The sequence below is a fragment of the Gossypium hirsutum genome, chromosome A01 (assembly GCF_007990345.1).
Source record: "Gossypium hirsutum isolate 1008001.06 chromosome A01, Gossypium_hirsutum_v2.1, whole genome shotgun sequence".
In the NCBI taxonomy this organism is placed as follows: domain Eukaryota; kingdom Viridiplantae; phylum Streptophyta; class Magnoliopsida; order Malvales; family Malvaceae; genus Gossypium; species Gossypium hirsutum.
The window spans coordinates 36,546,856-36,618,944 of NC_053424.1; the positions used below are offsets into that span (position 1 = coordinate 36,546,856).

Here is a 72,089-nt window from a genome sequence, read left to right on the forward strand (position 1 = left end):
CATGATTACTTGAATGCTGTCCGGGCTAAGTCCCGAAGGCTTTGTGCTAAGTGAATATATCCGGACTAAGATCCGAAGGCCTTTGTGCGAGATACTAAATCCGGGTTAAGTCCCGAAGGCATTCGTGCGAGTTATTAAATCCGGGTTAAGTCCCGAAGGCATTCGTGCGAGTTGTTAAATCCGGGTTATGTCCCGAAGGCATTGTGTGAGTTACTAAAACCGGGCTATGTCCCGAAGGCATTTGAACGAGGAGCTACATCCGGTTAAATCCCGAAGGTACGTGATTTGGTAATGAATGAGCTTGCTGTAAAATTCCAGCGAATACTCGAAAAACATCCCAATATGGGGATATGTTACGTATGTGTTGAATTAAATCGAGCCCTTACAAATAAATGTTCGCTCAGTTGATAAACGAGCTACCGGCCTTCGGCTAAGTTAGTCTATTGTGTATGTACATAAGGGTTGTTAATGTTGTGAAGCAAGCTTGATATCGGTAAATTGCGTATTATGAAATATTCCATTTAGCCAAATGTGTGTTATTCTTTGTTTATGCTGGAATTCCTTGCTCAAACTTACTAAGCATAAATTGCTTACTCGTTACACTGCTCCTCTGTTTTATAGATTTTTGGTTCTCCAGCTATCGGACTCGGGATCTTGAAGTCGAAGTCGCCCACACTATCAAAGGCTCTTTTGGGTACTATTTTGGTTGAATCTTGATATGGCATGTATAGGACTACCCATTGTTGTCTTTCGAGTACTTTATGAAATGTATAAGTGTACAGCCATGCGAAAATGGCTTGTAGAAGTGGAGTATGGCATTAGACCATTCGTGTTTATGAATGTATAGATGGTTTCATGATGTAACTATAGTTGGAATGGAAGTGTTGAGCAAATGATCAGCCACTGGAATGGCTAAGTATGATCATATGTGGGCTTATGTATGACAAGGCCCTAGTTGGTCCATGAAACCCCAAATTAGGTAAGGTTTACTTTGAAAACAGAAGCTGATAGCAGCAGTGGTGTGGATTGGAAAAATCACAAGAATTCGTAGGAGTGGAATTAAATAGTGAATAAATTATGTAATCGAACCTTGATGAATCTACTTTCATATGGAAGTAACGAAACAATCATAGGAAGAGTACAGTAAGAGATATTCGGGTTCTTGTGGAACAGGGCCAGAACAGTTTCTGGATTCCCTGTTCCGCCTTTGGAAATTCACTATAAATTGACCAGAGATAGTTAGGGGTCATACCATATATGTATGGATTCCTCTCTGAGTCTAGTTTCCATAGAAACAAACGGCATCAGTATTGAAGCTCTGTGCAGAGAGATATCCAAGTCGTAATGGGAAAAGGCAGTGTAGTCGACCCCTGTAACATGGGAGACTTTGACTAATAAACTGTACTAATTGCCCGGACCAAAAATTCTAGAAAAAAATACATAGGTGGGGACATGAGTCTAGTTTCAGGGAAAAATCACAAAACTGATTTTCGAGTTGTGAAACTCAAGATATGATTTTTGAAGCGACTAGTACTCAGACTGGGCAGTGTCTGGAAAAATTTTTCAAAGTTTGTTAACATCTCGTGTCCGACTCCGGTGTCGGTCTCGGGTTCGGGGTGTTACATCCCGTGTCGATATCATTCCCTGTTTCTCAAACACGCAAAAAAAGCCAATTTTTAGGGTTTTTGAACATTCAAAAGTCTATAAATACATACTATAAGAAGACATAATAGGGGGACAGAGAGTAGAACAGAAGAACTACTTGAAGAACACCAACGGATTCAGCTCGGAAGCAGGATCTCCTTCAAGACTGAAGATCTCCCTCCAATTTCTCTCGAAGTTTTTGGGTTTCTTTATGTTTTGTTGTTTTCCTATTTTTGGGATGTTTTCCTGCCACATTATGGACTAAACTCCCTAAATACCTAGGGAGGATGAAACCTACAATGGATCTTATTATTTAATTATCTAAGTTACAAGATAAATACTTGTTCTTGTTCTTAATTACGTGTTCTTAATTCTTGCCTTAATATTTTCAGGATATTAATCCAAGTTTTATGTGCTTATTCAATGGAGCAAAAGTCCTTGTTTAAGAGTAGATCTAGCATAATTAAGCGGAGTTGCATGCAATCCTAGAGATAGGACGACATAAATCTGCCGGATTAGAGTCAAATCTAATAGAGGAATCCATAAATCGAGTTAATGTGACGATAGGGGTTTTAATTAGAAGAGATTTCAATTAATCAACCTAGAGTCAGTTGTTCTTAGTCTTGAAAGATATTTTAACATAATTTAGGGATTTCTACGGATCAAGAAAAGAGAATAAATCATTTGATTCAGAGTCAGAATAATAAGTGAAGTCTAGGTGGATTCTCTCCTAGGTATTGTCTCTCTCATTGGTTTTCTTAAGTATTTTCCCAATTCGATCTCTGTCACGTTCATAGTTAATTACTTTAATTTTAGATTAAAACAAATCCCTTTTATTTTAGGCTAAATAATAGAAAGATAGTTAATACTAGTACTTTTAGTCCTTGTGGATATGATATTCTGGACTCACCATAGCTATACTACCATTCGATAGGTGCGCTTGACTTTGTCATGATCGTAGTCTAGTTTAGTGAACCATAAAATGATCATCAAATCGCTGCTAGTAGACATGATTCATAGTGTTAAATGAGAGCTTAGGAGTAGCCTAAACCCCTATCCTAAGCTTCGAGTGTAAGCTTTCTTATTCCTTTCGTTACTTTTGTGTGATATGTGATTATGCGTTGTAGATTGTGTATTATAATGTGTTAATGTGATATAAGATATATGCTTGAGATGGATATTGTGGAATATGTTAATTGTAGGCATGTTAAACACGCTGAATGGCAATGATGATGTTGTGTTAATAATGTAAATGTGCAGTGAAAGCTTGTAGAAAACAATAAGAGAATGTATGTTTTAATTGTGGATACTTTGGCCTTGTGACCTTTTGAGACCGTTTGATATTGTTGGCATGCCACAGGATAATGTCAATACTCACCCTTGTGTTGTGATTTAGGGCATTAAGGATCGGGATAGTTTCAGAGAGATAAGGGAATGCAAGCTTAGCTCCATTCACCGGGATATATTGGTGTGTTGGAAAGTGTTAGCTAGATGCTACGCTTTTGGAATATATTCGACTCATCGAGTCATTGGTGTGTTGAAAATCTGTGTATCCAATATTTGATGATAGAATCCACTTCTATGTTTCATAGCCTCAAGTGCCAATTTATCGTTGAATGTAATATTATGGAATGTGATATATGACTATTTATTATGTAATTATAAAGTTGAAAGAGTTGGTAATTGATGCATGAATATTTTAATATGTTACTATAGTCAAACATATATATAATTGTGTTTCAGATGTTTTCATTTAACGCATGACATCGTGTTTATTTGGTGGTCGTTTGGATCTTTCACTGAGCTTATTTAAGCTCACCCACTCTTTCTAAACATAGCAAATAGTTAGTGTCTGATGTGGGCGGTGCGAAATTCCAAGTGCTCCAAGTTAAGCGTAGTGACTGAGTAGGTGATATTATTGCTATTATTTAGAACTGTGAGAATAAGCAATGTCTTGATTATCAACATGATGTTTTAATGATTGTTTGATTTTGATGTTTTAATGATTATTTGATTTTCATACTCTTAGAATTTACGGACGTTTGTTACTAGTTTATTGGTTGCTTAGTCGAAATTACTAATGATACTTTGAACTACAATTATGGATATTTTTTATGTTGTTATAGATGCATGTTGAAGCGGTATATGTTTGAATGTGTTAAATGTCATGTTTTGCTATAATTTTGCTAGCTTATGTAAAGGTATTGATAATCAGGACATGTATCAATACCTCAACGTTAAAACGAATGTGCACGAAAATAGTAGCTCATTTGGTATTGATACCAATTCTCGAGTATCGATACTTAGGGTAAATATATATATGATGAATTGTATCGATAAATTGTTGGGTTTTAAATTTTGCAGAGAAACAAAATGTTAAAAAAATACCAATTTCCTAAGTGGTATCGATACCAGCGAGTGTGTACTAATACCTACATGACTTTTTAGAAATTTTATTTAAATGGTCCTTAAGCATGTTCTTAAATTGATACAAGGTCGTTTAATGTATGTTTAGTAAATTTTAATGTCACCTAGGGTATTTTAGAGTTTAAACTCCTATAAATTATTAAAATGTGATAATGTTTGTATGCAAATGAGACGGTGTGTAATGTGTGATGTTGTGATGTGTGGTGTGGCATCCTGTTACTCGAGCTCGGTGACCGGACCAGGTATAGGGTGTTACACATTGTATAAAATAGATCCATGGACAATAACCAACTATCCAAAGAAACTAAACAATGGATAACATGAAGTTCAAAAAGTTCTATTAACTTTTCATGGTATTAATTTCTCTTACTTTGTACCAAAAAATGATTTCGTTTTAAATGCCTTGTTAAAAATAGCATCCCAACAAATAAATCCAAAGGTGGATCGAACACTTTTGTATTGATAGACAAGAAACCAAAAATAATATATCTTTAAAATGGGCCATTGAAAGTCACTGTTTTTTTCTTTGTAAATACAATCTCCATAATAGCATTTGAATATAATCTAATCCAAGGTTGAGGATTAAGCTAAGATAACGTTAACACTAACACCATTAATGGGAAATCCAAACATTTGTAAAACCAACATGTTGCATTAGATTTACATGTGCGAATTCATAGCACCTACCTCTATTTCCCTTTTCACCTACTAATTTTGGAAGAAACAAATTTGCTTTGCTCTTTTTGTTTCTTCATATAATCTATATATACCCACAATCTGAGTGTAATCTTGGCCACTACTTGCCCATTTTCAGGAGGTGGTACATTTTTTGTTATGGAATCGGCAACTTCAAATCTTAATGGTTCTTCCGAGGGTTCTAATCGTCTCCCGAAGAACTATTCAAAAGAATAAGTTTCTAGATTTTGTAGGTTCGTTCCATTTCTCGTCCTTCATTAATTTCATAAAACACATTTTCATTGCCTCTTTTGAATTGCCTACATACATGCATCAAAGCATACGTATAAATGTAAATTATAGGTGAAATTAGTACATGTAATAAGCCATCATATATTATATACATTACTCAATAACACACATACAAACTCATAGAAGACATGCATTATAAATTCAATTCCCTAATCTACGTGCCATTTTCGATAGCTTGAACCTTATGGATATTATAAAAAAAAGTTACAATGAAAACATCAAACATAAAGTAAATTGGAAATTGGTTTCAACCATGCTGGTAAAATACTTAAAAATCTTCCTTCTTGAGCAGGAGAATATCATCTAGATCTTAGAGTAAGTTATGGGGCAATACCTATGATTGTCTCACGAGTCAACGGAGTCCACATGCTTCTCCAAAGCTTCGAGCCTATCCATGGTGTTCTTTGCAAAGAAGAGGATATTATCCATCCCTTTATGAAGTTGAACTATCTAAATTTTCGAAAGAGGATTTGAAGGGATTAAACTACTTAATGCAAGTGATGCTTACATCGACAAAAAGAAAAATATGTGGAATTAAGGCTTTCTAAGCTGTCTCGACATGAATATACCCTATTTGGGCATATGTAGAGGATCATAAGTCCTTAATGTTGCATGTTGAGGGGCATTGTATCAAGATATAGAGAAAGAAATATCGAAAAAACTTAGGTTCATATCAACTATGAGAATTATGATTGACATAGGCATATGGAGATAATGAATAACAACCCATTGCACTGATGGTTTAAAGATTGTTTGGATGAAAATAGAATGAAGATCATGGTCAATATTTACTACCACCAAGGTGTAAAGAAACTAGCACATCGCTTCGTGCCGATGGCTTTTGCACCAGATGGCTTGGTGGAAAGCTTTTATGACCCTAAAGCCTACAATCTTGATGAAGGTAAATTTCTTATGAGGCTTTAATTTCATCCTGAGCGAATGCATCAACCAGACTCAAATGTTTTCGATTATCCCAGATGTCCATATACGTATCAAGTAGGATATTCTTGTCGCTTATGTTTTGATAAAGTTCTTGATAAGAAGTATTGAAAGAAAGAAAGATATAGGTAAACCTTCTTTATTGAATTGCCTCTCATGCTGATACAACAATGCTAAATCCATATTTAATATAGTGAATAATAACAGCTATCAACCTTAACAACTATCTTGAAAGTTAACTGTAGCTAACAACCCTATTTACTAACAACCTTAATAGCTTCTTTTCTTATTCCATAACATTTCTCCTGCATGGGATCTCTTATCTTCTATGACTGTGAGGCACTTGATCACTCTTATTGAAAACTCAAAACTGGTCTCGAAACTTATTAAAAAAACAGCAAATAAAGGTTTTGTAAGGATGTCAACAACTTGGTCTTGGCTTGGAATATGACATACTTGTAGTGTCCTAACAGCAATCTTTTCCCTGACAAAAAACAAGTCCAATTCGAAGTATTTGAACTTTGAGTGTAAAACTGGGTTTGCAACAACAGTAATAGCACCTGAACTATCACACTAGAATACTGACTTGTTGGTAACATCTACATGTAATTCTTTTAATAAAGCTTGTAACCAAATCAACTCTATAATGGCATGAGCCAAGCTTCTATATTTGCCTTCTGCTATTGATCTGGAAACCACTTGATACTTCTTTGAGCTCCACAAAGTCAGATTCCCACAAAGAAACACGCAGAATCCAGTAGTTGATCTTTTATCATCAATGTAAGTTCCCCAATTTGCATCTAAATATGCTTGTAAACCCAATTTAGGAGTTGGAGTAAACAACAACCCATGGTCCATGGTATTTTCAAAATACCTTAAAATCCTTTTAACAACCTTAAAATGAAAATCAAGTGGCTTATGCATGAATTGACAAACTTTGTTCATAGAAAAAGTTATATTTGTCCGTGTAATTACAATATATTGTAATACAACCACAATGCTCCTACAGATAGACTCATCTTCCATGGAGCTTCCAATATGGGTTGACAAATTGCATGTTGTAACCATTGGGATGGGTGATCCTTTATATTTATCCATCATACTTCCTTGAAGTAAATCAAGGATATACTTTCTTTGATTAAGGAAGAGACCCTTTGGAGTGTAGGTTACTTTTATTCTTAGAACGTAGCTTAACTTTCCCAAATCTTTGAGAGCAAACGTAGAGTTCAACGAACGAACAAACTCATTTACAAGTTGGGTGTTGTTTCCAGTGATGATGAGATCGTCCACATAGACCAACACATAGATAATACTAGTGCCAAACTATTGAAAAAACAAAGATGCATCAGACTTGGATACCACAAACTTGGCAGCCACCAAATATTCTTTTAGCTTGTGAAACCAAGCCCTAGAGGCTTGCCTAAAACCATATAAAGCTTTCCTCAACTTGCAAACTAGTTGCTGACCATCACAATGTTTCTCAAACCCTGGTGGTTGCAGCATATAAATATCCTTAGTTAAGTTACCATTTAAAAATGCATCATTTATATCAACTTGTTTGAAAGGCAATCCACATGTAACAACCAACGCGATGACCACCTTGATTGTTGTAAGCTTGACGATGGGGCTAAAAGTCTCTTGGAAATCTATATCTGCCTGTTGAGAAAAACCCTAAAATAATGAGCGATAGAGCCATCAGCATTCTTTTTCACTTTAAAAATCCATTTACACCCTATTGTATGTGTATCCGGAAGTAGTGGAACGAGATCTCAGGTCCAATTTTGAATCAACGAATCAAATTCCTATTGAGCTACTTTTGTCCATGCTTCACTTTGAAAAACTTCTTCAATAGTCAATGATTCTTTGTCAACAAGCCATGTTGAAATCATTTTCCTCTTGGATATCCCATTCTTCTATCTTGTCTGGATGGGATGTATATTTGAAGAAACTGGTCTATTAAGAATAGTATCACTTGGATCATCACAGTTTCAATTTTGATTGAACCCTCGCTTTGACCATTACTATTTTGAGTTGGACTAGAATCTTCACATGGAACCTCCCTGTTGTAGGAGACCTAAAGCCTTCACCTGGAACTGGACCAACACTTGAATCATCACCTTGACTAGAAGATCTGAATGAGGAAGATAGCCTTTCAAGAGGCAAAGAATCATTATGAGGAGATGGCAAACAACGATCAAAAGTAGCAAGAACTATTATTGGCACATAAGACTGTATACGACCATCAATTGATAAAAAAGTAGAACCAGAACCTGGCTGTGTTGAGAAAGGAAAATTGGTCTCATTGAATACAACATGACGAGACACAAACCTTGCCATCGTCAGGAAGACACTTGAAACCAGGAAAACACTTGAAACCTTTATGATTAGAGCTAAATCCAAGAAAAATATACCTTGTTGACCGAAACTACAGCTTGTGTTGATTGTATGGCCTTGTAGAACTTCAGTTGGAAGCCAATTTATCAAGTTTATAGCATGCATAAAGTTATGAGACCAATAATTCAAAGGAATTGAAGCTTGAGCCGTGAGTGTAAGCCCAATTTCTATTACATGCTAATGCTTCCTTTCAGCTACCCCATTTTGTTCTAAAGTGTGAGAACAAGTAACCTGATGTTGAATGCCACTTCAAGATAAAACGGTTGCAAATGAGCGATACTCACCTCCCCAATCACTTTGAAAACTTTTTATGTGGCAACCAAATTGCACTTCAACATGCTTTTTGAACTGAATAAAACAGCTCAAAGCTTCTGACTTACTCTTGAGAAAGTATAACCATGTATACCTATTGTACATATCAACAAAAGACATATAATAAAGAAACCCATACGATTTCGTTTGGTCCCCACAAATCCAAGAAAACCAGTTCAAAATGAAAAGCATATATTGTACTAGATGAAGAAAAAGCCAGCTTGTAGGCTTTACCTAGATGACATGCAATACATACTTGTGACAATTTTTCTTTACTGAAATGAATATTACAACTGCATAATACTTGAGTAAGAACTCTAGGACAAGGATAACCAAGCCTCTTATACCATAGTTCAACATTTTGGACCTCAACATTAGATACACATGTGGAAAAACTCAAACCAAAAGTAGTTCCAGAAACACCTGAATGTTCACCAATAGTTGTAAGCATCAAACTTGTAAAACCCATTATGCATGTGGCCCACTAGTAACGTGATCCATGTCTGAATGTCCTTCACAAAACAATTGAAAGGGTGAAACTCAAAATAGACCCTATTGTCTTTAGCAAATTGGCCAACTGACACCAAATTCTTGCAAATAGTTGAAACATGAAAAACATTCTTAAGTTGCAAAGCCCTAGAACTAGTAAAAACAGCAGAAGAACCTATATTGGTAATAGGAACAAATTGACCATTTCCCATCAGCAGCTTACTCATACCTGTATATGGCACAACATTTGTGAGCATAGACGTATCATTTGTCACGTGATTTGTTGCTCCTAAGTTCAGATACCAAGCTTGATCAAGAGAAGTGTGAAGATGACCTCGATTGTTGTTCTCAATATACGTTGTTGAATAGGGTTGTTTATTGTGGAATGGAGGAGCACCACAATAGGATTGCATGTTAAAACACCGAGGCAACGCACCAAAATAGTTTTGACTTTCAGAACCACTTTGATTATCGAAACTATGATGGTTGATTGACATTAACTGACCCTGATCACCAGGTAATCCAAAAAAAATTTCATCAAACTTGTAGTAACATTTTTACCAGATGGCCAACATTGCCACACAACTAACATTGAGGCCGAGAGCGAGTAAACCTACCATAAGTACCTTTACTTTCTCTTTTGTGTTTAAACCCTTGATTGTAGTTTCTTGAATAACCACTAGAAGAATCTTGTTTCAAATGATTATCACTATCATCTTTCTGTCTATTTATCAAGTTAACCTGTATGGGTACATCGGTAACTATCTCCAGCTGTCTTGTTTCGCAATTGAGAAACATCTCAGTTAGCATGTCAAGAGACGTCTGAGTCAGTGATGCAACAACCTAAACAAATTCGAACTCAATCGAGAGAGCTGCCAAGATTATGCTAACCTATTCTTGATCAAATACCATGTTACCTACAGCAATCAAACTGTCACACATATTCTTTATCTTCAAAAGATATTTTTATAGTAAGTTGACCCTTTTCCTGATAATACAAGGCATGACGTAAGCTGGATATTTTGATACTAGACTTCATAGCAAACCTCCTTTTAATAGTCGACCACACCTCAAAACTAGTATGATAAACCAAAACCTTATCAGTGACAGTGGATAAAAGCCAGGAAGCCAAAAGTTTATCCTGTTGTCGATAGACCAGAAACTCAAAATCCTCAACTAATTGACCTTCATTAACCAAGAATTGGGAGGGAGTATTAACAGTGCCTAGGACATATCCTTGTAGATCATATCCTTCAAGTATCAAAAGAATCTAATGTTTCCAGAAGAGAAAATTATTCTCACCAAGTTTGATAGTGTCATGCTTGAGAAAATGTTGAATCTTCTTAGAGAAAACACAAGAAGTCAATCTTGACTCAGTATATGAAGGATGTGTCTAACCACCTGTGTTTGAAGAACATGCGAACTGTCAAACCTTGGAACCACCTCTAGAGCCATGAAAAACCTTCTCAAAACTAACTTCCTTCACCCAAAAAACCTAGCTCTTGATACCATATTGAAAGAAAGAAAGATCTAGGTAAACCATCTTCATTGAATTAACTCTCATGTTAATACAACAATGCTAATCCATATTTAACACAGTAAATGACAACAACTAACAACCTTAACAGCCATCTTAACAGTTAACTATAACTAACAACCCTAACTGCTAACAACCTTAATAGCTTCTTTTCTTATCCCATAACAAGAAGTGTACAATATGTATAGATTTATGCTTGTTATATATATATGCAGGAGTTCGTGAAGCCAGTGGTCGCTTACTAAGAAAAAACTAAGCAGCTCAATTTCCATTTCGAAGACTCTTCGTTTAAACCAAGAGATGGAGAAGAAAAGAAAGATAATCATATGAAGTTCCTAAATTGCAAGAAGCATGTATAATTCGAGTGGCACATTCATTCTTGGCCACGAATCAGATTTAGAAGTCAGCCAATTTTCTAAAGGTTAGTTAATTCTATTTAGTCTTCAGCTTGGTAATTTTGGATTTTGTTCCAATGCATGGTTTACATTGATGTGACTGCGTTGAGCTTACAACAAGAGAAGAGGCTGAAGCAAATGGGTGCAACAGTAAGGAATGGTTCAACATATAAAGGATGAAGATGAATGAGTAAAGACAAGCTTGCAAAGACTATAATGGTGTCAATAGAGCAACTAACTGAATTGGATTTCTCTCAAAAGAATGATGTTCGAAATATGGTCCGAGGCATTGGACTCAAAGCTCCATGTCCATCCCCTATGAATAGTGTATTACCATAATTGACTTTTTATGTTGTCAGATACAAAAATTTTAGGAAAAATACAAAGTTTGGTTGACAACCATAATGAAATTAAAATACGTAACCACCAGCATAAACTTCAGTCTGGTCTAAGTCCAGTTGGATCCATAACTGTAGCCAGCCTCATGTCCAATGCTCAGTGGCATTAATAACATAACATGTAAATGATAATAATTCAGTGACAAAATCCCTCAAGAAGCAGAGTCAATGCCTTGTACATTGATCACCCTCCATGGCAGATCATATCTCATTGCTATAGATGACATTTCCGTAGCATCTGCTATTACAACGGGGAAACCAAAATGTAGAGTGAAAGCTAATAAGAGTATAGTACATCGCCAAGGAACCAGAAACGCCAATTACCTACTGAAACAATATCACTTTCCTTTCATTAAAACTGATTCTCTTAACATACCATTCTTAAGAGATTAAATTTAATGAACATTATTAGCATTACAATACAATAACAGGGATAGATCAAAGGTCGCACTTATACAACCACCGTACCAAAATCCCCTCTACAATGTCGGGTAAAATATAAAATCCTACATGTTGATCATCAGGACAGAATAAAAGGGCCTGGTTTTGCTTAATTTATCCATAATTTCAACTTAAAAACATGGAAAAAGAAAAGCAAGAAGGAACTAACATGCAGATACCGGGCAGAAACCACCTTCACACTGGCTTGAGCTCTGAGTCTAAATTTTCTCCATTCACTCCCTTTATTTATTTCAAATGCTTCACTTCTTCACTTTCAGCCAGCAGCATTCTCAATCGGTCTTCTTTTCTTTTCTTTTCGTTTTGTTTTGTTTTTTTTTTTTTATTGCAAGTTCTTTTATAGATTATTAAAAAAGACGATCACCCCACATTGAGCTTTTGGCCTTGACCTCCAAAACTGAAGTACTATAGTTTTTGTAGGAAATATTTTGACAAATAATGATTAGAACTACCATTACTGAGATATCTAACTATCACCTGCGGCAGAAAAATGTGAAATCTGGTTGATTAACATGAAGAAGTCTCAACCAATTGTCAGCAGCCTGAAAGAGGCCGTTTGCCAAGTGACAATCAGTTGTTCCATTAGGTGTCCACAAGAAGCCCTTGAACTTGTATGACGCGAGACCAAAGACAGGCAATGACATCTTTGGAACATCATCCATGTCATTGGGACAAGTAATAAAAGGTGCCTGAGCACTTTCTCCACCTGAAATATGACAGGTTACATAAAAGCAACAGATGATAAATCTTTAACAATAGGAGATATGCTACCAAAAGTTATGCAAGCACCAACTGTCACTGATTAATGACAAGTCTGTAAAAACTAGGTTATGCAATCAGCAACAAAAAGTCACTACAAAAGACATTTTTATCCACCAAAAATTTTAACAAATGAACTAAAAGTCAGACTTAGGTAAAATAAAGCAAGATTCAGAGTAACTACTTTGATGTCAAACAAGGTAAAACTTTTTGAGGAAAAATGATGAAAATTAGAAGATTTGACTATTAAAGAATTGCTTTATTATTTTTCCAGTACTTGAATAATAGACATATTAGGAGAGACCCTCTAGCACCATTTGGCAAAGTAATTCACAAAAGTTGATAGAAATGTAAATGATTCACAATAACAAATGAAAGCCAGAAAAGATCACTTAACAAGAAAACCTAGAATCACTCCGTAGTTCACACTCATTGAAAATGAAAAAATTTAAAATATTCTATATTACCTCCTATAGGTGTATGAAGATAATGGTAAGTCAGAAAGCAAGCATCTAAATCTTTTAATGTAGGTCCAGTAGGTATTCTGTAGATTGGATACCTACAAGAATCAGAGTATATGATATCAGTCAAGTACAAACTCATGTCTGGAAACAAATGTATTGTCAAAAAAGTAGATAATAATACCATGCAACAGAAATCCAGCTGGAAGATAGCAAATCACAGCTTTTTAGTGTCTTCAATTCAGGGAACTGGAAGGCCAGATCTGCAATCTGTTAGCACATATTAAGTTCAGGAGACAAGCATTGATCCTACTGTAAAAGGGAAAGAGGAGAGAAAAAGCGTAACACATATTAACCTTGTCAGCTAAAGGTTCTCGGCTATAAGGAGGGTCCCGTTCACAATACTCAAAAATCAAACAACTTTGAGAATTGACAAATTCAGCCTCATCACTAGACAAGTCTTCTTGAAGTATCTGCTGATCTCCCATGGATAGTCTATCCATCCTAAGAGACATCTCACTTGCCATGTAGTGATTTCTTGTTTCCCTCAAAACATTTGATCCTCTTTCAGGTTCACAATCACTACTACCATCACTGCTCGAGTCCCTAAAGTCGCTATCACTATCCTGAACTGGTTGCCTATGTCATAAACAGAAACAATAATTATTAAATATAACACAAGATACTTTGTAGTCTGTACTACATTACTTGATGCAAGTGTCTAACAATGACAACTCTTAACAAACTACTGAGCCAAAAACAAATGGAAGCAACCAAAACCAAAATCATTTGCTTAAACCAAATATATTTCTCAAAACAGAATAACAAATGGAGGCTAGAAGGGGAAAAGATATAACACAAAATACTTTGGATTATATTACTTGATACAAGCGCCAAACAGTAACAATTCCTAACAGACTTGCAAGAGCTATTAAGCTTGATCTAGGTTGTTACATATTCTTAGGCTTGATTTTAGAATTTTATTTTATTTTGTCCTTATTTAGACTATATAGGCTTGTATATAAATACGCTAACTCTAAAGACAAAATATATGGATGTTCATCAGTCTTATTCTTTTGTCAGTCTATTCTTTTGTTTTTTTTTTCCATTGACATGGTAACAAAGCCACTTGGCTTAATTTAGTGAGTTTGATTTTCGTTGTTTGGTATTTTGTGGGTTACATTTTTAAAGTAGTTTTTTGGATACACTACCAGTACAGGGAGGTGCGCCACCGTCTCCATTGACAATCTGCAGTTTCCGGTGATTAGAGACCTTGTGCATGAGGCTCACCCACCACCTAAAGGTCTGCAGCCCTGCTTCACGTGCTTCCATCCCCATCGACTCTCTTGTCCAACCCTAGCCCAATGGTCAGTTGTTTGATCGGAGGAGGTTTCGTGGGTCGCTTGTTTATTTTTTGAGATTTAGCACTGTTTGATACTGTTCACGTTGGGTGGTGTCTAGGTACTGTTTCAACACTATTTGGGCACTATTTTGGACTGTTTGTAGTCTTCTTTTTGCGGGATTTGCTACTTCTCAGTCATATCATGAGTTATCGATTCAAGAGCTACAGATCATACAATAAGTAATCCCAACCTTTTTTCTACCTTTCGGTCACATAATTCACCTTTACTTTTCCTATTGCTGATGGATACACCTATAAAGTAGTTGGTTCTGCAGATATTAATCTAATTTCATTTATCACCTTATCATCAATATTAGATTTACCTAACCTCAACTTTAATTTAATCTCTGTTAGTGAACTTACCTGTGACCTAAATTTCTCAATCTTCTTACCCGTGAACTAAATTTCTCAATCTTGTTTTTTACCAATCATTATATTTTACAGGATCTTATGACAAACACACTATTGGTAAATGACTTATTTGATTGTCTTTATATTTTCAACTCGTGGGCTTCTCAATCCGTGGCTTGTCCTACTGATGCACAATGTCGATTTGGACATCCTTCTCTTTCTTTGTTGAAGAAGTTTAGTCCACAATTTTAAGACCTACCTTCGGTGGGTGAAGCATGCCACTTGGTGAAGCACCAATGGAGCTTCCCTTCAAGACTAAAAGCTAACAAACAAGCTAGTTTAATTTTTAGGGACCATGTTCAATAGTACAAACTTGGATTTAAACATTTTGTTATGTTTGTGGACAATTATTCTCAAATGACAGATATATTTTATGAAAATTTTGATCAAATGCGCTTTCTCTTTTTTTTTCTTTTTTTCTTTTTTTGTTCCAAGATAAGAACTCAATTTGGTGTGTCTGTCCAGCTTTTGCAAAGCAATAATGCTAGAGAATACTTTTCCAACTTCTACAAGGCCTTTATGACCCAAAATGGGATTCTTCGTCAATCCTCTTATGTTGACACGCCATCTCAGAATGGAGTAGCTAAATGGAATAACATCTCCTTGAGACAACTAGAGCTCTTTTATTTCAAACAAAAGTTCCCAAACAATTTTAAGTTAATGCTGTTTCAACATCCTACTTTCTGCTCAATCGTATGTCTTCCTCCATACTTAATGATGATAACCCATACAATGTTCAATTTCCATCCAAATCATTATACACGGTGGAACTCAGAATTTTCACGTACACTTGTTTTGTTAAATTCAAAATCCCTAAAGGGTGTATTTCTTAGATATTCTTGCCTTCACTAGTCGCTTAGTGGCCTTTACACCAATTAAATATAAAGAACGACTTTCTTCATAAGGATCTTTAAGAAAAAGTTTAAATAGCGCAACCACCTAGGTTTGTTGCTCAAGGGAAACATGGAAAGCTTTGTCATCTAAAAAATTTCTCTTTATAGATTGAAACAAAGCCCTCGTGTCTGGTTTGGAAAGTTCAATGAAATAGTTCAACAATTTGGACATAAAAAAAGCGATTGTAATCATTCGGTGTTCTACAAACGATTTGAGGTTGGAGTTGTTCTTGTGTAGTATATGTTGATATTGTTATTCCAAGAAATGATATAACAATCTCTTCTCTCAAGTAATTTTTGCGTTCCAGGTTCTACATGAAAGACTTGGGCCTGTTGTTCTTTTGGGGGATAGAAGTGACAAGAAAAAGGGAATTCTTTGGTCTCACAAAAAGTATGTTCTTGATCTTCTAGAAAAAATTGGAAAATTGGCAGCAAAACCTTGTACTCCAATAGTTCTCAATGTGCATCTAGTTGGGAAATTAAACTAACTCACTATAACTCTGTCCAAATATCGCATTAGTCGTAGTATTGTTAGCAAATTTATGTCAACGCCCACAGTCAAATATTGGACAACCCTAAAAAATATCCTATGTTACTTGAAAGGAGCTCCTGGAGGTGGCATATTATTCAATAATCATAGACATACCCATATTGAACGTCTTATAGATGTTGATTAAACTGGATCTATGATAGATAAAAGGTCTACTATTGGGTAATTTATTTTTAGTTGGTGGAAACTTAGTATAACAGAAGAGTAAAAAGCAGAATGTTGTATCTCAATTAGCACAAAGTTAGAATACAGGGCTAAGGCACAATCCACGTGAAATTATGTGGTTACGACATCTGTTAACTGAAATTGGATTAAAGTATTTGTCACCGACAGAGATCTTGTGTGATAATTAAGCAGTTCTTTATATTACCTCAAATCTAATTTATAGTGAAAAATTGATTATCACTTTATTCAGGAGAATTTTGAAATTTTCAATTTCCACAGGTTATGTGAAAACAGAAAAACTAGTTGCTTTGTTCACAAAGACAACAAATGTAACAAGCTGGATGATCAATAACTATGCTTCAGCTTTAGAGGAAGTGTTACAGATTCTTAAGCTTAATTCTAGGACTTTATTTTATTTTTTTTCCCTATTTAGACTATACAGACTTGTATATAAATTCGCTAAGTAGAGATTAAATATGTGACTTTTCATCAGTATATTCTTTTCTTTGTTTTCCATTACCACAGGTTAACAAATAGTGTTATGGCTGCCTTGGTTTGCAAGATATCTTATTATTTTGGTGTTGGAAACGTTAATTATTATTTTTTAAAAGATATTTGCTTATTTTTATTAGGAGATCTTTAATTAAAAGTCTTCTTTAATTAAAAATATCTTTATGGTATTACAAGTTTTTCTTTAATTTCATAATCCTTGTTTTAATTTCCTTAGCTACATCTTTTATTCAAACAAGTACCTATGTAACCTCTATTTATATTGACAAAAATAATTCTTTTTTTGCATTAAATTGGAACTAGGGCACAACACTGGTTACACTCAATCCATACGTTGGAACCATAAAATTTCAACTCCATATACATTTATTGAAAAATTGGAAACAAAGAAATCATTATGTTGCTCATAAAAATTACTCAAGTTCATCACTTATATTTAACAAAATAATTGATTCACTTAAAAAATGTCCTTGTAACGCAATTACATTTAGCATGAGCATTTTTGCATTAAATAGGAACTAAAACACAAAACAAAGGATTTTCCTTAGTTGTTTTAAGTAGTTAGAGCAAAGCACAATGGCCTCGCAAAAGAACCAATGTATATGCGGATCAACTAAGGATATGAAGCAAATCAAGAGTCCATTGCGACACTGAAGCGTTCAACAAAAAGTCAACTATGGCATTTAAATTAAGACAAAGGGAGTAATGCAAAAAAGGGAAGTCTTTAAATTTCCACCCATGACTTGAAAATGCTAAATACAAATCTAAACTTTAAAAGTAGAATACTATTCTAGATTAGTTAATAGACTTAATGGTTTGGTTTGGTGAGAAAACTACAGGAAAAGAAGAAATTAATACTAAACAATTTAGTAAGAAGGGAGATGAAACTTTAGAGAACCTAGGGTTATAGAAAACCTCTAGGTTTCTTTATTATATTCAAATAAATAATGATATAAGTCTACTCCTAGACATATATAAGAGACTTTCTTGCAAGCAAAGTTTCTAGGTTTTCATGCAAATAGAGTTTTATTGATAATCTTAAACTTAACCCTCAGGTAAAAAAAAGCCTAATTGTCCAAAAAAAATCTAATACTTCAAACTGAATAAATAAACTGAAATAATAAAATAAATGATTTTTTTTTTAATTTTAAACTCGTTTCATTATCCCCTACTGGGAAACTCAACTCTGATGAGAACCTTCACAACATCAGAATAAATCTTTGTACCAACTCTTTGCAACTCTTCTTCTGCAATACAAGTATGTAACCATTTCACCAAAAACCTCTTATATTTGTTACCCCTTTTAGACCTCACTTCTTTAACATCCAACACATCGTCGATAACCTCAAACTTAACCTTAGGAAGTTACTGCATTTGGTCTGAAAATTCAACAACATTCCCATCAAAACCCAAAAAGACTACCAAGTCATAAACATTAAAAACTGGGCTAATATGGAAATCTATAGGCTACTCGATCACATAAGCATTAGAACTTATTTTCTTCAACACCTTATGTTGGAATTCCTAAGATTAAGGACAGAAAACTTAACTTATTACTAGGAGTTCCCTTGTAAATAGAAACTAATCTCAGTCACTGATTCATAGGAAGTTACTGTTTTTTAGGGATTGTTTTCCTTGTTTGTGTTAATTCCTCTCTTTATAAGTGGAAACTAATTAGCAGAATAATAATAATCTTTTCTAAGTTTCTTCATGGTATCAAGAGCTTTAGGATTCATTCGATCCTGCTCATTCGTCTCTAATCTCCCTTCCTAAAAATCCCTCCGGTTTAGTCCTCCTCCCATGGGTGACGTCAATGAAACTCTGTCTGAAACTGAGACTTCACAAATAACTCAGAATGTCAATCAGGGAATCGCTCAAGGTGAACTTAATTCCTCCCTTATAATCACCAATCATCAGCTAGATGGGAAGAACTTCTTGCAATGGTCTCAATCGGTCTTTATGGTGATTCGTGGTTGCGACAAATTAAGATACATCAATGGAGAAATTCCACGACCAACGACAGCTGACCTGACTTATGCCACTTGGGAACTCAACAACTCGATTGTAATGGCTTGGCTAATTAATCGATGGAAGGCCATATAAGCCACACCTATCTCTTTTTCAAAACTGCAAAAGACATGTGGGATGCAGTCAGAGAAAACTACTCGGATCTTGGAAACGCCTCCCAAGTATTTGAGATCAAGCTTAAGTTAAAGGATATCCGACAAGGGACACTCGAAGTAACTCACTACTACAACAATCTGAAAATTTTGTGGCAAGAACTGGATATGTACTATGAGGCAAATTGGGGTGAAGGCTTGGAACACACCAAGTTTATGACTCACCTCAACAATGAATGTCTTTATTAGTTTCTAGCAGGATTGAACCGTGAGTTAGATGAGGACCGTGGCCAAATTCTGGGCAGATCACCTCTCCCAACCATCGGTGAAGCATTTGCAGAAGTTAGAAGAGAAAAAAAGCGTCGTCTTGTCATGATAGGAGACTCAAATGAACCTAAACATGTGACAACTCTTGGCAACCGGCCTACTGAGACCTCTTCCCTCATTTCCAGAGGTCCACAGCCACAAAAACCACGTGCTGGAAATGATTCTGGATCAACCAGACCATGTTGTAACCACTGCAACCATGCTGGTCATACAAAAGAAAAGTGCTTCAAACTCCATGGCTATCCTGAAAAAAAATCGAAGAATAATAAGACTGCCCTGTTATCCTCCACTGCTGCAAATGATGTTCTCGATGTTCGCCTAACCGAAACCCAACTTGACTCTCCATAAGATAAATTGGTACTTCCACTGCTCATGGATCTCTAGCCACCCAAGGTACTGCCTTCAATATTGCCTTTGAATCTAATAATCAATCCTCTTGGATACTCGATTCGGGTGCCTCCGATCACATGACAAGTAACTCCACTTTGTTTCACACCTACACCTCTTATCATGACAAGTCCCGAATTCGCATAGCTAATGGTTCTTACTCACCTGTGGCTGGAGTAGGAGAAGTACAAATAACAGAGAATTTTTCTCTCGATAAAGTCCTACATGTCCCAAACTTGTCCTGCAATTGGTTGTGTGATATAGTAACAAAAATCGGGGAGGATGATTGGCACTGCTAAAGTTGATGATGGACTATATGTTTGGAATAAAGACAGAACACAAGGAGGATTAGCTCTATCCACTTCAAAAGAGGACACGATTATGTTATGGGACCGTAGGTTAGGGCATCCAAACTTTTGATATTTGAAGAAACATCTTCCGTTGTTATTTTGAAATAAAAGTATTAATTTCTTGAAGTGTGAAATTTGCCAATTATCCAAACATACCCGTGTGCCATACCCATTAAAACTATACATCCAATCCCAACCATTTTCATTAATCCACAGTGACCTATGGGAAGCCAGCCGAATGAAAAATATTACGGGGGCTAGGTGGTTTATAACATTCATTGATGATCACACTAGGGTATGTTGGGTCTATCTCATTAAAGAAAAATCTGAAACACCCAAAGTATTCCAAAATTTTCACTCAATGGTTCGAACCCAATTCAACTTTACCATACATACTCTCCACACTGACAATGGGAGAGTACTTTAACTCTGTCCTAAGCCCATACCTTTCTAACCAAGGCATCGTACACCAAAGCTCTTGTCCTGACACTCCTCAACAAAACGGGATCTCTGAGAGAAAAAATCAACATCTCCTTGCTGTGGCTCGAGCCATAATGTTCACCATGAATGTTCCTAAATACTTGTGGGGAGAGGCTGTCTTCACTGCCTGCTATCTCAAACCGAATGCCATCAAAGGTCCTCAATTTCCAAACACCTCTAAATACCCTTCTAAAGTCCTTCCCTCTATTTCGTGTTCCTAATCTTCCAGCCAAAATATTCAGTTGCAAAGTTTTTGTCCATAACCATCAACCAAATCAATCCAAACTTGATCCTCGAGCCCACACCTACATCTTCATTGGATATTCCCCCACACAAAAAGGCTATAAGTGTTACTCACCAACCTTGCGCCGAATGTTTGTCTCTCGGGATGTTACCTTCTTTGAAAATGAACCATACTTTGCAGCATCTCATCTTCAGAGGGAGACTTTCAATGAAGATGAGACCCTTAATACTCTCCTCATTATACCTCATGATCCTACCACTACTATCACAAACAAGCCTAACAACCAAGGTGCTATGGTAATCCCAGATTTAGATACTGTTTCCCCTGTGCAGCAAGAAGTTAGTCCGATCCTTCCCAATAACAATACCACCACCGAAGTACATCCCCCTGATCAAGGAAAACAGCAAAAACAGGTTCTCGAAATACAAGTTTACTCTTGACGGAATCGTTCTCCTGAAACTGATACAGCAATGCCAATTGCATCCCCAACCGAGGATTGTTCTGAAACAAAAGTCTCACCTCCGTCACCATTCATCTATCTTCCAATTGCAGTTTGAAAGAGCATAGGGAGCTGCACTCAACACCCTATTTCTCGGTTTGTGTCCTATGAAAATTTATCTAAGTCTTACAAAGCTTTTGTGACTAATATTGATTCTGTAAAAACTCCAAAATATATAGAAAAAGCTCTTGAATCAGCTGAGTAGAAACAAACTGTGATAGAAGAAATGAAGGCCCTCAAAAACAATGAAACATGGGAAGTCTCGAATCTACCTAAGGAAAAAAAACAAGTAGGATACAAATGGATCTTCACTACGAAATTTAAACCCGATGGTCGTATTAACCGATACAAGGCTCGACTTGTGGCTAAGGGCTTCACTCAAACTTATGGTCTTGACTATGACGAGACGTTTGAACCGGTTGCCAAGCTAAACACCATTCGAGTCCTCCTATCTCTTGTTGCCAATCTTGATTGGCACTTGACTCAATTGGATGTAAAAAATGCTTTCCTCAACGGGGAATTAAGTGAGGAAGTGTACATGGATTTCCCACCCGAGTTTGAAGAAAGCAAGGGCCAAGTGTATAAGTTGAAGAAGTCCTTGTATGGGCTGAAACAATCTCCACGGGCATGGTTCAGTCGATTTGCAAAAGCTATGACCAGCAGAAATTATATTCAAGGGCAGGTAGACCACACCATGTTCTACAAGCACTCAGAAAAGGGAAAATGCTGCATCCTCATCGTTTATGTGGACGATATCATATTAACAGAAGATGACTCAAGCGAAATTGTGAGGTTGAAAGAATTCCTTGGAACATAGTTCGAGCTTAAAGACTTGGGGGATCTTAAATACTTTCTTGGTATGAAGGTAGCAAGGTCCCAAACAGGTATTTCCATCTCCCAAAGGAAATATGTTCTTGATCTACTGTCAGAAGTTGGTTTGATGGGCTGTAAACCAGCCGAAACTCCTATGAAATTTAACCTTAAATTGGGAACTAATGAGGATGGAGAAGAAATCGACAGGGGGAGATATCAACGACTAGTAGGAAGACTCATTTACCTATCTCACACCCGTCCAGACATAGCCTTCAGTGTAAGTGTTATCAGTCAGTACATGCATGCCCCGAGGGAGAAGTACCTGGAAGCTACATATAGAATATTAAGGTATCTGAAAGGGACTCCTGGTAAAGGCCTGCATTTCAAGAAAGCTGCCAACCAGAATGTGGAAATCTACACTGATGCAGACTGGGCAGGTTCTGTTAACGATAGACGCTCTACAAGTGGCTATTGTAGTTATGTTTGGGGTAACCTCGTGACGTGGAGAAGCAAAAAATAGTCTGTTGTAGCACGCAGCAGTACAGAGGCAAAGTATCGACCACTATCTCATGGTATATGCGAAGGAGTTTGGATACAAAGACTTATAGGGGAACTAAAAGTGCCTTACACCAGGCCTCGCACCAAACATGTGGAAATAGATCGCCACTTTATAAAAGAAAAAATACACTCAGGAGAAGTGTGCATCACCTACCTACCTACTAGACAACAAGTTGCAGACGTGTTAACTAAAAGTTTGAACAGAAACATGTTTGAGGAACTTATTGGCAAGCTGGGTTTGATAAACATCTACACTCCAACTTAAGGGGGAGTGTTGGAATTCCTAAGATTAAAGACAGAAAACTTACCTTATTACTAGGAGTTTCCTTGTAAATAGAAACTAATCTCAGTCACTGATTCTTAGAAAGTTATTGTTTTTTAGGGATTGTTTTCCTTGTTTGTGTTAATTCCTCTTTTTGTAGGTGTAAACTAATTAGCAGAATAATAACAACCTTTTTCTAAGTTTCTTCACCTTACATAGCCTAAACTTCTTTACCTTCAACTTATGATAAGTATCTTTTAAAAACCTCTCTCACTGCAAATGTATGAGAACTAATTCTCCGTTTTAAGAGTCCTTATTCAAACAATGTAGATTAGCTTCATTAGCAGTCTTCATTGCTTATTTTCACAGCAACCATCACATCTTGATGAATTTTCCCTATATATTCAACAAAAGATTCCATCATCACTAACACTAGTTCTGAGTGACAAAGGAACTAAATCAAGAACATGTTGAGGTTCGACTCCAAGCAACTTCAAAAGGTGCCTTCTTATTTGATCTATTCATAGAATTGTTGTATACGAACTCGGCTCGAGGAATAACCAAATCCCAACTCTTCACATGATACCCAACAAGACACCTAAGCATAGTTTTCCCAAACTTTGATTAACAACCTCAACCTCTATTAGACCACGTATTTGTGGATGACAAGTGTTAGAAAATTTCAATTTTGTTCTTGTTTTCTTCCACAAAGTCCTCCAAAAGTGTCTTACAAATTTGACACCTCTATTGGAAACCATAAATGTAGGAACACCATGTAACCTTACCACATCCTTGAAAAACAATACAGCAATATGAGAAGCATTAAAAGTTTTCGAACAAGAAATGAAATGTGTCATTTTCAGAAAATGGTCCACAACAAAGATTGAATCATAACCTTTTGTTGTCTTTAGTAATCCCAAGACAAAATCCATGCTTCAATGACTCCATGGCATCTCTGGCATAGGTAATAGAGTGTATGACCTTATATTTTGCGAATTACCCTTGCCAAATGGACAAGGACAACTTTTCACCAACCTATCCACATCTTTGTACATTATTACCTAAAAATATCAATCCACCACTAATTTCATGGTCTTGCCTCTTCCAAAGTGCCCTCTCAAACAATTTCCATGAAGTTCCCTCAAAATTTGTTCTCGTAGTGAAATTTTACTAAAAATGCACAAGCGATTACCTCTAAATAAATATCCATCATGTAATCAATAAGGCAATTGCTCATGTTTATTTGACCCTTCCGATTTAGAAATTATGGTTCCAAAATATGGGTCACTTTCGTATTGATTCCTCAGTTCTTCAAGCCTTATCACCTCAACATTCATTGCCACTAGTAGTAAAGAACATTTACTAAGTGCATTTGTCACGACATTTGTCTCACTGATTTTGTACTTTATTGATTAATTGAACTCATTAAAGTAGGCACTCCACTTAGGAAACAATACTTAAGTTCCTTTTTAAACTCAAAAACTCCAATTCTTGATGATCTAAGTAAACCACAAATTCTCGATAAGCCAAGTAGTGCTCCCAATGCTGAACAATCTTTACCAAAGCATAAAATAACAGGTCATAAGTGGAACAACGTCGTTTAGCATCAAATAGTTTCTCACTAAATATTCAACGAGCCTTCCTTCTTGGTTAAGAACAACCCCAGTTCCTAATTGAGGTTTATTAAATTCAATGACAAACAACATTTCAAAATTTAAAGTGTAAGAACATGTGCTTTCGTCATCAAAATTTTAACCAACTCAAAAGATTTTTGGGTTGATTTTAACCATTAGTAGTTGTCCATCTACAAACATTCAATAATAGAATTCATAACAATGCTAAAATTCTTGATAAACAACCTACAAAATGATCTCTAATGGCTCAAACTTCTTTAAATCTAGTTTAATGCCATCAGCAACAACAACCCCCCCAAAGCACAATTTCTTCACACAAGAAAATGCTCTTATTCAATTTCATAATAAGCTTCTCTTTTTCTAGCACTTCTAAGACTTGTAGCAAGTGTACTAGTATTCTTCCTTTTACTATAAATTGATATGTCATCAAAATAAATGAAAAGGGATTTTAAAATGGCTTGAATACCTCACTCATGACTTGCATAAATGTGCTAGGTGCATTAGAAAAGCCAACAGGCGTTAGCCACCATGCACAAGGATCATAAGGAGTCTTGAATGTTGTCTTCCACTCATATCCACCTCTCAATCTAATTTGGTGGTATCCACTCTTTAAACCAATCTTCAAAAACACCTTAAAAGCAACCAATTGATCAAGCATATCATTTAATTAAGAGAGGGAATCAGTATTTAATGGTGATTTTGTTAATTGTCCAACTATCCGCACACATCCTCCATGAGCCATCCTTCTTTGGAGCAAGTAAAATTGGGACCTGGTATCAAATTAATAACATCACTACTGACTAAATCAACAAATTCACTCAATAATTGTTGAATTTCTAGTGCTTGTTTGCAAAATTCTCCAACCTTGTCGTTAGTCACAACCTTAGTTCAAAAAATGTTATGTTGCCTTCAATCCTCTTCTTCGCCTTCAGTTCATGTTGCCAACACTCTACGGATATGCATCAATTTCTTCGTTCTATTCATCATAGTCATCATAAACATGGTTTAACATTACTTCCTCTTGTTCTTCCATCTCAGTTAAGCTCCATTACTTCCTCTTGTTCTTCCATCTCAGTTAAGCTCACTCTTCATTCGGGACAAGAATAAGAATTATGGATTTTTTCGTCACAGGTAAAACGTATTTGAGCACTACTTCCAACTTTGGAAACGTTCTATCCAGCTTTGTTTTCAACCTCAAATCTCACTAAGGACTTCCCTTCTTCACCCCTGAAGGTTTCCCCTATTTGCTCCACCATTGCGATTCAAAGTCTCACGAGTCTTTTTTTTAAGGTTGCTTGTTCCATTTTAACACCGCGAAAAGCTCTAACTTTTTTTTTTTGCACAATCAATCCTTTTAGCAATTCCTTTTCTCGCACCATAACACCAAACACACTTTTCGACCCTTAAAGCATGTTGTCTTACATCTTGAAGGTTGAATAACCAAACCACTCACATCTAATTGTTGATAGATTGATTTAACCATGTTAGTTAACGAGATGTCACTTGCTCATTGCTCTCATTTAACTCAACTCGAATAAAAAGATTGTTGAATTTAAAAGTATACCCCATTAATCCTTCTTACCTCAATGAATGTAGCTTCTCATACAAATTCATTGCATAATCAACTAAAAGGAACTACTTGCACAATTTCACTTTTGTGTTCCCATGTGCTAATTTTGAGCTTACCTTGACGTGCACATTACCTCTTCAACTCTCTTTCACCATTGAAGTGCAGTGCCCTTCAATTTTAGTTTCAGTAACAACACTTTCCTAACCTTTACCTTAGACTTCCACTCAAAATAATTCTCTAAACTAGCATTCTAATCCAAATAACCTTTCCAAATGCATCTTACCATGAAAATTGACAACTTCAATTTTATTTCTACTTATTAGCATGGGTTTACCCTTATTAGTGTTGCATACCTTCTTAAGAGAAACTTATAAAGACTTTTCTACTTATTATATACCCCTTCTTGATAGCTTTTATATAGCAAACATTACATCATTTAAGAACGGAAAACATTAATAAAGCTGCAAATATAAGAAATAAATTGCTAGCAAAATCAATTCAATTTGATAAATTAGGCTTGGTCAAATCCTTAATAAGCCCTTGATTCTCGATGCCAGATTATAACTACCAAAATAATTAACATTTTGACAATTTTTTTTGCTATCTATCTTCTATTGTAGAATTGACCAACAAATGCATCATTGACATTACTCCCTTTTTTGGTGAAGGACTTGCCCTCAAGCTCGAATTGAAGGAAGCATTCTGGAGTTTCGAAATAACTTCACATGTAGCATCAATAGTGGTCATGCCCTGCCTCTGCACTAGAATTTCCCATGTTCCACATTTGATACATGATTGCAAAACATGTTAAGGTTGGGGAATAATTTTGCCATCCAATAAGGGGCAAGCTAGTAGTGGAAGTCAAGATCTCCTTTAAAGACTTTCAAGAGACATGAAACACGTTCTGAGTCTTGCTGCTAGGCAAAAGATCCAACTGTAGATCGCAAGCCAACTTGTCATGCAATTTGGAAGTGTCTATCAAATTTAGGTGTAAGTTTTAAGTAAGCCCGATCTGTCAATGAAGTTTGTCGATAGGGTTGTATGTGTAACCAAATCCATTCTCCAAAAGTAAATTGAATATTAAGATGGCCTTATTCATAAGTGGTCTTCAAGCGATTTTATGCTTGTAATAAGCAATGTCAAATAACAAACAACATCTTCTCTATTAATTAAGGTTGGTCAATCGTATCCACCCTTGAAGACCCAAGAATGTTAGATAGTGAGGAGGATCACGACTATAGACTACTTGATCAGTGGAAATATTGGTCCAAATGTGGGTAGAAACTTGCAGTGACTGTAAAAGACTAACTAGATGTAAACGCTCTACTTTTTTCATCTTACAAGTGACACAAGATGACACAATCTTGAATATTCACCTTATTCCTTTCCAATGAATTCGTTGGAGACTTCTTTGCACCCTTTCTTGTGTGCCACCCTGCAATGTTAATATCATCGTATAAACAAAAATATAAGTGGGTAAATGATATTTAGTACATGATCAACCCTTCTAATGGTCAAATAGGTATCAAAGCCTTCTTGCTCAATTAAGGTATGCATTTCATTAAAAATAGGACCGAGTTAATGCGAGATGAAACATTACATCCTTCCTCTAAAAGGATCGATTTAGTCTTGGCTAGCGTTACATATTTTCTTGGAGGAACCGACGATGTAAAATAAAAAGCTAATTCAGGTTCTGTAAAGAGAACCTTCATACCTCAAACAAACATTATATTAGGTTCTTTTTGCACATCCTATTCCCCTTCTTGATGGCCTTTATATAATAGGCATTACATCATTAAAAAAACAAATTGACAACATTATAGAATTATAGGCAATAAATTGATTCTTGGTGTAAGTTTTTCTTTTACAACTATTCCACAGATTTTGGCATTTTTTTTGCAATGTCTTCCATTGTAGACTTGACCAACAAATGCATCATTAATATTATGGTGTCACGATCAAGAGACATCATTTACCTTGATTAAGAGAGAGAGTTGTAATTCTAAGTTAAAATACCTTTTCATGCTCTTGAAATACTTGGTTTTTGTAATTTGATAGTGCTAAAGTTTATTTCGCTCTCTAGCTTAAAATTCAAATGACAATCGGATGCAAACTCTCTAGCTTAGAATTCAAATGACAGTTGGATGCTTTGAATAAGGTAACTTGTGGCATTCCAAGTACTTAGTTAACTAGGCAAAATACCCAATGTCAAAACAATACTTTTTATGTGGTTACTCGAAACGAGGCATGCTAATATCAAAATTAAGCAAGTTAACTCTAATTCAAACATCTTGTTTCTTCTATTTCTTTTTCATTCAATGTTTTCCTTATCCATTTTTTCTTTATAGTCATGAGTTGTACACTGAATAGGGGAATCAAAGGTAAGAAAAGGGGGAATCCTAAGTTCAACCCAAAATAGCAAATACAATGGCTCACATGGACACAATTAGTCGAGAACTAGGAAGCCAGCCATCCAAGAAACTTAGAAGTTAAGTTCGCAAAAATCCAAATGACTCAAATGTCAATACAATTTAATTGGCCTTCCTAATAATGAACCTAATACACAATGTGGATTTGCTGGAGGTCAAGCAAAGTATTAGCTCTACTCACTACCTCTAGGATAAATCACTTCTTAGGAGGATCTTCCAAGACAACAAGGTTGAGAAACGAGATCACTTCATTTGTCCAAAATGACTCAAGCTTTTTTTACCACCAAGGTTCAAAAACACTTTTCAACCCAAATCATGATTTCATACCAAAAAAAAAAATTAGTAACCAAGTAGCTTTTCAAATCAAATCTTGATTTTAAATTGGATATTAACCCAAACCAAAATTTTTAATTTTTGACTTTTGGAAAAATGCTTTTCAATGAAATTACTTTTCAATCCCCCATTAAATCTTCTATTTTACAAAATCATGTCTAAAATAATTATTTTATCTTCTCAAAAGTACTTTTTAACAGAAATAGTAAACACTACCAAAATCTCTCTAGTTTCTTGGTTGTGATTCCTCTCTCTAAAAATGCCTAATTTGTTCTCAATTCTCTACTTAATCCTATGTTGCTTGAACTCAGATACAAGTGTCGAACACGAATATGTATCTAACTATAAGACAAGTCAAACACATCTTGGACATACTAAAAAGGCTCTGAGAAAAGGACATGGTTGCATGAATCCTTCATACAATTTTATCTAATAAGATTATTAATAAGAGTTCTAAAATATTATAATAAATCCCATATATGAATATAATTTCAAAAATGTAAATCAAATTAAATATTATAATATACAATATACCTTTATTTTGTATATAACAATTTTTACTCTTTTAAAAGAAAATTTTCTTTATAGATATTTTATTTATCGAATTTATTTTTAATTATTATCAACTGAAATATTTTTTAGATCAATCCATTTTTGGGCATCAAGGTTGGTTTGATATAAAAAAAATTTAGGCCAACATCTTCTAAAGACCATAAACCATTTCATCCATGCCACTTGTGCCCTTCTTTCTTTAATCTCTTTCCAACCGCTACCTTCTTTTTCTTCTTTGCCCAACCACTACTCTCTTTTTCTTTTCTATTAGATAATAGCTTTTTTTTTCTTCTCTTTTTGTACCACAACTTTCGTTTTCCTCTTTTTTTATCACAATTGTTGCTTTTCTTCTTCCTCTCTTCTACTTACATAGCCACCACCACTTCTTTTTTTCAAAAGCCAATCACAAGAAGCAATGTCCAAAGAATCAAGACACATATCCCATACCCTTATATGTGTATATCAGATTGCATGAGTGTGGCTCCCATTTTGGCAGGTCCAAGCCACAGAGACATAATCCTTCAATTGCTTGATTACATTATTGATTTTATTATTTGCAACTTGGAAAGGGGAGAATAGAAGAGATCTTGATTGTTATGAGGAGAAAGTTGATTAGCATTTAGGAGAGGAGTATACCAAACCTTGAGTAGCCTTATTAGAGCTTGATCCTAATTGTTGATCTTTTAATTCAATAGTTAACATGTCTACAACAACTTAAAGGATACTTGGAAACAAATTAGCGCTCTAGTTTAGCAAATTATGGTGTTGTTATCTAGAGAGATCATAGATCTTGATTGAGTAAAAAAGAAGAGTTGTCATTCTAAGTTCAAATATCATCACATTATGCTATTGAAATAGTTAATTTTGTTGAAATTAGATATTCTTAAAGTTTACTTTACTTTGCTTTCTAGTTTTGAATGAATTTAAATACAGTTGTGCTCTTTGAATAAATTTGGCTTGTGACACTTCTAGTACTTAGCAGTTGCATGTTACCTCTTTCACCTTCTAAGGTACTACTATAAAATGAAAAAAGAATTCCCTATAATCCTTACTAGATAAAGAAGACATGAACCCAAAGAACAACTAAATCCAAGTCATGCAACATAGGAAGCTTGAGACAATGTAACTACAAGAATCAAATTCTTTCACAGTTATAGATTGCGCTTAATTATGGGAGATATTTTGGTTCAAAAAAAGAAGGAAGCCCTCAACATAGGAATATAACAATTATTCAAGCATAAAAAGCCACTCAGGAAACCATGGACTAAATAAAAATTGACAAAATAAAATCATAAATTAAGTTAATAATATCACATAGCTAGCTAACTAACGAGAACAAAAATCAGGAAGTAAACAAATTATGTAGAGCTAAATTATGATAATACACTACAAATTTAAAGAGCAAGGAAATAAATTCAATGCAAGCAATGTATTATTTACCTGGACTTGGCAGACAATTTCACGGAATCCGCGTATATTTGAATACCGGACAAATAAGGTACATAATACTGAACAACAGAATCACAGACATTCAAAATCAGTGGGACTCCTGCTCCATAAGCACTCCATTCTTTGAATGACTCCCATAAATCGCCCAACACAAAATATGGCTGAAATTCTCCGTCATACGTCCGCCACCCTCTCATCGTCCTCTGCCACACCCATATTCAAATATCAATCTCTTTTTTTAAAATATATATTCAATCTCCAAAAAGTTTCCTAAATTACACCAAAAATAAATTATTTACACGTTTTTGTGCGAATTCCAGTTTCACTACTCGATAAACAAACAAATTAAAACATTACTTTATCTTACTTCAAATTATAACAAACTCGAAATCTACAACGGGAACTAGTTTAAACCCAAACAAAAGAAAAAACAATTAAAGAATAAAAAAAGGGGTATTATCATTTTGAGACGGAACAAACCTTAGAGAGGTAAAGTGCGGGGACGGAAGGAATGACAGAGTCCAAAAACCGCTCTAAATTACTCAATGGAGAGACAACCGGTTCTGAAACGGGAACCAAAACTGGCTTAGGAGGGTCAGTTGAACCAAGCCCCTTCTCTGAATCCCGGGTCACATTCGATTGACTGACCGTATAATCGCTTTGAGCCCTCCGTAGTTGATCGGTTTGCTGTTTCTGGTACGACCTTCTCGCCTTGGCCGGATTGTAAAACCTATCTTCTCCACGAACTCTCCCAAACCCCAATCCTGTCCCCAACATAACTAAAATTTCCTGCCGCTTTCTTTTCTATGCTGAGAGAATTCGAAGTGATTGATTCCCTTAGCGGATCAAAGAAGAACGACCGGAGAGAAGGGAAATGAGATCTATTTGGGAAGATTGAAGGCAAGATGGTCAATTCAACTAATTAAAATAAAATAGGAAATTCGGAGGTTGAAGCGAATATAGAATGGAAGAGCCGGGCTTAGAACATGCACCGAATAAAAGGAAGGATGGGGAGAAGGAATAAAACAATAAACAATTTCTGTTATTGATATTTTATCCGTTCACTAAACTTTTAAATGATTCTGATTTCGTGGGAAAAAATCTCATTTTTTTAGATTTTGTACAGACATATTTAACTTTCTTTTAAATTATTTATTTGTACAAATTCGAAAATAGTGGCATAGTTGGTAGGTAAGTGGATATTTTCACAATAAAGTAGTAATAGCATAACTAGAATTTGTTAACAAATTTAGGGTGAGTTTGGATGAGCGATGCGTTTACCTGCGGTTAGTGTAAAAACAGCGATGACAGTGAGATTAGATATTGTAGTGATATTGTAGCGTGAGACAAAAAGTAAACTAAATGCACCGCACCGCCGCCCCAAACTAAGCCTTAATCATCATGCACTCTTTCAACCGTGATGAACTTTTTCTTAATAAAGTTTCGAATAACAATGATACGTGAGACAGGTCCAAAAGTATACAATTATATTTGGATTTAAGGTAACTCAGAAATAACTAAGTTAAGTTTTTTATGTATTTAAGGGAACTCGGAAATGCCTAAGTTAAGTTTTTTATGAAGTCCAAGATAGAAAGACCAATATTTCTTATTGGTGGATATTTTCACAATAAAATAGTAATAGCATAACTAGATTTTGTCAACAAGTTTATTCGTCATGCACTCTTTCAGCTATGAACTATTTTTTTTAATAAAGTTTTGGATGAAAATAAATGATGAAAGATTTCAAATAACAATAATATTTGAGACGATGTCCAAAATTACACAACAATAACTGGACTTAAGGGAACTCATAAATGACTAAATTAAGCTTTTAAGGAAGTCCAACATAAAAAGACAATTATTCTTTGTCGGCACAACTTGCAAAAAGATTCTATTGTACCTCTACAAGCATCTCCATGCCAACCAACAAAGAAAGACACATGACACCAAGTTGTCTTATCATTGGTTATAAAAGAAGGACCATTGCACCATTTGAAGGCAACCTACTTAACCCACACTAGACAATCCAATCACCTTACAACCAAAAAGTGTTATCTACTATCTCAAAACTTCCTTTTACTCTATGTTTCACTCAATAATTTACTTCAACATCAGAGTGTACCCCAAACAAAAGTCCTTTAATGTTCACTATCCCTATTTCCTTCTTCACAAACATCACCTCAAAGATTATCTCAATTAATCCTCTATGTCAAGAAGACCCTGGCCACACTAGGATTGATACATTGTATTTTGATCTAACAAATTAAGCTCTTTATGCACTTAAAGTGTTTGTTTTCGAGCAATGGTTCGAGTCTTTTTATCATTTTTTATGTACTTAGGTTAGAATTTATTTTAATTGCAAATTGTAGTTTATTTATGTCTTTTTGAATACAATTTTCAACTACATGTCTACAAGAGTTTAATAGTGGTTAAGACATTTTTCGAGACTTCACGGAGGAGAATGAGGAGGCAAGCAATTAGGTAGCTGCAATGTTGCAACCTCAAGAGATTAATGTTGTAACCTGGAGTTCTCTAACCCCCAAGGTCACAACATCACTTTTGTATGTCACTACACTGTATGATTCTCTTAGCCAAAGAAGACAATCTCGATGCACCTAGAAGTCGTGACATTCAATCTTCAATGTTGCAACTTAGAGTTCTCTTATGTCAAGGTCGCGACACTAATCTTGTAATGTTGCGACATCAACCCTGGAACTAGATTGAAGAAACCAAGCAAGGCCACGACCTCCATCTTTCAATGTTGCGACCTAGAGCCCTTTAATGTCAATGTTGCGACATTGGTCTTATAATGTTGTGACATCGAGTTTGGCACGACCAAAATCAAGAGGGCAACTTGAAGAAATTATGGGTCAAAGTTGCCTTATATAAGTTTAATGATAGAGACATAATTGTAATTGAAGGTTCAATGTTGCTTTGCCTATAAATACTAGTTCAATCAGCCATTTAAGGAGAGTTAGAAGGTTAGTATAGTTTTAAGTTAGATTATTTTTCATAAAGTTGCTGGTATTTTTAGGTTAGATTAGTACAAGGACTATTTCTAGGTTAATTTATTTTCTACAACATGTCTTTAAATACCTTGTCTTTCTCTGTTCAATTAAATAAATTATTAATTGGGCATTCAAAAATTTCGTAGATTGAATTTTTTCTATAGTGGAATCAAGAGTTTTATTGCACTATTCCTAAGCATTTCTTAACTTTTCCAATTTCATCTTTACAATTTGTTTTTATTGTATAAAATTGAATTATTTGTTTAATTGCATTATGGGTATGTGCTAAATTACTAGGGTGATTGGTAAGCTGGATTGGTAGCTTGTGAATTTTATGTTTAAGTACTCAATTAAAAATTTGGACTAAACCGAATAAATGGTGAAACTTAGAAATGACAACTCTAAGTGAAAATTTAGATAGATGAGACCAAAAGGAGAATATATTGAGTAAAAATTGACTTAGTTCAATTTAATCGAGTGAGGATAATTCAATTAAATTTCTTTTTTCCATTAAATTGAGGCCAAGAGGTAAATTTTTGTTAAATTATGAAATTGTTAATTGAGTCACTTAAGGGTAAATTCACCACTAGCATGAAAATCAATTGATCACCATTATTGCTTATATTGTTTTTCATTAATTGAAATTTGCATGTTTAATTTCTTTTCATGATTTTTTAGAAAAATCATCTATATTTTATTGTCGTAATAATTATTTGCATTAGTAATTTGATAGCTTTTCCCTTGCGTGTTATTTTTATCCTTGGCATTTATATTGCTCTGTAACGCCCCACACCCGAGACCGTTGCCGGAGTCGAACACGAGGTGTTAACGAACTTAATTCATTTATTTACACAGTTCATTTTAAAATTTCCAGACAAGCTGGCTAACTGCGTCACTGTCACCTTAAAAATCATATCTCGAGTTCCAAAACTCGAAAACTGATTCCGTAAATTTTCCCTGAAACTAGACTCATATATCCATCTACATATTTTTTCTAGAATTTTTGGTCAGGCCAATTAGTATAGTTTATTAGTTAAAGTCTCCCCTGTTTCAGGGTTTGACTACTCTGACCTTCATGCATTACGACTTAGATATCTCCCTGTACCGGGCTTCAATACATATGACGTTTGTTTCTAATGAAGATAGACTCAAAAAGGAATCTGTACATATAAAGCATGACTTCTAATTATTTCTGGTTAATTTATGGTAAATTTCCAAAGTCAGAACAGGGGATCCAGTAACCGTTCTGGCCCTGTTTCATGAAAACTTAAACATCTCATAAAATACGGCTCATATGGTTGTTTCGCTTCTTCCATATGAAAATAGACTCATCAAGGTTCGATTACATAATTTATTCATTATTTAATTACATTCCTACTATTTTTAGTGAATTTTCAAACTCACATCACTGCTGCTGTCAGCATCTATTTTAAGATAAATTTCACCTATTTCATAGTTTCCATGATTCAACTAGCCATTTGACATACATAGCACCAAATATGATCGTGATTAACCATTCCAATGGCTAATCATTGCCAAGCATTTCCACACCTCTCAATAACCATATATATACAAAATGATTTTAATACTATGCTCAAAATATTTAAGCCATTTTCGCATGGCTATCCGAATATATACACATTACCAAAGGTACTTGATTAACAACAAAGGTTAGTCCTATACATGCCATTATTAACGTTTAACTAAAAGAGTACCAAAAGGGCTTAGATAGTGTGGACGAAGTCGACTTCGACAATCCCGAGTCCGATAGTTGACGAACAAAAATCTATAAAACAGAGAATTAAAGAAACGGAATAAGCATTTAATGCTTAGTAAGTTTTGAGTAACGAAATTATTTACGACTAAAGTATAGCGTTCATATGACTAAATGAATAATTTCATATATGCACATTCTCAAAATCATAATTTCTTCACGCTTCAACCAATATATTCATACACAGGGTATCAAACCTAACTAGAGGCCGGAAGCTCGTTAATCAATTGAGCGAGTACTATTTGAAAGGAATCAACCTTTCCGATGCATATACGAAACATACCTTATCGTTTGTATTTTATGAGCGTATTAATTGAAATTATTACAGCAAGATCGCTCGCTTCCAAACCCAAGTATCTTCGGGATTTAGCCGGATATAGCAACTCGCACAAATGCCTTCGGGTCTTAGCCCGGATATAGTCACTAGCACAAATGCCTTCGGGACTTAGCCCGGGTATAGCAACTACTCACACAAATGCCTTCGGGACTTAGCCCGGATATAGTAACTTGCACAAATGCCTTTGGGACTTAGCCCGGATATCATCCGAATAATCAAGCACATATACCAATAAATCATGACACATCCATATTTCATTATCATAACTAGAATTCAAACACAAGACGCTTATCAACCATTACCATTTTCGGCTCAATAGCCACATACAAAGAGCATGATTTTGATTTGCTTTATAACATGATCTCTATACACATTCGGCTACCCGTCATAGGTATAAACTAATCATCTCAATATACAATTCAAGTAGAATCATTATATTATCGTTTATTTGTTATGCTTATATGTCATGACTTAATCAAATCATAAACTAAGTTTCATTACTCGAAAACTTACCTCGGATGTTGTCAAACGATTTCAACGGCTATTCGATCACTTTTTCCTTTCCCTTATCCAACTTTGATCCTCTAAGCTCTTGAGCTAAATCAAACAATTTACTTCCCAATCAAACACAATCACACGGCATCCATATATATTTTAGAAACATTCTTAACATATTTACTACTCATTTACAAACAAAATACTCATATCACATTTATAAAACTACAAGCCGAATATACCTATGTGTGACCATCCCAATTTAATCGATTTCTTGTTTTATGCACTACCACATATTCACACACATATATATATTATGCCATTTACTCATAAACCCCATTATGCCGAATATTCATTAACCAATAGTCACACACACTACTTATGTACAAAAATTTATCCACCCTAGCCTATAGTTCATTCGGCCATTCATCACTCAACCAAACAAAATTTCATAGCAAACTCCTATGACCAAGCACACACATATACTTACATCCCAATACTCATAACATTCAAAATCACATTTTAAGTAAATTATCTTAAACAATGCCGAATCCTTAAGTGATTAAACATCAAATTTTTACTCAATTCCCAAACATATAAACAACATTTATTCATGACATCAAGCATCTTCATTTCGACTATTACACATATATACACTAGCAATCAAATACTAAGATTTGCACTTCACCTTAATAGCTAGCTTAGCAAACCTTAATTTAACATATAATTGTTCATAACACAATTAAAGCATCCTCTCTATTCCATCAATTCAAAACACATACATTGCCCAATAATATCCAAAATCATATTCGGCCTTAGTACTCAACTTGCTAGTCGATTTTTCTCCATTTAGCAACTAATGCACATATGTGCTCATTTGTTAGACTCTACTTCACCTAACTACCAATTTTTTTCTTTTCATCCAAATAACATGAACAACAACCATTTCTTGAACACTTTCTCTTAACCGATTACTCATGTTACCAACAAGATTCAAAATTTGGACATGGGCTAAGCAAGGAGCTTAATGACTAACTCAGAAAAAATGCTAGAAATCCAAGAATCATCCTTGAACTTACCTTGATTTAGCTAACCACCATAGTTGAATTTTTCCAAGCTTGTTCTCTCCTAGTCACGGCAATGAGGAGCAAAGATGAAAACTTTGGTTTCTCCTCCCATTTACCATATGTTTTATTATTCTTAATTCCTTATTTTATTTTGTAAACTAATAATGCTAATAGAAAATACATATTATCATCAATGACCCATACCATGGCCGGCCACTACTTATTATAAATGGAAATTTGACATGCAAACCCATCATTTTTATAACATGCATTAATAGGTCCTTATAGATTAACCTATCACCTTTTAAAAGTGTCACACATAAGTCCTATTAATTAAATTCACATGCAATCGACTAAATCGAAGCTTAAAACTTTCACACATTCATATTCACATATTTTAGACAATAAATATCATATTCAAATACTTCGGTGACTCGGTTTAGTGGTCCCGAAACCACTTTCCGACTAGGGTCAATTTAGGGCTGTCATATGCTCAATTCCCTTTGGGTTCAATCCTCGAAACACTTTCAGTGTTCCGTTGTAAAACATATATTTACAATTTGACTTGTCTCACTTGCAAACACATCACACTTCATTTCTTATATATATTTGCATATTTTGGCATTCACACGCCAACGGTAAAGTTGTTGGCTCTATTGTTGAGGAGATTTGTATGTGATTGTGCTTGTTGGATAAAATTTCATGTTCTATGTTTGAAAGATATTGAGTGAAATTATAACACCCCACACCCGATCTGATCATCGAATCCAAATATGTGATGTCACATTATGTTGTCAAAGCAACTTAGACTATCTTAATACATTTTTGCACAAGATTTAATACGTAATTATCATTCCTATCAAATTAATCATCAATCATATACATATACATACATTAATAATGTTGAAAGTCCTTAATCAACAAGCCATAGGGTTATACGGGGTCAAGTTCAGAGTTAGGACTCGAATCCAAACTCAATTGTCAAAATTGAATAATGTTTCTCGAGACAACAAGTTTATGTCTCGAGACAGAGTTTTCTCTATTTTAGTTTTTTTGCTTCAATGATGATATGTCTCAAGACATTTGGGTACAAATCTCAAGATTAAGTCCCTCATGTCTCGAGACTAGTCTCAAGACACACTTCCCCTATTTTAATAATTTAACTTCTATGTTTACTTGTCTCGAGACAATGTATTGCTTGTCTCAAAACATACATGATGATGTATGTCTCAAGACATGCTCAATATTTCTCGAGACCTAAAACCAGAAATGCATAGTCATTTTTATTCTTAATGTCTTGAGACATGCTCTTAATGTCTAAAGAACAAATGATCATTTTCTTAAACTACACAACATTTCAACATGAATTCCAACTTAAAACTTCCTTAACATAAACCAAAACTATAATCTGTCAAAGCATACTCATTTATCACGTCATAACACACGCAAAAAAGATTGTATAATACCATTTCTTGCCTCATTACTTAGCATAATTGGAACAATTATCAAACATGTAAAACTCATGCATATAGACATAAAATGTAGATAACCAAATTCAACCTTAGGGCACATCCAAAGCCAAATAACCAAAATAGCCAAAGTAACATATAATTACATAACCCAACCAAGGTATATGCCTTATACCAAATATAGACAAAAGAGCACAAACTTGGTCTGAGCCAAGTCATTGAGATTTGGATGCTATATGAGGTATTTAATCCAACAAAACTTGTTTAGACTTGTGCATGAAAATAAACAAATCCATACATCGAGAATTGTATACTTAATGGTGCTAATATAATTCACATTCAATACATAGATTAAACTCAAAACGAGTATGCAATTATATTATAACTAGTTTTTTTTTTTACCTGTGCGATGCACAAGCTAGTTATATATATCAATTAAAAATATTAAATCATTTAGTATTTTTTTTTAAATTTAATTAATAATGTGAATATAAATTTGAACATATTATTTCATAAAACAAATTATTTTAAAAAAGTTTTTAATTCTTAAATAATATTTGTACGTATATTGTAAATAATAGTATTCTAATATTGTATATTATAAGATTTTAAAAAATAATATATGAATAGTGTATAAATTTTTTAAAAAAATTATAATAATAGAATTATGTAAAAAAAATATGTAAATTTAATTGCAATTTTGTGATAAATTTAGTAATAACAAACTTAATCAAATTAAATCCAAATGCTTTACATGTATTCTTAAAGGAATCAAACTACGTTTTATAGCAAAAATAGCACCGTAAGTAATGAGTATTTATGGTCAATGTATTATTGATTTCTAATCCATGTTAATTAGTTGTATCTAAGATAGTGTATATAAATATGTTTTTAAAATAAATTGTATAAATAGTGGGAAACGAATTAATTAATTTTTACATATATTTATGAAAATGTTATTAAACTGTTATCTATCCCAAAAATTATGTTTGTAATAATAAAGAAATTAAGAAGAAAATAAGAACATAAGAGATTATATGTAAACTTACAATCTTGGTTTAAACAAGAAATTAAATCGTTGGATCAATGTTGTCCCGGGTAATCTCTATATCAGATCTACAAAAGAAAAAAAAGCATGACATTCGTTGACATGGGAAACAATTTAAAAACGTAGTAGTATTAAGGAGTGGAAAATAAATTTGAAAATGAAAGTTGCTGAAAGACAATGGGTTGAAGACTGAATCTTGGTTTCTTGAGTGCTATTTGTCCTTCCCATTAATTTTATAATGAAAATATACAATAACAGATGGAAAATATTAATCATCATATTCATTGAATAAAATAGAAATAGATGGCAAAGTAAAGTTTAATAAGCAATATAGAAATAGATCGATCATCTACTTGCTTATCATTTTGCTTTTTTTTTGGTAAATAGTAAACTTAGAACAATTCTAAAATATCATCAGAAACTAGATTATTCTATTTGTGGCCATGGCCAATAAAGAATGTTGAATATCTTTTTTTTTAAAAAGTTCTTCACATAATTCGGAGGATCGTAAAAAATAATCAATTGATCCATCACACCACCATTTTCCTTAGTAATGCAGTCCGCAACTTTATTGGCATCCCTCTGAATATGTCTAAACTTAACTTCTTGAGGTTTCAAACACCAAACATGAATGCATCTAATTTCATCAACATTACTCACTGATGCCCAACCATTCCAAATGAATTCAATCAATATTGCATTATCACTTTCTAACTCAACTTGCCTGAATCTTCGGTTCCAAGCCAACTTTAGGCCTTTTAGAACTGCTTTGGCTTTTACCTGTAAGATATCATTCAAACCAACTGTCATTTTGAAACCTACCAACCAGCCACCACTAGGACCTCTCACTGCCCTCTGATAGCCACCTTCGAGATTTGCCTTGCCATTGATCCACCAACGTTGACTTTAACCTATCCTACCCTAGGTAGTTGCCACCTTCCTATTGTCATTGACGTACAGGCCCATTGGACAATGAACTCTTTATCCACCAATGATTTTATCCATGCCTTGGTTGAGTTGATTAATTTAGAGCTACTCCATTAGAATGACTGAAAATAAAACCACTCATGTTCTTCCAAATAAACCAACAAATAATGAAAAAGAAAGTAGACCACTCACCTCTAGAAGACAACAGATTACCTTCATTCTTGATATTCCATAGTACCGACCTCTCTTTTGGCAAGTTGAAAAAAATGTTCCAGGCCTTTATTAGCACAACAGTTTTCCATACCACACTAGCAAATCCACAATCTTTAATAGCATTAACTGTTGATTCCACAAGACCTCTACATAGATCACAAGAAGGGGATTGTAGGATTCCCCGTCTAGTCTGCTCTTCATTTGTTAAAAGCCTGTCATGGAAAAACAACCAAAGAAACATTTGAACTCGTTGTGGTGCACGAACCTTCCAAAGTGTCGTAGAGTAGGAGCAAAGAGGTGCTTATAAAAGTCCACCATAGAGAATCTCTTTACTGCCATCCATCGTCACTTAAGGATATCAAACCTCGCTTCTCGCATCTATACATTGCAAGCTATAACCTGTTCAACAACTCGTCGAATAAGTACCAATGATAACCACTGCGAAATCCATATACCATCTGATGAAACCACATCACAAACCCATATTGCTTCATCAAGGATCCATTACCACTAAAATAGCACTTTAATGGTCCTATTTCCCTTATCCATTCATCATTCCAGAAATTAATCAAATGCCCATCCCGTACAACCCAAATAAGCCCCTTCTTAACACCATCCCGAACCTTAGTTAATGAATGCCATAAATAAGAACAACTAGTAAGAACAATATTATCTGGAACCAACCCATGTATTTTGTACATATTCCATAAAATCCTAACCCAAAAGCATAAATATTAACAATCATGTTATACCTGAGCTTCAAAAGAAAAAGTTTATTCTGATCACATAATTGTTTTATCCCAAGCCGCCATTCATCACAAGACTACAACAGTCTTTCCAATTAACAAGCGATAAAAAACTACAAGCCAATTTCTCTATCTCATTGGAAATCGAAAGAGGAATACAAGTCGTAGCCATGAAGTAATTAGGGATCACCATTAGAACTAATTTAACCAAAGTGAGTTTTACAGCTAGTGATAGCTTGCGTACATCCACCCATTAAGACGACTTCGAACTCTATCCAAAATGAACTGAACGAACTAACTCCAACTCGGCCATGTAAGAAGGCCATTCCCAAATATCTACCCAAATCATTAACTTTAGTCAAACCAAGTTTTACAAAAAACCTTGATTGTTCATCCACATTTACATTAGTCGAAAAAAAAATGAGTCTTTTGCTGATTAACTCGATGCCCAGAAAAGTGACAAAAGATATCCAACACTTGTTTAAGACAATCAGCTCATTTATATCTGCCCTACAAAATAGAATTAAATCATTTGTGAAAAACAAATGAGACATTCCTAGGCTTTGTAACGAATTTGTAATGTGTTTACGCAAGTGTAGGTAGTCATCCAAGTTATAAGTAAGTAATATGAGTTATCGTCTCCATAGAAGCTGTAAAAGCTTAACCAATTTAATTGCAAAATTATAATTAACAATTTGATGTAAAAAAACTCAATAAATTTAAATAGTGATGATTAGATTAATTAAATGCAAGAGTGGTCCCTATGCAATTCTTAATCTAAATGTAATTTTACCTAAATGTATGAATGAGGGCTTTAGCAATAAAAAAAATCAACTTTAAATGAGCTAGGATAATTATATTAATTTATTCAATTTTCCTTCATCATGCTAACATGTTCAGAATTACTTCCATGGCAACTCGATCTCTCATCCAAGTAATAAGTAAGTAATATGAGTTATCGTCTCTATAGGGGCTGTAAAAGCTTAACCAATTTAATTGCAAAATTATAATTAACAATTTGATGTAAAAAAACTCAATAAATTTAGATAGTGATGATTAGATTAATTAAATGCAAGAGTGATCCCTATGCAATTCTTAATCTAAATGTAATTTTACCTAAATGTATGAATGAGGGCTTTAGCAATAAAAAAACAATCAACTTTAAATGAGCTAGGATAATTATATTAATTAATTCAATTTACCTTCATCATGCTAACATGTTCAGAATTACTTCCATGGCAACTCGATCTCTTATGGGTTTGGAAACCAAATTAAGTCCTATCGGATCTTTTACTTAGCTAAATATGCATTTTACTGATCATATTAAACTATGCGTTTCTTAGCATTTATGCAAGGTTACGGGGACATTTACAGTTGCAATAGTTTAATTACATAAATCTAAAAACTATGTAAAAACTATGCAAGATAATAGAGCTAACTAAAGATATTATGAACCTAAAAACTATGCAAGATAATAGAGCTAACTAAAGATATTATGAACCTTAACTTAGTCAGGTTTAATGACCTAAATTAAGCATTGCACTTTTCAGTTATGCATTTATTAGCCATCATCTGGTTAGGATCACTCAACTAATTTGAGTGCACCCAATCACGTATGAATGAAATGCAGCATGATATTAATTGAAACATAATCGACTGAGGCACAAAACATGTTAACATGAATTATATAAATATCATCAATTAAATATAAGTATCCCATCAAATAAAATTTAGAAGAACATAGTTGATGTTAAAAACATTAAACTCAAAGCAAACATGTTTAAAATAAATAACAAGAGGAAAGAGTAAACTCTATTTAGTTCATCAGCCTTTCAGATCTATTCTGGCTAAAGTACTTTACTTTGCTCAATTCAGTAGCCTTTCGGATCTATTCTGACGGAAGCGCTCATCCATTCTAATTGAAGCTTATTTTACTAAGGGTTTAGAAGGTATTCAGCTAAGGAGTGCTTTTGACAAAGCTTTTGAGGCTAAAGATGGAGAAGGGATGGATGGCTATGCAAGGGAAAAAGGGAGAAGGGTTTGAGAGAACTAAAATGAGAGAGAAATGTAGAGAAAATGAGGGATGAGGGATAAGTGAGGGATGACAAGGTATTTATAGGTGAGGAGTACGATTTGAGTTTACTAAAAATAGTTTAAAATTACCTTCCTTCCTTCTCTCATGTTACCAGCCATGTATCGAGAAAAAGGGATGATAAGTCTTCCATTTTGAATTTGAATTTCAAACTAAAGATAGTTATGTAGTGGACGGTTTCAACAAATAAGTTGTTGCGCTAAATTTTTATTGTTTTTCAACTTTAAGGACCTTCATTTAAATATCCCAAAAATACTTTTTGGGCAGCCAATGTCAAGTGCCAAAATTGGGCTTTTAATTTCTCTTGTTGGACAGTTTTTTAGTCCAAAACTTAGTAAACATGTCCATCTTTTTATCACCTTTCCTTACTGGGTCAAGTAGTCAATCCCTATACCCAAATTGCATGGTCTTGCCATCCACATGGACAAATTGTGCATGGCCACCTTTTATTTATTTACATCATGTCTCCATATCCTACCTATATAGTGAAAAATACATACATTAATAAATTTAATATGAATTAATATAAAATATGCTTGGAAATCATGTAATTAAGCATAATTTCACATACTTTTTAATTTCATGTCTAAAATTACTAAATAAGTAAAATTCACTTATTTCAATAATAATTACTAGAATAAACATAATAATTAAGTAAAAATGTGGTAAAAACATATAGAAAAATCCTATATAATTTCGAGTTTACAAGCCTCTACGTGAGAGCACAAGTGGTTCCCAAAAATTCTGTTCAACTGCAACATCGATCAAATGTCTCAATCATTCCATACCCAAAACAAACAAGTATGGAGATAAGGGATTACCCTGACAGACACTTCTAGTCAAGATAAATGACTTCGTGAGATAACTATTCCAAAGTAATTGCATGGAACATGAAGAAACACAAATCATTATGATTCTCACAAGAGATCCTAGAATCCTCATATCAATCAAAATTTCTTGTAAAAAATTTCATTAAACCGAATCATAAGCTTTCTTCAAGTCAACCTTTATAACCATCTACCCCTTCTTGTAACAGCCCGATTTAGGGCCTAGTCAGAATAGTGGTCTCAAGACAAAAAATCTAGATTTGAATAAATTATTTTATTATTATTTTGGATTCATTGCATGTTTATATTAGTGTATGAAAAATTTGGTGAGTTAATTTTGACGTTCGTGAGCTCAATTGAGAAAAAAAAGGACTAAATCGCATACAATGCAAAAGTCCTAAATTGATAGCTAAAAGTGTCAAATAGCTAGAGAATAAAGATTGGGGGTCTTTAAAGGGCAATTAAACCCTTTTAAAAGAGCTTGGTCGGCCATGAGACAAAGAGGAGTAAATGGTCAAAATGTTAGGTAAGTGATGACATATTATGTGATAAAATAATACCCTAAGTGCCTAGCGTTCATCTTTTTCACCTATTCTTTCTTCTCAACCGAAAATATCAGCCAAGAGAAGAGTTTTGAAGCTTGAAATTTTCAGCAACTTATCATCTCTAGAAGTAAGTGATTTTCACACCCTTTGTTGATGATTTTTGCATTTTTGAGACCTTTGAAGCATAAGCTTTCAAATGAGGGTACTATTGTGAAAAAATGAATTAAGAGTTTAGGGTTTTTCCATGAAATGGTTTGTAATGTTTGATGAGTTTTATGGAAGAAAATGAGTCTTGGGTGTCTTACAAACAACTTTTGTGAAATGTGTTAGCATGAAAACACCTAAAAGGATTATTTTGCATAAGTTGTAAAATAGATGATAAGTGTATGAAATAGTGGGAGTTTGGAGTTGCTATAAGAATAGAAAGGGTTCGGCTAGGCTTTAAATGTGAACAAATTTGATAAAAATTAATTTTTGGGCCTAGGGGAAAAATGGTCATTTTGTCAAAGTTTAGGGGCAAAATGCTCGTTTTACCAAAAATATGAATTTTTGATTGCCTAATTTTAGTTAGTGACTAAATAAGTGCATTTTGTGATTATAGATCAAGAATTACCAAATTCGAACTTAAATTGGGGGAAAGCCAAACAAATCGACTAAATCAACTAGTCGCCACATTTTGTAATCCGATGTAAGTTGTATGTAAATAATACAACTACATTGATAATATATGTGTTTGAATTGTATTGAAATTTTTATAGCCTAAATTGCTTGATTGTGGAAATGAGAAAATGCAATGATAATAAAGATAGTAGAATTCCCGAATAAACCTTAGGAAATAAATCGAATATTCATATCATGACGTTTGGGGTCACTTGTGTGGGCTAGTGTAAGACATGCAAGTCTGGGACATGCATAGGCCACAGTATAAGAGCCAGTGTAAGACCATGTCTGGGACATGGCATCGGCATTGAGACGAGTGCTAGTGTAAGACATGTCTAGGACATGCTTCAGCCTCGAGACGCAAGCCAGTGTAAGACATGTCTTGGACATGCGCCGGCTACGAGTTGTGTCAGCGTAAGACCATGTCTGGGACATGGCATCGGTACCTGACCCCATGTATGAGGCTTAATGAGTATCCTATAATGTTCCAAATGGTTCAACAGTGAAAATATGATTTCAAGTTAACAAGGAAAGTATAACTGTGTTGTGAGTGGTACAGGTACCTATATGGTATGTATAAAATGTGAGCTCAGTATATGCTATATGAGGTGTATTGAATATAGATGAGTAAGTTTTGCTTATGCCACTTGTGTATTATGATACTCGTTGATGAATGGTAAAGTTATGTTGTATATTTACTTATGTGCAACTTACTAAGCTTTATGTTTACTCCCTCTCCTTTTTCATTTTCTTATAGTGTCGTCCATATAGCTCAAGGACCAAAGGAAGTCAGAGATATCGATTACACTATCAATCGAAGCATTCGGTATAGTTTAATTTATATTTTTGAATCTGGCATGTATAGGACTTAGACTTTATTATTTATCTGTCATTGAAAACTGGCCAAATGTGTTGGCTTGGGTTGGAAACCCTTCTTATTGTATTAAGCCTTGAATGATGGCATATATTTATTTTGATATATGCAAATTAAGTTACTCTCATGAATGAATAACTGCTTAATTGATATGTAGTCTATTGTGGCTGATTTGGTTGCATGAAATAGTCTTATCTTGATTGTGGTTGCTATCATGTAGGTTATGCAAGTAAGGGTGACAAATAGGCTTGGTAAATAGCCTTATATTATCCACACGGGTAGACACATGGGCGTGTGTCTAGGTCGTGTGTGACGCACGGTCTGCCCTATGGGCTTGTGGTCCGGTCGTGTATCCCCCTGCACGTAAAAATTTGAAGTCAGTATGCATGATAATAAACACACGGGCAGAGACACGGCCATGTGTCTCAGCCATGTGAGGGACACCGCCTAGCACATGGGCGTGTTCCTTGGCCGTGTGACATTTTGGGTATGCTGACATCAAAAACAGAATATCCTAGTTTTTGTACACGGGCTAGGACACGGGCGTGTCATGACTGTATGAAGGACACGGGCTAGGGACACGGATGAATGCCAACCGTGTGAAAACCCCTGTAGGTGTGCATTTAGAATTAATTCCACATGGGTGGAGGACATGGGCATGTCCCTATATTGCTTAGGCCGTGTGAGCCACACGGTCCATCAACATGGCCATGTTGAAATGGCCACACGAGTGTGTTGCCCTTCTACACAGGCGTGTGCCTTGTTTCAGAATCAAATTTTCTATAGATGGTTTAAGGACCCAGGTTGATCCCAAATAGTTTTCAATAGTCAATTTGGGGCTCGTATGTCCATAATAAAAAGTTTAAGGTAGAAATTGAAAAAGTTCTAAATTGGACCAAGTCTTGGTGACTTAGGGAGCATTTGTGTGCATAAGATCGAGTCAGGTAATACTACATATTTCGTTTCAGTGTGGGTTACGAGTATTGGGTGTTACATTTAGTGGTATTATAGCTATGGTTTAGTCAGTTTTAGGACTAACCTAGCTGGAGTACGAGTCTAGCTATACATGCCATAACTGTATGTTGATAGTGTGGCGACTTCTGACGATTATAAACTGTATTTTTTATATAGTAAATGGATCTTGATAGAGCCACGGCGGATGACGTGGAGAGTAACGCGCCAGCTCCCGCCGAAGGTACTGTGCCAGTGGAGAGTGAGCCCATGACTATGGGCCAAGACGGAGGGGTAGAGAAACCTATCTCCGAATGATGGATGTTTGATATTCAGAGTTTGTTCATATGAATTCGAACACTCCACCTCCCCCACCTCCTCCAATTCCTTAGTATGCCCCGGTAGCTTCGCAAGGCGTGGACTTATTTAGGAGGGAGAAACCTCCAGTAGATAAGATTCGAAAACAAGGGGCCAAGGAATTTTGGGCTGGTATAGATGATGACTGAGAAAGGGCAGAGTTTTGGTTGGAAAATACCATTAGGGTATTCGATGAACTATCGTGCACACCTGAAGAGTGCGTGAAGAGTACAGTGTCACTCTTACAGGATTTGGCTTATCAATGGTGGAATGCTCTCGTGTCCGTTGTATCAAGAGAGAGGATCACTTGAGAATTCTTTCAGGAAGAGTTTCGGAAGAAGTATATTAGCCAAAGGTTCATAAATTAAAAGAGGAAGGAATTCTAGAGCTAAAGCAATGCCGAATGTCGGTGATGGAATATGAACGTGAATTTGTGAGACTCAATAAGTATGCGTGGGAGTACGTGTCTACAAAAGCCACTATATGTAAGAGTTTTGAAGATGGTCTTAATGAAGATATCCGAGTATTTGTTGGCATCCTAGAATTGAGAGAATTTGTAGTGCTCATTGATAGAGCATGCAAGGTAGAGGAGCTGGTAAAAGAGAGGAGGAAAACAGCTTTTGGGTCGCGAGATTCAAAGAAGAGATAGATAGGGAAGTCAAATCAGTCCTCATCTAAAAGATTGAAGGAATTCACTACTCGATCGAATGCTTTAGGGGTTTTCGAATAGAAATAAGAACCGACAGAACACAACTTCTAGGGCCCCAACCACTTCTGTCGCAAGTGTCAAGATTGTTCGGCCAAATAGGTCAGAATGCTTGAAATATGGTAGGCGTCACTTTGACGAGTGCCGGGGGAATGAAAGAGGTTGTTTTAAGTGTGGATCATTAGAACATTTCATCCAAGACTCTTCTGAAATGGAAGAGAGAGAGAAAAAGCAAGAAGCTAAAACAAGTAGTGCTCTATTGAGAGGTAGACCACAAAAGAACTTTGGAAGTGGGGCTGTTAGTAGAGGTGCGCCAAGAGATGCTGCAGTGAGGTCTGAGGATAGAGCACCTGCAAGGACTTATGCTATTCGTGCCCGTGAAGAGACAGAATCCCCTGACGTGATCACGGGTACCTTTTCTATCCACGATATATTTGTTGTTGCTTTAAATGACCCGGAGTCTACCCAATCTTATATTTGTATGAAATTGATACCTCATATGAACATGATAGTAGAGTCCACTAAGTTTGTGATAAAAGTGTCTAACCCTTTAAGTAGACATGTACTAGTGGACCAAGTATGTAGAAATTGTCATTTGACAATTAGAGATCATAGTTTTTCGGCTAACTTGATGTTATTGTCGTTTAATGAATTTGATGTAATCCTTGGAATGGATTCGTTGACTTTTCATATTGTTGTAGTAGACTATGAGAGAAAAGTTATTGAGTTGAAATGTGAAGATAGAAATGTTCTTCGGGTTGGGCCAGATGAATTAGATAATTTGCCTATAATAGTATCGTCTTTGATTGCTGAGAAATATTTAAGAAAAAGATATGAGGCTTACTTAGCTTTTGTGCTGAATACTCAAGTGTCTGAGTTGAAGATTAAATTGGTACAAGTGGTTTGTGAGTTTATAGATGTATTTCCGGAGGAATTACCCAGATTACCTCTAGTGAGGGAAGTTGAGTTTGGAATCGAGTTGATCCCCGGTACGGCACCCATCTCGATTGCCCCGTATAGGATGACTCCTATAGAGTTAAAGGAGTTGAAAGCTCAACTACAAGAGTTAACTGATAAGGGCTTTGCGAGACCAAGCTTTTCCCTGTGGGGTGCTCTGATGCTCTTTGTGAAAAAAAAAAGATGGGTCGATGATGTTATGTATCAACTATAGACAGCTCAACAAGGTAACAGTGAAGAACAAGTATCCTTTGCCAAGGATCGATGACCTATTTGATCAGTTAAAGGGAGCCACTGTATTTTCCAAGATTGACCTAAGGTCAGGATACTACCAGTTAAGGGTGAAAGAGCAAGATGTACAGAAGACTGAGTTTCGGACAAGATACAGGCATTATGAGCTCCTCGTCATGTCCTTTGGTTTGACTAATGCCCCGACAGTGTTTATGGATTTGATGAACTGCATTTTTTGGCTGTATTTGGATAAGTTCGTGGTGGTCTTTATCGACGACATACTAATTTACTTGCGTGATAAGAGTGAGCATGCAAAGCATTTGAGGACTGTATTACAGATCCTGAGAGACAAGCAATTGTACACCAAGTTTAGTAAGAGCGAATTTTGGCTTAAGGAGGTTAGATTCTTAGGACACATTGTTTCGGGTGACGGGATCAGAGTTGACCCAAGCAAGATCTCGGTTATTGTTGAGTGGAAACTGCTGAGGAATGTGTCAGAGGTTCAAAGCTTTTTGCGTTTGGCTGGATACTATAGACAGTTTGTAAACGGATTCTCCATGATAACTACTCCGATGACAAGGCTGCTATAAAAAGATGTTAAGTTCGAATGGTCAGAAAAGTACCAACAAAGTTTCGAGAAATTAGAGGCTTTGTTAACCGAAGCCCCAGTGTTAGTGGAACCGAAGTCAGGCAAGGAATTTGTGATATATAGCGATGCCTCTTTGAATGGTTTGGGGTGTGTGCTCATGCAAGAAGACAAGGTAATAGCCTATGCCTCAAGACAGGTAAAGTTACACGAGAGAAATTGCCTGACCCACAACTTAGAACTAGCAGCTATAGTGTTCGCATTAAAGATTTAGAGACACCATTTATATGGAGAGAAATGCCGAGTATTCATCGACCACAAAAGTCTCAAGTACTTGATGACTAAAAAGGAGTTGAATTTACGGCAACGATGATAGTTAGAGATAATAAAGGATTATGAGATGATAATTGACTATCACCCGAGAAAGGCGAATGTAGTCGCTGATGCCTTGAGTAGACAGTCATTGTTCACCTTAAGAGCCATGAGTACTCAGATGGCTATGTCTAGTAATGGTTCGGTCCTAGCAGAGTTGAGAGCTAGACCGAAATTTCTACAAGAGATCCTTGAAACTCAGAAAGATAATAAGGAATTGCAAGCTAAGATGAAATATGAATCTGAGTTTCGTATTGGTGTTGATGGATGTTTAATGTTCAAAAATAGAGTTTGTGTACCCAAGGGAAATAAGCTTATTTAGAAGATCCTGCGAGAGGCACATAGTGGTTGTTTGTCCGTCCACCCAGGCAGTGTAAAAATGTACAACGACCTGAAAAAAATGTATTAGCGTTCGGGGATGAAAAGAGATATTTCAGAGTTCATTTCCAAGTGTCTTGTGTGTCAGCAAGTAAAGGCTGAACACAAAGTACCTTTGGGTCCACTTCAGTCTATCATGGTCCCCGAGTGGAAATGGGATCAAATCACTATGGATTTTGTGACACGTTTATCGGTAACCTTGAAAAAAAAGGATGTTGTTTGGGTTGTTGTGGATAGGCTAACAAAGTCGGCACATTTTATACCAGTGCGTAACGATTACTCTCTTGAGAAATTGGCCGACTTGTACGTTTCTGAGATTGTGAGGCTACATGGAGTGCCTTTGTCGATTATTTCTAATAAAGACCCGAGATTTACCTCGAGGTTTTGGAAAAAGTTACAAGAGGCTTTGGGAACAAAGTTGAGTTTTAGACGGTATTCCATCCGCAAACTGACGTACAGTTGGAGAGAGTGATTCAGATTTTAGAGGACATGTTGCAGTGTTGTATTCTCGAGTTTCAGGGAAGTTGGAGAAGATAATTGCCATTGGTTGAATTCGCCTACAATAACAGTTATCAGACAAGTCTGAAAATGGCACTTTATGAGGCTTTATATGGGCGAAAGTGTTGAACGCCCTTATATTGGACTGAACTCAGAGAGAGTCAAATTCACGGGGTCGATTTAATCAAAGAGACTGAAGAGAAGGTTAAAGTGATTCACGATTGTTTGAAGGCTGCCTCGGATAGACAGAAATCTTATGCGGATTTAAAACGTAAAGAGATCAAATTTCGAGTGGGTGATTGAGTGTTTTTGAAAGTATCTCCATGGAGGAAAGTTATCAAATTTGGTAGAAGAGACAAGTTGAGTCCTCGCTTCATAGGATCTTATGAGATTACCGAGAGAATAGGACCAGTTGCCTATCGATTGGCTTTGCCACCTGAGTTGGAAAAGATTCACGATGTATTTCATGTGTCCATGCTACACCGATATAGATCAAACCCTTCGCATGTGATTGCGCCAACGGAGGTTGAGATTATTCTAGACATGACTTATGGCGAAGAGCCGGTCAAGATATTGGATCGGGAGGTCAAACAATTAATAAATAATAGTATTGCACTCGTGAAAGTTTTGTGGCATAGACATGGCGTCAAGGAAGCCACATGGGAACTCGAGGAGACTATGAGAGATCAGTACCCAAACTTATTCGCAGTGAGATTTTCAGGGACAAAAATCCCTAAGGGAGGAGAAATGTAATAGCCCGATTTAGGGTTTAATCAGAATAGTAGTCTCGAGACCACAAATCTAAAGTCAAATAAATTATTTTATTATTATTTTGGAGTCATTGCATGTTTATATTAGTGTATGAAAAATTTGGTGACTTTATTTTGACGTTCGTGAGCTCAATTGAGAAAAAAAGGACTAAATCGCATACAATGCAAAAGTCCTAAATTGATAGCTAAAAGTGTCAAATAGCTAGAGAATAAATATTGAGGGTCTTTAAAGGGCAATTAGACCCTTTTAAAAGAGCTTGGTCTGCCATGAGACAAAGAGGAGTAAATGGTTAAAATGTTAGGTAAGTGATGACATATTATGTGATAAAATAATACCATAAGTGCCTAGCCTTCATCTTTTTCACCTATTCTTTGTTCTCAACCCAAAATATCAGCCAAGAGAAGAGTTTTGAAGCTTGAATTTTTTTAGCAACTTATCATTTCTAGAAGTAAGTGATTTTCATACTCTTTGTTGATGATTTTTGCATTTTTGAGACCCTTGAAGCATAAGCTTTCAAATGAGGGTACTATTTTGCAAAATGATTAAAAGTTTAGGGTTTTTCCATAAAAGGATTTGTAATATTTTTTGATTTTTGATGGGAGAAAATGAGTCTTGGGTGTCTTATAAACAACTTTCGTGAAATGTGTTAGCATGAAAACACCTAAAAGGACTATTTTGCATAAGTTGTAAAACAGATGATAAGTGTGTAAAATAGTGGGAATTTGGAGTTTCTATAAGAGTATAAAGGGTTCGTCTAGGCTTTAGATGTGAAGAAATTTGATAAAAATCAATTTTTGGCCTAGGGGCAAAATGGTTATTTTGTCAAAGTTTAGGGGCAAAACGGTTATTTTACCAAAAATATGAATTTTCGATTGCCTAATTTTAGTTAGTGACTAAATAAGTGCATTTTGTGATTATAGATCAAGAATCACCAAATCCAAACTTAAACCGGGGGAAAGCCAAGCAAACCGACTAAATCAACTAATCGCCACATTTTGTAATCTGAAGTAAGTTGTATGTAAATAATATAACTACATTGATAATATATGTGTTTGAATTGTATTGAAATTTTTATAGCCTAAATTACTTGATTGTGGAAATGGGAAAATGCGATGAGAATAAAGATAGTAGAATTCCCGAACGAACCTTAGGAAATAAATCGGATATTCATGTCACGATGTTTGGGGTCACTTGTGTGGGATAGTGTAAGACATGTCTGGGACATGCATCGGCCACATTATGAGAGCCAGTGTAAGACCATGTCTAGGACATGGCATCAGTATTGAGACGAGTGCTAGTGTAAGACATGTCTGGGACATGCTTCGGCCTCGAGATGTAAGCCAGTGTAAGACATGTCTAGGACATGCATCGGCTACGAGATGTGTCAGTGTAAGACCATGTCTGAGATATGGCATCGGTATAGGTATACTGGAAATTATGTAAGACCATGTCTGGGACATGACATCGGCACCTGCACCCATGTATGAGGTTTAATGAGTATCCGATAATGTTGCAAATGGTTCAACAGTGAAAGTATGATTTTAAGTTAATAAGGAAAGTATAACTGTGTTGTGAATGGTACAGGTACCTATATGGTATGTATGAAATGTGAGTTCAATATATGCTATATAAGGTGTATTGAATATAGATGAGTAAGTTTTGCTTATGCCACTTGTGTATTATGATACTCGTTGATGAATGGTAAAGTTATGTTGTATATTTATTTATGTGCAACTTACTAAGCTTTATGCTTACTCCCTCTCCTTTTTCATTTTCTTATAGTGCCATCCATCTAGCCCAAGGACCAAAAGAAGTCAGAGATATCGATCACACTATCAATCGAAGCATTCAGTATAGTTTGATTTATATTTTTTTACATGGCATGTATAGGAATTAGACTTTGTTATTTACGTGTCATTGAAAACTGCCCAAATGTGTTGGCTTGAGTTGGAAACCCTTCTTATTGTATTAAGCCTTGAATGATGGCATATATTTATTTTGATATATGCAAATGAAGTTACTCTCATGAATGAATAATTGCTTAATTGATATGTAGTCTATTGTGGCTGATTTAGTTGCAAGAAATAGTCTTATCTTGATTGTGGTTGCTATCATGTAGGTTGTGCAAGTAAGGGTGGCAAATAGGCTTGGTAAATAGCCTTATATTATCCACACGGGTAGACACACGGGTGTGTCCTTGTATTGCTTAGGCCGTGTGAGCCACACAGGCCACCAACACGACCTTGTTGAAATGGCCATACGGGCGTGTAGCCCTTCTACACGGGCGTGTGCCTTGTTTCAAAATCAAATTTTCTATAGATGGTTTAAGGACTCGGGTTGATCCCGAATAGTTTTCAATGGTTGATTTGGGGCTCGTAGGCCCATAATAAGAAGTTTAAGATAGAAATTGAAAAACTTCTAAATTGGACCAAGTCTTGGTGACTTGGGGAATGTTTGTGTGCATGAGATCGAGTTAGGTAATGCTTCATATTCCGCTCCAGTGTGGGTTACGAGTATGGTGTGTTACACTTCTAACTCTTCATATATTTCATTGTGTGAATAGCTTCTTGAGCCACTATTATATTATCTAATATGTTCCGTGACGTGATAAAGCTTGATTGGTTCTGCTTTACCAAAATTTGTATAACCTGTCAAAGTCGAATTACAATTAATTTGGTGGTAACCTTATACAACACTATATAAAGGCTGATTGGTTGAAATTTATTAATACTATCTGCACCAATGTTCTTAAGGATAAGAATCAATAGTGTTTTGTTGAGGCTAGGATCCAAAACCCCTCCTTTGAATACATTCTTAACCATCTCAAAAACACTTCCACCTATAATATCCCAATTAGTTTGATAAAATTTGGCATGAAACTTGTCAATTCCCAAAGATATATGAGTGGTTATACTAAACGTAGAATTTTTAACTTATTCCGTACTAATCTCAGAAGTAAGCATTTCAAGCAATTCCTCTCTAATCCTTGGGAAACACCACTTGGCTGGAAAATCTCCAATCTGATAATCCTTCATCATATACAACTTGGAGAAATGTTCAGTTGCATGGTTCCTTAAAAGCTAATTATCAATACACCACTTGATCCTGTCAATTTTCAAAGCCTCAGTCTTGTTCTACTTTCTCCTTTTTAAGGTACGTCTATGAAAGAATTTTGTGTTTCGATCTCTATTCCAAAGTCAATAACATCGTGATTTTTGAAACCATAATAATTCCTTTTGATATAATACTTTTTCGATTTCCAGACAGAGATCTACTTCTCTTTGTTTTAGACGTTTTGAGCCATATCGCTCTAAACTTCTTTGAACCATTACAACTTTCTTAATGCCAACCTTTTTCGTGCAAAGATATTCCCAAACATTGTCTTGTTCCATTCTTTAATCTACTGAATTGAATTCCCTAAATTCTCAATGATACTATCACCGACTTACCAAGATTTTGCAACAACATCACGAAATTTTGGATGAACTAGTTAGCTTGCTAAGAAACAAAAAGACCTCTCCCCTTCTCTTTCTTTAATCATATTAGCCGAAACAATAATTGATCGATGGTTCGATTTTCAACCTGTACAAATGACGAACAAAAGTATTAGGTGCAAAAGATAACCAGAGATCATTACATAGCGTTCGATCTAATTGTTGTGAAAGATTGCCCTTGCTCCAAGTATATATAAATCCTTGAAACCCCAGGCCCGAGAGCTCCTACTAAAAATAAAAGACCTAAAACGGTTACAACCCATATTCTGAGCCTCAACCCCTCTACGCCTTTCTTCACAATTTAAAATGGCATTAAAATCACATACCAAGAATCACGGTTTCACCACTTCAACAATAATTAATTCTAGAGTACCCCCAAAGTTCCTTCCTTGTATTACATTAAGGGCTAGCATAAATTGCAGTACACAAGAACGAAAGTTGATTACCATTGACCCGTATCCTTATATGTATGAATTGTGAGTCTACCTTTAAAATATCAATGCCAAAATCATCATTCTATAACAGCCAGAGATCTTTCGCAAATCCCATGGCTTCAACTCTAAAGAAAATTTCAAACCCAAGCTTAGTCACAACCGAATCGACCTTGAGTCTATTGATTCTCATTTCAAATAAAGCTACTAAATCTGGTTTAAAATCCTTCTTATACTCAAATAAGAAATTTCGAAAATAGGTGTGACCACCCCCTGATAATTTTAGAAAACCCCCTAATCTTCGGACCTATCATCATCGAAATATTGAAGTGAAGAAAAGAATACCCACTTGCTCATGCCATCTTTACATCTACCAAAGTCTCATCATTAGACTCAACCATCACAGTATCACCTCCCACCATGATCGCATCCTCAAAAAATTCTTTTCTTAAACCTTAATTAAGGTCTTTAATCGCCATAAAAATCAGAATAGAAAGGTCATTGACTATCGAAGAATTGTTTGGATCCTGCCCCATATTTTCACCAGTCCCTTTGACGATTGTAGATGATTGTCGTCCTGTCTCCTCCTCCATATTATATTTAGAACTGCAGTGCACTACCCAAAAAATTAATCCCATCCAACACCTCTTTTTTTACTTTAAGGAAACAACCACATTTTTCCCATTGGAAAGCCTATTCCCATCCGCTCGAAATTGAACTGGTTCCAATCCTGAGTTTAAGATCTGTGGCCCCATTCTTGAGCCATCCTCAAAGAGGTTGCCATTTAGCCCAGACTTTGATACAGTATTAGTAATAGGCTGCAATACATTAGACACTCCTTTCAGCCCACTTGAATTAAAACCAATCTTATTTTTACCCTTAATAGCCCCTTTCCTACTGATAGCCATCTTAATTTTCGCTTCAATCTTAATATTTCCCTTATTCGAATTTCTATTCTCCATAGTTTCCTCCCCAGATTCATTATTCTCTTCTCTTCCATTTAAAATAGCTGATTTTTTTCCATCTATATCCTCGAGACTCTCGCTTAGAATCCCAAACCTAGACCCAGACACCCTCGATTGTAGGTTACAACCTGTGATTTTACTGTAAGTTTAGAACTCCGTTACTATCGATGCTTAACCAGCATCTAGGACCCAAACTTTTCAGCCTCTACTCGATCCTTCATGGAAATCTCCTTACAAACTCCACCTTCTAATATCCCCTTAGAAACCTCCATTTCCTAGATCCGTTTATGCCACTCTTATAGCCAAATCTCCCACACCCAAAGCACACAAGTGTTAGTGACTAATATTCCACACACTACACCTTCCCATCGATTCTCACCTTCGAGACTAGAGGTTCTCCTGATCAATAAAAACAACAAGCCTCACAAATTGACCCCTGAAAGTATTATCTGTGTTTCGATCAATTTTGCAACCGGCCCTATCGCGTTGCTAAGAAATCCGAGTAAGCTTTTTATATACATGCATTCTAGTAGGCCAAACAATTTGATCCAAACCATCAAACTAGTTGGACAAGGTTTGTGACACCCCAAAATTTACCCTAGTCGGGAAGTGGTTTCGGGACCGCTAAACCGCGTCATAAAAATAATTAGCTGTCATATTTGATGCTTATTATATGTATATATGCATGTGTGAAAATTCCATGTTTGAATTTTTTTTATTTGAAGGTGAATTTTAGTAAATAGGACCTATGTGAGAAAATCTGGAAATGTGATTGGTTAAATTACAAGGACCTATTAAAGCATGTGGTGAGACTAATGGCTTTGCATGTCAAATACCCCTTCTTTTATACATAGTGGCCGACCATGATGGAGCATATATTAGAATAGGTGGTAAGTTTCCATGAAGTGGTCATTATTTTATGTAAAGGAAAGGAAATAATAAAAAGAAATACTAAGGATAATAAAAGAAGTAACAAAAAAAAGGGGGTCATTACCTTGTTCTTCTTAGCCGTACAAGAAGAAGAAAAAGGAGGGGGAGCAAAGGCATTCGGCCTTTTGAATGAAGAGGAGGTTAGTAAATTTTGTTAATTTTTCTTTTGAAATAATAGTTGTTTGGGTTAATCATCACGTTTTTCTTACCTAGCCATACTAAAATTTCGAATTTAGAGTGTTGGATGGAGCTTTCGGTTATGGTATGTGTGAGAAGAACTTGATTTTTTCTTACCTTTAAGTTTTGATGGATAAAGAAACAAAAGGTTGTTGATGAAAGAAATTAATGTGTTAAGAGATTATATGAAACTTATTCATGTTTATATATGTTATATGCATTGAAAATGGTTGATGATTTTGGAGGTGATTAGCTTGAATCGGCCATGGTATATCCATAAACACGATCTATGCTTGTTATGTTACTCATGGTTAAAACGATTCGGCTATGACTCTTGTAAAAAAAAAGTAAAAATAGGCATGTGAATTTAAAAGATGGTATGAACAAATGTGGAGTTTTGCTAGTTTAAGAGTATTCGGCCAAGTGTTCATGTGGTGGAAATTAAGTGTTAAATGGAATGAAAATGATGTTATATGGGGGTATGTATATTCGGCCATATGAGTGAATACATAGATGATGTTAAATTTGATTATGTATAATGGGCCATATAGAGTACACATGGTGATATTAACCTTAATTCTTTATAATTGATCAAGTGGATGATGTTGGTTTATATGGTCGAATTTGAATTATGAATATGTACCTTGAAATAGAATGTTGCCGTATGCTTCTTTTGATATGAAACTATTAATGTTACGGGATATAAATAACTAGCAAGGTAATTAAACTAGTTGATTTATTTATTTAAGCTCAAGAACCTAAAGGAGAGGCGTCCAACAAGGGGAAATCGAAGGTCATCGAGTAGCCGACTCGGAATTATTTTACCCAACATAAAGTAAGTCATTAAGCATGTAGTTGGTATTATTTCAAATGGTCATAATGTTTATGTATTGATGCTGAATGGAATGAATAAATATACATATATATATATGCATGTACGTATGTGATGATGAAATTGTTGAATGAAAAGAAAAGAGGTAAGATGTACTGAGTTGTTGATCTCGGCACTAAACGTGCGGGTATAACCATTTATGACCATGAGATTGGCGCTAAGTGCGCGGGATTAAATTGTACAGCACTAAGTGTGCGATTTGACTATGTTGCACTAAGTGTGAGAAATGAATATGATGCACTAAGTGTGCGAATTGACCATGCGGCACTAAGTGTGCGAGTTTGACTATGTAGCACTAAGTGTGCGATTTGATTACGTAGCACTAAGTGTGCGAGTTGATTATATAGCACTGAGTGTGCAGACTCAATATACATTCGTGAATCATTATGGACACTATGTGTGCGACACTATTGAGTCGATCGCGGACAGCGGATCGGGTAAGTGCCTTGAGTTCATGGCTAATAGGTGCTATGTCTATACTTGGTGTTGAGCTTGGTAAGTTTGAACCTATGTGACAAATATACTTGAAGTCACGTACATAAAATTTATCGTAGAATGGGTGAAAGGCCGTTTAGTTGTATGTTTGTAACGAAAATAAAATGATTTATGAAAATGCCTCGAATATCCTATTGATGAGTATGTGGATTGTGAATGCATAAATTGGTATGAAATTGAACCGATAGGTTGGAGGAACTATGGTATGGTTCGGAATGGATGGAGTAATTAGCCTCGTTCCATTTTGTTTTCTCTTGTGATAATGTTATTGATGGATGGTAGTGCATAGCTTATGACTTACTGAGTTATAAACTCACTCGGTGTTTCCTTGTCACCTATTCTAGGTTTCTTGGACACATCTATTTTTGCGGGGTCAGGCCGTCATCGAAGTCATCACACCGGATAGCAAGTTTTGGTACTTTCTTCTTAGTTGGCTTAGAAGAACATTTTGGCATGTATAAGCTATTACGTTGTGTTTGAACTTTGGCATGTAAACTTTAAGCCATGCGAAAATGGCACGAATGTTCGATTGAGTTGGATCAAGGGTAGGCATGAAATGGACCTAGTTACTTTCGTAACAGATGCTGGCAGCAGCAGTGTCATGAGATTGAAAAATCACTAAAAATAGTAGGAGTGGAATTAATTGATGAATAAATTATGTAATCGAAGCTCGATGAGTCTGTTTTCATGAGGAAGTAACGAAAAGATCATATGGGCAGTATATTAAGAGATAATCAGATTTTTGTGGGACAGGGCCAGAACGGTTTCTGGATTCCCTGCTCCGACTTTGGAAATTCATTATAAATTAACCAGAGATAATTAGGGGTCGTACCATATATGTACAGATTCCTCTCTGAGTCTAGTTTTCATAGAAACAAACGGCATCAGTATTGAAGCCCCGTGCAGGGAGATATCCAAGTCGTAATGGGCAAAGGTCAGTGTAGTCGACCCCTGCAACATGGGAGACTTTGACTAATAAACTGTACTAATTGGCCCGACCAAAAATTCTAGAAAAAAAATACATAGATGGGCACATGAGTCTAGTTTCTGGGAAAAATTACGAAACTGATTTTTGAGTTACGAAACTCAAGATATGATTTTTAAAACGACTAGTACACAGATTGGGCAGTGTCTGGAAAATAAATTTTATAAGGGGTTAAAGTCAGTTAACACCTCGTGTTCGACTCCGGTGTCGGTTTCGGGTTCGGGGTGTTACATTTGATTGGTATCAGAGCTATGGTTTAGTCGGTTCTAGGACTACCATAGCGCGTATGAGTCTAGCTATACATGCCGAATGTTAATGTTTAAATGTGTGATGACTTCTGACGGTTGAAATGTTTTTGTTTTGATTAGTAAATGGACCCCGGTGAAGAAAGAACCCTAGCGGATGACGTTGAGAGCGTAGCGGCTGCTCCTGCACAAGGGACGCCACCTGTTGAACCTCAGTCATCTGCGAATAATCAAGGTGAGGGGGCTAAACAAGCCTTCTTTACCATGATGAATGAGTGGGTCGCGTAATATGCCCGAACCAACCCGGCTGTCCAACAATTCCCAAATTTGAATAATCCACCCCAAGAGCCTGTAATGCCATCAGTCGCTGATCCTGTGAGGCTGAGTAAGCCACCTGTAGACTTGATTAGGAAGCATGGGGCCAAGGAGTTCAAGGCCATAGTAACTGATGATGCCGAAAGGGCCGAGTTCTGGCTTGATAACACCATTCGGGTGTTCGATGAATTGTCATGCACACCCGACGAATGTCTAAAATGTGCTGTATCTTTGTTGCGAGACTCAGCCTACTATTGGTGGAGGACCTTGATTTCCATAGTCCCGAACGAGCGAGTAACTTGGGACTTCTTTCAAACGGAATTCTGAAAGAAATTTATTAGCCAACGGTTCATTGATCAGAAGCGTAAGGAGTTCTTGGAACTCAAGCAAGGCCGTATGACTGTATCTGAATACGAACATGAATTCGTAAGACTCAGTAGGTATGCCCGGGAGTGTGTAGCTGATGAGGTTGCTATGTGCAAAAGATTCGAGGAAGGATTGAATGAAGATTTAAAGCTACTAATGGGTATTTTGGAAATAAAAGAATTCGTAACACTAGTCGAATGAGCCTGCAAGGCGGAAGAACTTGGAAAGGAGAAGAGGAAGGCTGAATTTGAAGCTAGAGATTATCGTAAAAGATCGACGGGTAAAGCTCCGTTCTCAGCTGTAAAGAAGTTCAGGGAGGACATTAATAAGTCGAGGGCGACTGCGGGAATTTCCATCAGGGCAAAACCATCGATGGGCTCCCGAGCTACTTCGGTAGCTAGTGTGGGCAATAATCGTCACGAGAAACCTGAATGTCCCCAATGTGGAAGACGACACCTAGATGAATGTTGGGGCAAGTCTACTAGTAGGGCCTGTTACGGATGCGGTTCGAAGGACCACTTCATTAGAGATTGCACGGAGCTGGATGAGAAGAATAAAATTCAAGGTGCAAGACCTAGTGGAGTGACATCTAGAGGTAGACCACCGAGAATTTTAGGAGGCAGGGGTGGTAGTCAGAGGGGGGCCTCTGATACGGCCGATCGAGCCAAGAACCGTACTCCTGCTAGAGCATATGCCATTCGCGCACGAGAGGAGGCATCCTTCCCCGACGTCATCACTGGTACCTTCACTCTCTTTGATACTAATGTGATTGCATTGATTGACCCTGGCTCTACTCATTCATATGTATGCGAAACCTTAGCATCCAGTAAGACTCTACCTGTTGAGTCTACTGAGCTCGTAATTCGAGTGTCAAACCCTTTGGGTCAATGCGTACTTGTTGATAAACTGTGTAAGAGATGCCCTCTAATAATTCGAGAATCCTGTTTTCCGGCCGATTTGATGCTTTTGCCGTTTGACGAATTTGATGTTATTCTTGGTTTGGATTGGTTGACCGCACACGATGCGGTTGTGAATTGGAAAAGCAAGACTATTGATTTGAGGTGCGCAAATAACGAGATAATCCAAGTTGAGTCTGCGGACTTAAGGGAGCTGCCAGCTGTAATATCAGCAATGTTGGCCCAGAAATATGTAAGGAAAGGGTGTGAAGCATACCTCGCGTATGTACTTGATGACTCGGAGTTAGAAAAGAAACCCGAATCGGTGCCGGTGGTTTGTGAATACCCGGATGTTTTTCCTGAAGAGTTACCGGGTTTGCCACCTGTTCGGGAGGTAGAGTTTGGTATTGAGCTTGTACCTGGAACTACGCCAATTTCGATCGCTCCGTATCGTATGGCACTAACCGAGTTAAAAGAGTTGAAAGCTCAGTTGCAGGAATTGACGGATAGAGGTTTCGCTCGACCGAGTTTCTCACCTTGGGGTGCACCAGTATTGTTCGTGAAAAAGAAGGACAGAACCATGAGGTTGTGCATTGACTATCGTCAACTGAATAAAGTGACGATAAAGAATAAGTATCCGTTACCGCGTATTGATGATCTGTTCGATCAATTAAAGGGAGCATCGGTGTTTTCAAAGATAGATTTGAGATCGGGTTATTATCAGTTGTGGATTCGAGATTCGGACGTACCCAAAACTGCTTTCAGAACGAGGTACGGTCACTACGAGTTCTTAGTGATGCCGTTTGGGCTCACTAATGCCCCTGCGGTGTTTATGGATTTGATGAATCGGATCTTCAGGCCGTATTTGGATCGGTTCGTAGTTGTGTTTATTGATGACATCTTGGTCTATTCAAGAGATGAGACCGAACATGCTGAGCATCTGAGGCTAGTGTTGCAAATTTTGCGGGATAAGCAGTTATATGCTAAGTTCAGTAAGTGTGAGTTCTGGTTAAGAGAGGTTAGCTTCTTGGGTCATGTGGTATCCGCATCGGGTATTCGAGTTGACCCGAGCAAAATTTCAGCCATACTTAACTGGAAGCCTCCGAGAAATGTTACCGAAGTCCAGAGCTTTCTAGGGCTCACCGGTTATTACCGACGATTTGTCAAAGGTTTCTCGATGATAGCCACACCAATACGAAGCTACTTCAAAAGGATGTTAAGTTCGAATGGACGGAGAAATGTCAGAAAAGCTTCGATCAACTGAAAACTCATTTGACTGAAGCTCCAATTTTGGTGCAACCCGAATCGGGTAAAGAGTTTGTCATTTATAGTGACGCATCCCTACTTGGGTTGGGTTGCGTATTGATGCAAGAAGGTCGAGTTGTGGCCTATGCGTCGAGACAATTGAAGCCACACGAGAGAAATTATCCGACCCATGATCTCGAACTAGCCGCCATTGTGTTTGTATTGAAAATATGGCGACATTATTTGTTTGGTGAGAAGTGCCATGTGTTTTCGGATCACAAAAGTCTCAAATATTTGATGACTCAACGAGACTTGAATCTGCGACAAAGACGTTGGCTTGAGTTGTTGAAAGATTACGAGCTTGTCATTGATTACCACCCGGGAAAGGCTAATGTGGTTGCGGACGCCTTAAGCCGGAAATCGCTGTTTGCTTTACGAGCAATGAATGTGCACTTGTCTGTTCTACCCGACAATGTGTTAGTAGCTGAATTAAAAGCCAAACCATTATTGATCCATCAAATTCGTGAAGCCCAGAAAATTGATGATGAATTGGTTGCAAAACGGGCTGAGTGTGTTCCGAACAAGGAATCGGAGTTTCAAATGGATGATGATGATTGTTTGAGGTTTTGAAGTCGTTTGTGTGTTCCAAGGAATTCAGAACTCATTCCGATGATTTTGAACGAAGCCCATTGTAGCCGAATGTCTATCCACCCGGGTAGTACTAAAATGTACAACGATCTGAAACGTCAATTTTGGTGGCCGGGCATGAAACGAGACATTTCTGAATTTGTTTCAAGGTGTTTGATATGTCAACAAGTGAAAGCGGAACATCAAGTGCCTTCAGGATTACTTCAGCCGACCATGATACCCGAGTGGAAATGGGATCGAGTCACAATGGACTTTGTGTCCGGACTGCCATTGTCAGCAAGTAAGAAGGATACGATTTGGGTTGTTGTTGATAGACTGACTAAGTCGGCTCACTTTATTCCCGTGCGTACGGATTTTTCATTGGATAGACTAGCTGAATTGTACGTTTCTCAGATTGTGAGATTACACGGGGTACCTATTTCTATCGTGTCGGATAGAGATCCGAGATTCACCTCACGATTTTGGAAGAAATTGCAAGAAGCTTTGGGTACCAAGCTGCATTTTAGCACCGCTTTTCATCCCCAAACCGATGGTCAATCCGAGCGGATAATTCAGATACTTGAGGATATGTTGAGATGTTGCATCCTCGAGTTTAGTGGTTCATGGGAACGGTATTTACCCTTGATCGAATTCGCTTACAGCAATAGTTTCCAATCAAGTATTAAGATGGCACCTTACGAGGCTTTGTACGGTCGTAAATGCCGCACACCATTGTTTTGGACCGAGCTCGGTGAAAGTAAAATTTTCGGAGTTGATTTGATTAAAGATGCCGAACAGAAAGTAAAGGTAATCCGTGAAAGTCTGAAGGTAGCCACAGATCGTCAAAAATCGTATGCGGATCTGAAACGGAAGGACATTGAATATCAGGTGGGAGATAAAGTGTTCCTTAAAGTTTCGCCTTGGAAAAAGGTACTCAGATTTGGCCGTAAAGGCAAGTTGAGCCCGAGATTCATTGGGCCGTACGAAATTTCCGAACGAGTGGGGCCGGTTGCATATAGATTGATTTTGCCCCCTGAACTTGAAAGGATACACGATGTCTTTCATGTTTCGATGCTTCGACGCTATAGATCTGATCCTTCGCACATAATTAGTCCGTCGGAGGTTGAAATTCGAGCCGATATGAGTTATGAAGAAGAGCCGATGTGTATCCTAGCTCGTGAAGTGAAGGAGTTGCGGAACAAAAGGGTTCCGTTAGTAAAGGTGTTATGGCTCAAACACGGGATCGAGGAAGCTACTTGGGAAACCGAGAGTTCGATGAAAGAACGATACCCAAACCTATTTACCGGTAAGCTTTTCGGGGACGAAAATTTCTTAAGTGGGGGAGAGTTGTGACACCCCAAAATTTACCCTAGTCGGGAAGTGGTTTCGGGACCGCTAAACCGCGTCATAAAAATAATTAGCTGTCATATTTGATGCTTATTATATGTATATATGCATGTGTGAAAATTCCATGTTTGAATTTTTTTTATTTGAAGGTGAATTTTAGTAAATAGGACCTATGTGAGAAAATCTGGAAATGTGATTGGTTAAATTACAAGGACCTATTAAAGCATGTGGTGAGAATAATGGCTTTGCATGTCAAATACCCCTTCTTTTATACATAGTGGCCGGCCATGATGGAGCATATATTAGAATAGGTGGTAAGTTTCCATGAAGTGGTCATTATTTTATGTAAAGGAAAGGAAATAATAAAAAGAAATACTAAGGATAATAAAAGAAGTAACAAAAAAAAGGGGGTCATTACCTTGTTCTTCTTAGCCGTACAAGAAGAAGAAAAAGGAGGGGGGAGCAAAGGCATTCGGCCTTTTGAATGAAGAGGAGGTTAGTAAATTTTGTTAATTTTTCTTTTGAAATAATAGTTGTTTGGGTTAATCATCACGTTTTTCTTACCTAGCCATACTAAAATTTCGAATTTAGAGTGTTGGATGGAGCTTTCGGTTATGGTATGTGTGAGAAGAACTTGATTTTTTCTTACCTTTAAGTTTTGATGGATAAAGAAACAAAAGGTTGTTGATGAAAGAAATTAATGTGTTAAGAGATTATATGAAACTTATTCATGTTTATATATGTTATATGCATTGAAAATGGTTGATGATTTTGGAGGTGATTAGCTTGAATCGGCCATGGTATATCCATAAACACGATCTATGCTTGTTATGTTACTCATGGTTAAAACGATTCGGCTATGACTCTTGTAAAAAAAAAGTAAAAATAGGCATGTGAATTTAAAAGATGGTATGAACAAATGTGGAGTTTTGCTAGTTTAAGAGTATTCGGCCAAGTGTTCATGTGGTGGAAATTAAGTGTTAAATGGAATGAAAATGATGTTATATGGGGGTATGTATATTCGGCCATATGAGTGAATACATAGATGATGTTAAATTTGATTATGTATAATGGGCCATATAGAGTACACATGGTGATATTAACCTTAATTCTTTATAATTGATCAAGTGGATGATGTTGGTTTATATGGTCGAATTTGAATTATGAATATGTACCTTGAAATAGAATGTTGCCGTATGCTTCTTTTGATATGAAACTATTAATGTTACGGGATATAAATAACTAGCAAGGTAATTAAACTAGTTGATTTATTTATTTAAGCTCAAGAACCTAAAGGAGAGGCGTCCAACAAGGGGAAATCGAAGGTCATCGAGTAGCCGACTCGGAATTATTTTACCCAACATAAAGTAAGTCATTAAGCATGTAGTTGGTATTATTTCAAATGGTCATAATGTTTATGTATTGATGCTGAATGGAATGAATAAATATACATATATATATATGCATGTACGTATGTGATGATGAAATTGTTGAATGAAAAGAAAAGAGGTAAGATGTACTGAGTTGTTGATCTCGGCACTAAATGTGCGGGTATAACCATTTATGACCATGAGATTGGCGCTAAGTGCGCGGGATTAAATTGTACAGCACTAAGTGTGCGATTTGACTATGTTGCACTAAGTGTGCGAAATGAATATGATGCACTAAGTGTGCGAATTGACCATGCGGCACTAAGTGTGCGAGTTTGACTATGTAGCACTAAGTGTGCGATTTGATTACGTAGCACTAAGTGTGCGAGTTGATTATATAGCACTGAGTGTGCGGACTCAATATACATTCGTGAATCATTATGGACACTATGTGTGCAACACTATTGAGTCGATCGCGGACAGCGGATCGGGTAAGTGTCTTGAGTTCATGGCTAATAGGTGCTATGTCTATACTTGGTGTTGAGCTTGGTAAGTTTGAACCTATGTGACAAATATACTTGAAGTCACGTACATAAAATTTATCGTAGAATGGGTGAAAGGCCGTTTAGTTGTATGTTTGTAACGAAAATAAAATGATTTATGAAAATGCCTCGAATATCCTATTGATGAGTATGTGGATTGTGAATGCATAAATTGGTATGAAATTGAACCGATAGGTTGGAGGAACTATGGTATGGTTCGGAATGGATGGAGTAATTAGCCTCGTTCCATTTTGTTTTCTCTTGTGATAATGTTATTGATGGATGGTAGTGCATAGCTTATGACTTACTGAGTTATAAACTCACTCGGTGTTTCCTTGTCACCTATTCTAGGTTTCTTGGACACATCTATTTTTGCGGGGTCAGGCCGTCATCGAAGTCATCACACCGGATAGCAAGTTTTGGTACTTTCTTCTTAGTTGGCTTAGAAGAACATTTTGGCATGTATAAGCTATTACGTTGTGTTTGAACTTTGGCATGTAAACTTTAAGCCATGCGAAAATGGCACGAATGTTCGATTGAGTTGGATCAAGGGTAGGCATGAAATGGACCTAGTTACTTTCGTAACAGATGCTGGCAGCAGCAGTGTCATGAGATTGAAAAATCACTAAAAATAGTAGGAGTGGAATTAATTGATGAATAAATTATGTAATCGAAGCTCGATGAGTCTGTTTTCATGAGGAAGTAACGAAAAGATCATATGGGCAGTATATTAAGAGATAATCAGATTTTTGTGGGACAGGGCCAGAACGGTTTCTGGATTCCCTGCTCCGACTTTGGAAATTCATTATAAATTAACCAGAGATAATTAGGGGTCGTACCATATATGTACAGATTCCTCTCTGAGTCTAGTTTTCATAGAAACAAACGGCATCAGTATTGAAGCCCCGTGCAGGGAGATATCCAAGTCGTAATGGGCAAAGGTCAGTGTAGTCGACCCCTGCAACATGGGAGACTTTGACTAATAAACTGTACTAATTGGCCCGACCAAAAATTCTAGAAAAAAAATACATAGATGGGCACATGAGTCTAGTTTCTGGGAAAAATTACGAAACTGATTTTTGAGTTACGAAACTCAAGATATGATTTTTAAAACGACTAGTACACAGATTGGGCAGTGTCTGGAAAATAAATTTTATAAGGGGTTAAAGTCAGTTAACACCTCGTGTTCGACTCCGGTGTCGGTTTCGGGTTCGGGGTGTTACAAGGTTGATCTGTTGAAAATGTTAGTATCCACGGTCGCACAGTCAAGTAATGCTCGAATATTATCCATGGGCCACCAGACAGCACTGCCAAATATTCCTCATAAGTTTGGAATTTGATCGAGAAATAGTCATTTTCCAGATCAATGATCTGTAAAGGTTGATTGGTTCTCCAAATTGCCTACAATTTATTCGCCATGGAGAAATATGATATTCTTTTCCCTAGTAACTTGACAACCACTGTTCGTGCCAATAACTTAGCGATAAACCAGTGTACCAAGTTAGAAAAGGTTATGGATAGAATGCCATCTATAATCTCCGCCTTTGTATCCCATCCACCTAATTCAATAATCCTACTCTTTCTTTACATTTACCTCTACAGGAACACTCCTCATCAACTTTCTCTCCGAGATATAGTTTGAGTGACAAACCCTTCTACTCTCACGCTTTTTTCATTTACCATGAGATCATCAAGATCCAGTGGTTCATCCACCCTATGTTTAACCTTTTTCGTCGAACTTCAAGCATCATTCACAGTAATTGTACCACTATCCATTTCAAATAGTAAGTAAAGAATTAAGAAGCTTCAATTTTAGTTTTGGTTATCATTTTTTTTTCACATTGCACAATGTTGGGGATCGACCCGATTAAGCAACGAACAAGTAAAAATAGCAGAAAAAATTGAGAAATTGAACATATAATTTTAATGTGGAAAAACCCTCCAAATAGGATAAAAAACCGCGTGCAAAGATAATTTTACTATAACAGCAAAAAAAAAGAGTACAAAGATGGAGATAAAAACTAAACCCCGAAACCCAAAAAAAAAAGAACTCTCAAAATGTAAACACAAAATTCTCCAAAACTGTTATGAGTTCTAATCACTAATGGGTGTTTTTTCTAAGGTTGTAAAAGAGTCTATTTATAGGCTAAATTCATAGGTCAAATAATAAAAAAATAATCTAAACTAATTAAAATTTGATTGAAACAAATAAACAGTTTAAATAGAAGATTATTTCTCAAATTTGACTAAAATAGGAGTCATACTCAACAAATTTTCACCTTGACTCATATTTCAACAACGCCATCTTTGCCAAAGCAATCCACGGCCTATCTTGAACTATGTAGGGAATTAACTTAGTCGAATCTGTGCTTAGAAATTGAAAAACTTCTAGCCTTTGACTTGTACACTGCTAAATCAAAACTAACCCGAGTCTGATTTTCAAAACCTTCATCCAAAAGAGAATCTCTCTTCAACAAAACAGTCATACCTTTTCCCCTTCTATTTACCTCTTCTCCCAATGAGTTGATTTCGACTTCGTAACGGACGAAGGACGTCCGATTTCACCAGTCACTGTAGAACCTTCCAGAATATAAAGATTGTCGGTTATTTTACCTTTTAACAAAATGAGAGCTCCACGAGATACCTTAATGCCGCTCGACTCGATATTGATTCTGCATCCTTTTGAGTCTAAGATACTTAAGAAAATGAGATTCTTTCGTAAATCAGGTACTTACCTAACATCTGAGAGTGAATCTGAGAGTGTCCTAATCGTCCTGTCATGCATCCTAATTTTAACAGTACCAATACCAATTACCTTACTAGATGAATTGTTTCCCATGTGTACAACTCCAGCTTTAACCAAATTGTATGTGAAAAACCATTCTCTATTGGGACACATGTGGAAAGAACATCCCGAATCTAGGATTCACTCGAATGTAAGTTTGGAGTTATCGCTTGTTGAAACTAACAAAAAATCATCACAGCTTTTATTGGCCAAATTAGCACCAGTTACATCTTCCTCGTTTCTCTCAGTAGCTCTTTTATTTCGTAGTTTATAATAATTTACTTTGACGTGACATAACTTTTTACAATGGTGACACATTTTGTCTCCCTTCTTTAATGCTACCAAAACAGAAACTTGCCTATCTACCTTGCTATCCGAACTAAACTCATTCTCAAGTTTGTTTCTACTTAACAAATGACCCTTCACATATTCGAACAAGAGTTTATCTCTACCATAAACAAGGTCTCCCTAAAAGACTTGTATGTAGGGGATAAAGAGCACAATAATAGCATAGCCTAATCTTCATCGTCAATCTGAACCTCAACTTTTTTTAAATCATTTAAAAGAGTAATGAATTGACTATTGTGATCTCTAAGAAGTTCACCTTCGTTCATGCAAAACGTAACTAGACGTTGTTTCAACACTAAACGGTTAGCCAGAGACTTAGTCGCATAAAGAGTTTCTAACTTTTTCCATAAAGCGGATAAGGTATTCTCCATCAATACCTCCTACAATACCGTATTCGCGAGGCACAACTGGATTGCAGACAAGGACTTTTCATCGATCTCTTCCCATTCTGTTTGATTTATATTCTCAGATTTTTTCCTGGTAACAACTTTTTTCAGGACGATTTGAACTAGAATTGTCGTCATCCAAACTTGCCACATATTGAAATTTGTGACACCATCAAACTTTTCAATTTTAAACCTTGTTGTTACCATCTCTGAATGGGTT

The 72,089-nt window shown here is 36.0% G+C and overlaps 1 protein-coding gene, 1 long non-coding RNA gene and 1 pseudogene across 2 annotated transcripts; 2 read left to right on the forward strand and 1 right to left on the reverse strand.

Annotated features, from left to right (window-relative positions):
- Positions 1–4,930: 4,930 nt before the first annotated feature.
- Positions 4,931–11,754, forward strand: LOC107917170 (putative glutamine amidotransferase GAT1_2.1; annotated as a pseudogene).
- Positions 11,755–11,850: 96 nt separating this feature from the next.
- Positions 11,851–32,267, reverse strand: LOC107917900 (uncharacterized). Its single transcript, XM_016847304.2, has 6 exons — positions 31,620–32,267; positions 31,131–31,342; positions 13,558–13,840; positions 13,386–13,471; positions 13,208–13,299; positions 11,851–12,687 (listed from the first exon to the last, which is right to left on the reverse strand). The coding sequence occupies exons 1-6, from the start codon at positions 31,914–31,916 to the stop codon at positions 12,455–12,457; spliced, it is 1,203 nt and encodes a 400-aa protein (XP_016702793.2). The 5' UTR covers positions 31,917–32,267; the 3' UTR covers positions 11,851–12,454.
- LOC121216032 (uncharacterized) lies at positions 13,847–15,394 on the forward strand. The gene is made up of 2 exons (XR_005912097.1): positions 13,847–14,783; positions 15,048–15,394. It is a non-coding gene; the product is annotated as an uncharacterized lncRNA (long non-coding RNA).
- Positions 32,268–72,089: the final 39,822 nt, after the last annotated feature.

Excerpts from the sequence above, each read along its gene's own strand:
- LOC107917900 (XM_016847304.2), bottom strand. The coding sequence starts at position 31,916 with ATGTTGGGGACAGGATTGGGGTTTGGGAGAGTTCGTGGAGAAGATAGG. Across the intron at positions 31,343-31,619 it reads CCGCACTTTACCTCTCTAAG|AGGACGATGAGAGGGTGGCG; the intron begins GTTTGTTCCGTC and ends TGGGTGTGGCAG. Across the intron at positions 13,300-13,385 it reads AGCTGGATTTCTGTTGCATG|GTATCCAATCTACAGAATAC; the intron begins GTATTATTATCT and ends TGATTCTTGTAG.